Below are 72,089 nucleotides of genomic sequence, written 5' to 3'. Positions count from 1 at the left end.
CCTATATTTGTAGTGCACGCGAACCTTTTGCGAAAGTAGAGCAACCGGTTCTTTGAAAATGTGACAATACTTCAATGTAACACAATTTGAACTTAATTCAATTATTATTTTCATCGATAATCGAATATCGATAAACAAATATGTTACAGCAACACGTCACTACCGGCAACGTGTTCTTATAAGCTCTCGGACAAGATTATCGAGTAATCATTTCAGAATTAATTATCATACCGATATAATTTACAAATATTAAATTGTAATTATCGTTAATTGGACAAAGTTTAGAAGATGTTAATAAGCGAATATTATGTATTTTACAAACAGGTCCGGATGTAATTCTTATAAATGTTACAACAAATAATAAGACTATTACTAAAACTATAAAAGCTGTTGTAAATCCTTTATCATATGTTTTCGAGAAAATCAAACGAAATTAACTTTATATTAGAAGTAAAATAGATTTTATAGAGAGAAGACATCAATTAACCCATTAAATAATTGATAATAACATTTGTATCTGCAAGGCGACACGACTGGTGACAGGTCAAACACAATACAAACGAGTGCGTGTTTGACGAGGCACAGTAATGTAAATATTGTTCAATTGCGACTTAAGGCGGTCGGGCATATAGACCATCTGATTGTATGTGGTCACAACCGCCGCTTGGTGATCATTTTCTTCTTTTCATTTCATTCTTTATATCCAACATATTTACACCAACCTTGGGAACTAACTTATTATGTCTCTTTTCCCTGTAGTTACAATGATTCACTCACTCTTCAAACTGGAATACATTGTTGTACGAAGTATTAAGTGTATGGTATCTCTCCAGACGCTTGCACTAAGCCCCCATCTAATTTTGTATGTAAAAGGATTAGGAATACTAATAGAGGATTGATCGTTTTTGATATTAAGGCAACTTACGTATTCACAAACAAACTTAATAACTAGACTGCTCGGTTCAATATGCTTAAACTAAAAAGGTTTTTAATTTAAAAAAATCCAAAATAGGCTTATAATAAAAAATATAATGAATCGTAAAGCTGTGTTCATACAAAATGATGAGAATATACTTAAATCAATAATAGTACTGTATTCTATATTACGAATTCGTTAGACTCATAATGATTTCGGATCATAGTAAACAAAGAGTCTAAAAAGTCTTAAGTCTGGTACAAAAAGAGCCAACAATGTGACCAATCTTTAGAGTAACCGATTAAGAGTAAGAGTTTGGTGCGTTTTATGCAAGCCGATGTCCAAAAACATTGGTACTATGGCAAATATCAATCGCCAATGCACCAACCTTGGAATCTAAGATGTTATTTTCCTGGTGCCTGTAGTACTGGTTAACTGTTCAAACTGGTATATGACAAAACTAAATATTTGGTAGCAGAACATGTGATGAGGTACATATTCAGACGGGCTTAAGTACGGACGACGTACATAGTTTTGTAAACGTCATACTATATTTTAAAGATCTACAATGAAATCAATGGATCATTAAAGAGGAGAAAGCCGAAGAATTATAAAAACAAAAGATATTAACTCCTACCAACATTTGAGAGAGCCGTGAATGCTCGGTGGTTAGAACGCGTGCATCCTAACCGATGATTGCAGGTTGAACCTCGGCAAGCACCGCTGAATTTAAACGGTAAAGGAAAAATCAAAACCTCCCGTCCATCGTCAAATCAAAACCGTCTAATATCAATGAAATTCTGTCACACGTGTATCCACTCACCCACATTGGGGCATCGGAATTAGATCCAAACCTTCTCAAAAGGGGAGGATTCCTTAGCCAAGCAGTGGAATATTTAGAAGCTGTGACATTTTTCCAACAGTAATTACTGTATAATAGTTGGACCAAGACTTACAATTTATATTATAACTAACCGCCGTAACGTTTCATAACATGATATGCGATATTGACTAATATTATGATAACATTTAAAGGATAAACGTATCAAAATAGCGTATCAGTGACGGATTTTAATACTTCACGAGTGAATACGACGTGAGCTGTGAAAACCACTGCTGTATTTATACCTAATTATTTTTATCTTCATATTTACGTTATAAATACAAGTTTGATTTTATAAAAATATACACTTAATTACAAAGGAAATACATAAATCTGATTTTATATTGATGTATTTATTAGTTCATTGACTCGTCGCTTCTCAAACTAGATTTAACTCATTATATTATTGTTGTAAATATAAAAAATGTTCTACTTTAAATATTTGTAAAAAAAAAACATAAAATTGTCATAAAATCGACGATAAATTATTCAATGTTATGAGCTATAAACGATTGATGAATATTGTTATTTTCTATTGAACTGACAATATTAAGGCAACTTACGCACGCAATAATATACTTAATTACTAGGCTGCTCGGTTCAATAGGCTTAAATTAAAATATATACGTATGTCTTATTTAATCCTTACTAATATTATAAATGCGAAAGTAACTCTGTCTATTACCTCTTCACGCTTAAGCCATTAAACCGATTAAGATGAAATTTGTACGGAGATAGTTTGAGTTCCGGTAAAATACATAAGTTTATTATGAAAATCAAATTTTAAATACGTCAAAAGGTCGTCATTTAGCGGTGTGGTATGGGGATAACATTGTTTGTGTGTCTGCTATAAAGTTTTATAAATTTTACGCGTGTAATGCCACGGGTCTGGATAGTTAAAAATAAAACCACACCTGTCTAATACCTTCTCTACTATTAGGTATTATAGTTTTCTCCGTCGTTTGACCGTCACTTATCGTCCCCCATTGAATATTGGCTTTGTACCCAATATAAAAACTATTTCAAGAATATCCTAATACATTATTTTAGAAATAAATCTATCGTTTAAACATAAAAAAATAACAATAAGAAATTTAAAAAAAAATCTATTTTGTAATACATCGTGTTTTACTGATAACTAGCTAACCGTCCCGGCTTCGCACGGATAAAATAAAAAAACTTATACTGAAGGAATAACACACAATAAATAATTTCTTTTTGGGTCATTCAAAGTCACTTTCATTTATTAGTTAGGATGTAAAAAAAAATTATCGCCGGAACCACTGTTACACTGTATGCCATTTTTTGCTGTATTAATAATAACGATATTTCATGTACAACCAATATGCCGTTATCGGTTTTTATACTTATTTATATACCGTTAATTTTATTTCTGTGATCGTATTTTACCGAACTTTTTAAGTCTTTGCCTAACCATGTTAAGATTACTCATTACCATTTAAGTATTTTAGAAAGGCAACTCTATAAAACGCCATAACGTATTAATACATGTTCGTTATGACTGTTTTGCTGTCGTGACACACCGACAGATATATCAGAATACCGTTTTTTGGATTGTCCTATTGATTTAATGGAAAATCACGCTGTGAAATTTCTTTTTCAATCAAAACCATTCAATCCAAAATCCGCACACTACGAGAACCCATCCCGCCTGTTTAAAATTACCAAAATGTTACGTTGTACGAATATATTGTTCGTAACATTATTGTAACATAAAGTATTCATTTTATTGATTGTAATACGTTGGCAATCTTTTTAAGTAAATTAATTTTTCGTAATTATTAGATCTTAAATACTTCCGTGCGAAGCGAAAATGGATTGATAAAAAATACAATTTAAAAAACGGTTCGATGAACGGTTTATATTTCTAGCGTTCTAATTTAAACTCAACAAATTGCGTCTCATACACGACGTTTCGAATCATTTAGTAACAACTGACCCTGTCCATCAGTGGGATATTTACCAGATGTTTCTTGTGAGTATATGACTATACTAAGTAGAATACATCACCAAAAAAAGAAAATCATTTATATTTATAAGCAACTTATTATTTTTTTAAAAAGTTTATTGATAAACTAGACTGTAATACAAGCACGGGTTTGGATGGAATTAGCACAAAAGCGATTAAATGTCTTAAAGGTGTTCTTTTAAGACTTACAAATTGTATAAATGTACGTCTTGCACAAGGAATTTATCCCGATTCACTTAAGATCGCAAAGGTCAGTCCTATATTTAAATCTGGTAGCCGATCCAATACAAGTAATTATAGGCCAATATCTGTTCTGCCAATAATGTCGAAAATATTTGAGCGTATCTTATATAATCGTTTAAATGGGTATTTGACTAAAAAACAGTTCTTAAGTAAACGACAATATGGTTTCCGTCCAAAGTCGAGTACTCTCTCAGCTGTTGTAGACTTAATTACTAAAATTAAAACTAACATTGATAAAAAGAACATTGCATTAGGTATCTTTATTGACTTAAAAAAGGCCTTTGACACAATAAGTCATCAAAAACTTTTATCCAAATTATGTAACGTTGGCGTGACAGGAACTGCCTTAGCGATGTTTGAGTCATATTTAAAAAATAGACAACAAGTATTTAAAATTAATAACTTTTCTAGTGCTTCCCAAAATGTGACATACGGTATCCCTTAAGGATCTATTCTAGGACCCTTATTATTTTTAATTTACATAAACAACATAGAAAAGATAGGATTAACTGGCCACCTTATTTTCATAAATCTATTCATGAAATTATAATCAATGCAAAAAATGATCTAAATTTGATAAATGAGTGGTTCAAACACAATTTACTTACAATCAATACTGCTAAAACTCATTTATTATTTTCTCTGCTAAAAATAAAAAGATACCTGACTTAACTCCGCTGACGATAAATAACGATATATTACAGCGCTCTCATCATGAAAAATATTTTGGCTTATGGTTGGAAGACAAACTAAATTTCAAGATACATATTAACCATATTAGAACAAAGTTGCAATCAATATTAGGAGCAATCAATAGAATCTCCACTTATATACCAAAAAGAATCCGAAACATTTTATATAATTCTTTAGTAAAATCTCATTTAGAATATCTAATACAGGTTTAGGGATCCACTACTACTTCAAATTTAAATACATTACAAAGAATACAAAATAATATTAAAAAAACTCTATATAAATATCACTATTCTACTCCAACGACACAACTTTATAATGAAACACAGATATTGAATATATCACAACTATACACATACATACATATACATACATATACATATATATATATATATATTACATGCATTCTAATCAAACAAATTAAATCAGGTTCCATTCAATCAGAGATAAGGATTTGTTAGAGACGCATATTTAGAATTTAAGGAATAAATATAAACTTCATATCGATAATGTAAGAACTAATTATGGTAAAAAAAACAATTCTGTTTGAGGGAGTACAGCTGTTCAACAAACTACCAGAGGAAATTAAACTATGTGATAGTATAGGGATGTTTAAAGTCAAACTAAAAAATCATTTAATATCAACGCTATAGTAAATAAAGCCTTTTATATCCAACGGCCCAGATGTTTAAACTGTTTTCTTGCAAATGTATAGAAATATTCATTGTATCTCATTTTAAGTGAATGGTAAATTCTTATGAGAAATAAAGTTCTTTATACCTAAGTCGAAATTCGTCAATCCTTTTAAATGGCCGTGTGACGTTGTAAGATTTGTTATTCTTCTCAATGAATAAACAAGTTAAAACAATTTAATTCTTATTACATATTAATATTGTCATAACCAAGATGCCTTAGTAGCCAGAACAAGAGAATCATAGAAATTTGAGGCTGTACTCTCTCTGATCAAGCGCGGAGCAGGGCCCACGGGATTGCGGTAAATCTTTTAGAAATCTATGTCTGTTAAAAATTGTTTGTAAGAAGAAGGTAAATGTGTATGAAACAAGTAAATAAATAATAATTATTATAATTAAATTAAATATAACCTATATCTAGAATAATATATAACAAAAAGAATAGTCAGTCAATGATTTAAGAGAGACGACGTGTTCCAACCAAAGCGAAAATCTGCTGATGTTTAGTAAATAAGAAAAATTGTAAACCACCACACCTAACTAAAACTAAAAAGTGAAAAAAGGCTCGAGCCCGTAAATTGAGTTTAACTTAAAAAAAGAACAAGATACTCTTGAAGTGACGATTCCAGATTTAAAACTGAGCAGGCTTCACTGATTTTACATGTGTTTAATTTGTATTTACAGGTCATGTTATGTTACAGTTACAGGCTAATACTAAATTTTAAATGTCCTTAAAACAATTCTAAATTAGTTTGTTTTTGTCTGATTATAAGGCATTTAGATAACGGGATTGCTTCTCAGATATAAAAGGCAATACAACTTAACAAAGTCGCAAGTGATGTGATTCATTTATATGAATGGCCATGTTTTGATGACATTACTAAAATGCTATCGACGCTCTCATTTCTAAAGTATAGCTGTATACCTATATATAGTATAATTAACTATGAATATGAGCTACATATGTATATGTTATATTATGACTGCCTCGTTGGTCTAGTAGCCTGATATAAGGCCACAGCTCTAGAGGTTCTGAGCTCGAACCCCAGGTCGGAATGAAATTATTATTGGGTAAGTAAGTAATTGGGTAACTAAGTAATATTGGGTTTTTTAGACAAAAAAATTTCAGTAACAGCCCAAATAATAACATAGAACAAAACAAATTATTATTATTACTATTATATAGGTAATTATTAATTGGAAAAAGGAATATGATGGTGTTAGTATACGTTAATTATCTGCAATAAATGGCTTATTGCAGACCTTAAGACACGTAAATATATTTTAACAAGTCTAAGAATAATAACTGTAATGAATCATTACTTTACTGAATCCACGTGTATACAATATTATATAATCCGTCGCTATATATTATTATAATAATCAAATATATATATATTTATTACAATAAATTTTATGTTTCTATACGTTTTGTTTAATTATAAATAAATGATTTCAAACACTATCAATTTAAAGGTTACCTGTAGAATTCCTAAAATATAGAATGGCTACATTTTATATTTTAGGAAGGTGACGTGTAACATCCTCTCAGATACATAACATCTTAGTTCCCACGGTTGTGGCTCACTGACGATGAAACGGTTGAATTTTTATACGGCGCTAATATCTATAGGCGGCGACGACCAGGATCAAATGACCCATTAGTTAGTCCGCCCATTGAATAAAGACTTTTTTTTGTTTGAAATAAGTAACTTCTATACTATAATAAAATTGTTATGTGGTATTTTAGAAGCAAAAATATTATAATTATAACTATTTTAAATTAAAAACCAACCATTTATTGAAACCACTGACGAGTTATCGTAAAATTATTAAGACAAGAAATTTGTAACTAATTTATTTTTTGTCACACTTAAAGTTATAGCTTAAAATTACACTTAAAGTTATTTAAGGTTTGTCTTAAAATGTAAAAACTATTCACTAACATAAAACTATACTAAATATTATATTAAAACTGAGGATACCAGTAAATCGCACGTATTAAAATTATCAACGATCCTATACATAATATATCTCAAAACTTATAGATTATTATTATTTTAATCTCTCATCATAATGATATATTAAAATTTTAAGTTCACTTGCGAATCAAGTGTCATTCAAATTGTAAACCTTATTTGTAAGACATCGTATTTTCGATCTGATCGTTTTTTTTCGTCCTTCTCTTTCGAGGAAGACGTTTCGCACATCATCATGTCTTCATCTATTTGTGGATTTTTAATGTTTACGTTTTGTTTTATATTCACTGGTAATTTCTTCATGCTGTCAGTGGTTTGCATTCGCGCGTCATTCCTTTCAACTTTAATCTCTTGATTTATATTAAAAATATTTTGAGGTATCACTGTGTTATTTTCGTTTCGCCTCCTCTCAAGTCTGATGTCACTTTCCCTGTGCATAACAGATCCTCTGAAATTAACAATGACAGTCGGTTTTACCACAGTTTGAGACTCTCGATTACCTATTTGGCTTTGACCAGCCATTGTGTTCATAAACGGTTTATCCATCATCGCGTCAGGTTGTGTAATATCTTCTTCACTTTTATTTGTTAAAGTATTTTTGTTTTTGTTAACGGGTGGTCTTGGTCGTTTTTGTTTCTTTGGTTTCTGCGTGGTAGGATTTAATTCACTAAATTCGCCGGGCGTGTTCACGTAAACAACAATTTCTTCTTTAGGATTCTCGGCATTATCAAAACTATCGTTGCCCATAAGACTTTTTGGAAAACGATATTTAATTGGAGGCATTTCTATTCTATCGTTTCGTCGTGGCATGAAATCGAGATCATTAGGTAATTGTAGAGATTCATTTTCAATTCCATATTTGTCATAGCTTAGTCCTAAATTATTTTCGTCACTTAAATTGATATCTTCTGGTAGTTGAGCTCGCATTCGAAGTGATTGTATGACGTCATTGAATATAGACCGCTTTGCAACTGTTTTAGAAATTTCTCGAACCTTTGGTGGACGTGCGGTAACTATGATCATAAGATACGTCACACATATAAAACACTGCATCTGAAATTTGAGATAACATTACATGAAGACAAAATTTAATTAGGATTAAATTTAATAAAATAAATTGAATAGGGAGGCATAAGTGATAAAACTAACGCTATAGATAAGTCATCCAACTTTGTCCAATTAATTTATTTTGCTCGGATTAAAATCAAATAATATTCGGAAGAGATTTTTTTAATCAACCGTAAATTTAAAAAAAATATCATATGAATTACACAGTGATAGTGTTTTTATCTATATCCTATACATATGTTATTAAACTAAAAGCCAAAAGATACGCAACACTTATTTTTTTCATAAATTTATATTTATAGTAATCAAAAATTCTTATTCTTCTAGAAACTTATCTTGTTCTTCTAGAACACATTTTGTTATAAAGATAAAACTTACCTTGCGTTGTCCGTGCTGAGTTCGAGATCTGACTGCTGTCTTGTCTAGTATGGAGTTCTGTGGACGCAAAGGGTTGATTGAACCTAAGTGAACTAGCCAGGTGTGCGCAACCGTACTAATTTTAAAACCTTATAAATAATTTTAAAACCTTAATAAAATCTCTTCATTCGGTAATTGAAATAATAGTTTTAACAATTTAAGGGAAGAAGATTTTTACTTTTCTCATTCTTTCCGACTTTCTATGATGTTGTTTTCATTATTTTAAAATTTGTTTGTCGACATTTTATTTCCTCGAAACAATATATATAGAGGAACGAAATTTCTTTAAATCGATATTAGACTTTTCCTTTTTTCATAAGAATCTATGAATACAAATATTTATATTTAATACTTATAAGCTCTGCAAAAATAAGGACACCGCTCGCACTGGTCGTGCTAGTTGCATTATTGTATAGTATTTTTAGTTTTAATAAAATCATTCAATACTTCAAGAAAGATACTTAATATTTTAATCTTTTAACGAAATGCCATAAGTGTGTTAAATTTAATCATGGTGTTATTTTAAAACTACGTGGAGCTCAGATTGGAACGGCGATAAAACTTTCTCAAAATACTTGATCAAAAATCGCACAAAAATGTGATTTATGTAAGGTAAAAGAGTAAGCATATGAAATAACAGGGTTGCAGTACGCTAATTGTATCTTTAGAGGTATGGTATAAAGAGGTATGGTTTGTCGTTTTGTCATTTTACAGATTTAAAGAATTACTTCACGTAACTACAAAAAACTCTTCAACGTTTTTCTTTTTGATTTTACGTTTATGTAACGTACGTGTACGTGTGATGATTATTATTACTGGGTAGGCTAGTGGGCAATATTAAATTGATTTTATTTTATTTGTATACCTCGATATACATATATAAATAATTCATCTTGGTAACTACCGTGTAACAAAGTACTAGTTATCCCGCACAATCATGTTTTTAGATAAAACACCCATTTCAAGTTTAAAAAAAAAAGTGTTATTAAATGCCTGTATACGCTTTTCGGCTTAAGTCCGAACAAACAAAATTGACTTTTGATTAACAAGCCTCTTCCCAGCCGAAGTATTATTACCGCTCTTATACGAATGGGAAGTGATAAACATATATAATTTAGCTCTGTAAATTTAAAAAATAAAAACTATTTTATTAACTCCACTAAAAAAGTCACTAATTCAATTCAAAATATACTTTATTCAAGTAGGCTTTTACGAGCACTTTTGAATCGTCATTTAACAAACTATATTAAGTAAAGCTACCACCGGTTCCGAATGTAGATTCTACTGAGAAGAACCCGCAAGAAACTCAGTAGTTACTCTTTTTCAACATCTAAAAAACAGTCATACGCCAGTGTTGGCTTTCCTCGGCACGGACCAGAGAAGTTGGGATCGCTTCAATATTATGCCCACACTATTCTTTCCGTGCCTTGGTTAGTTCGTTGCTGAGCGGATCTCGCATTTACTCCTCTTTTTTATGCCAATCTTCTTAAGGCTCGTTTGACAACAAGGAAAAGTTAAACAATACCGTCTCAATCTAAAGTTGTCGTTACCTCACTTAATATTACTAAGGAACAATGAAATCCGAATTCTGTAAATCAAACATATGGATGGATTAGATAAAATCAGTCTAAAAATATTTCAAAATCAAACCAAAAGTAACTCTTGGTAAGTTGGCACCATTACCTAAATATTAACCATACCTTACAACACCAATGCGCCACTAACCTTGGGAACTAAGTTGTTATGTCCCTTGTACCTGTAGTAATACACATTTCTCCTTCAACTGGAATACGTAAAACGCTACTGAGTATTGTTGTTTAGTGGTAGAACCTACCATTATTGGGAGGTATATAGTAAACGGGCTTTTACGAAATCCTACCACCAAGTTAACTATACCATGTCAAGTGAAAGTTATTGAGTCAATCTTACATATTATTTACAAGTTCATTAATGTTTTGCTCCCCTGGTTTAATACCAACCTGTCTTGCTCAGTCGGGAACTAAACTAACCCGGAACATATTCCAGCAAAGTAATTTATTATTCAATCTGTGAATTGAATCTTAGTACCATGCAAAAAGGTTTTAATGGTTGCAAATTTTTTTGCAACTATATAATGAATGTTACGTGAGAATTATATAAATAAATAAATAATAAATAAAGGGTACAATATATACATATAATTTTCTGCTTAATTAAACCGTAACGACATACGACATTTATTATATAAATAGTTAATAGTAAATAATTATATATAATCACGTATATATATTAATTTTAAATTAAATATAGGTATTACACTCTCCCGTCTTAACGTAATAACGAAGTTCTTGTTACATTATGTAATATTATGTCTTTAATGTTCGATATTTTTCTAACGCCTTTTAATAATCCTTATTATTATTATTTCATAAAACTAAGAAATTATTACTATACTTCCTAGATATCCTCGTGGAAAAGTATTCAATTCTATATTAAAATCTTACAGATACTTTTAATGATACATATATTTTATGTCATATACTTAATAATTTTTCTATATTGGGTAAATAAATTGAAATTAAATTTATAATGTTTGTGAAAATAGATTCAATCAAAAGCCAATCGTTGTCCACTGCTGAACATAGGCCTCTCCCAAGGTGCGCCAAAGCTCCCGGTCCTCCGCCTTCCGCATCCAGTCGGTCCCCGCCACCTTCATGAGGTCATCGGTCCACCTGGCTGGAGGGCGCCCTACGCTGCGTTTGCCGATTCGCGGTCTCCACTCTAGGACTCGTCTGCTCCAACGGCCATCGGTCCTACGACATACGTGACCAGCCCACTGCCACTTCAGCCTGCTAATTTTGCAAGCTATGTCGGTGACTCCGGTTCTTTTCCGGATAATCTCATTTCTGATCTTATCCTTCAAAGATACTCCGAGCATAGCTCGCTCCATAGCCCGCTGAGCGACTTTGAATTTGTGGACTAGTCCCGCAGTCAGTGTCCACGTTTCGGCACCGTATGTCATGGCAGGTAAGACGCATTGGTTGAAGACTTTCGTCTTCAAACATTGCGGTATAGACGACGTGAGGACTTGACGAAGGTTGCCAAATGCTGCCCATCCCAAGCGAATTCTTCGATCGGCTTCCTTCTCGAAGTTGTTCCTACCGACTTGAATGACCTGTCCTAGGTAGGTATATTCACTGACAACTTCGAGAGGTTTCCCTTCGACGTATATCGGCCCCGGCACGACATGCCTATTGAACATGACCTTGGTCTTGTCCAAGTTCATACCGAGACCGACACGCCGGGAAGAATCGCTTAGGCTACGCAGCATTTCGGTTAGCTGTTCCAGCGACTCTGCTATGATGACGATATCGTCGGCAAATCGAAGGTGTGAGATGCACTCGCCGTTTACATTGACTCCATATCCAGTCCAATCCAGCGTCTTGAAGACGTCTTCCAACGCGTTGGTGAACAGTTTCGGGGATATTACATCCCCCTGTCTCACCCCTCTGCGCAGTTGGATCGCCTTCGTCTTACAGTCCTGGATGTGGACAGTCATTGTAGCGGCGTTGTACAGACACCTCAATACCTCGATATATCTCCAATCGATATGACATCTCTGCAATGAGTCGAGCACTGCCCAGGTTTCGATGGAATCAAAGGCTTTCTCGTAATCCACAAAAGCCATACACAGCGGCTGATTGTACTCTTCGGTCTTCTGCACAATCTGCCGAACAGTATGGATGTGGTCTACGGTGCTGTAGCCTGATCGAAAGCCGGCTTGCTCTGGGGGCTGGAACTCGTCAAGTCGTCTGGCGAGACGGTTCGTGACGACTCTTGAGAACAGCTTATACACGTGACTCAGGAGGGAGATTGGTCTGTAGTTTTTCAAGAGGGTTTTATCACCTTTTTTGAAGAACAGTACCACCTCACTCCCGCTCCACGTTTCCGGGGTCTTGCCATGTTGGATGACGGAATTAAAGAGGCTTGCTAGCTCTTTCAGGACCGGAGTCCCGCCTGCCTTAAGCAACTCTGTTGTGATTCCGTCATCTCCCGGAGCTTTGTTGTTTTTAAGCTGTTCTAGAGCCGCCCTAATCTCGCCTTGGTCAACGACCGGGAGCTCCTCGGAATAATGGCGCGTAAGAGGGGCGCGCTGGTCATCAATACTGATTCCCACAGGTTTATCCGATCTTGAAGAGAACAACTGCCCATAAAACCTCTCTACTTCTCCGACGATCTCAGGCCTTGAGGTAACGACCTTACCATTTTCAGTTTTAAGTTTCGTCAGACGCGGCCTCCCAAACTTGCGAGCGAACACTTTCGATCCCCGATTTTGCTCAATCGCAGCCTTGATGGCGCGGGTATTGGAGCATCTGAGATCGCGCCGCGTCAGCGTTTTTATTGTTCGGTTTAAGGCCTTATCTGACAAAAACGATGGTAGTTCTCGTCGTTTCCTCATGAGCTCGAGTGTCTCAGCAGAGAGTTTTGGTGCGCTGTCTCTTTTCTGTGGCGGAAAACACTTGCGGGATGTGTTTTGCAGTATTTTGACCAGCGTGTCGGTTTTCTTATCAATACTGCTTACGGTTTCCAACGCGGTGAATTGATTTTGAAGCTCCATTTGGAACTTTTCGGAGCCTTGAGCAGCCTGGAGCATGGTAGGTCGGAGAGTAGACCTCATCATTCGCGATCTTTCGGCTTTGAAGTCGATATCTAGAGTGCCTCTGAAAATAGATTACATGTGTTAAAATAAAAAAAAATATTAAAGTATAGGCGGTATTATTGGATGATTGTGATGTTACACATTTTTTTTAACCATAAACCTATGTATTTCAATTAATAAAAAAAAGTAACTATCAAATATCTAACGGGTTTGATAACCTAACCATTTTATTTGATTTACGAACGAATAAATTCATGATGAACGAGATTATAGCAAATTTGTCAAAATAGTCATTGCTTATTTTTATTGTAAGGCGTTATTTAAACAGAAAATATTATGTATAGCAAATTAGAAATATCTTGATTGGATTTATTTCTTGTGCTCGACATTACATATTAATTAGTTACACAAATTATTAATCTTTATATCACACTTAACTATACATAAATAAATATTACTATAATAACCTGAGTTTTAGGAAAATATGAATAAGCTTAAACCCTGTAAATATCCTTCTGCTGGGCCAAATTTTGATTGAAGAGAAGGTTAAGGTAAGAGCCACCTAGTTACTAAAATGCGGATTAATGGGTACACATGCTACAGAAGCACATTCGCATGCTCGAACATTAAATGGGTATTATTTTTAACCAAATTAAATTAGTTTCAATTTGCTTCTCTGGACTCTCCCCTAGTCTCATCTGTAAATCAGAGAAACGGCGTGTACGACTTGGAAACTGTTGTCAGTTCCAGATATACAAACAGATGGTCCCAACTGTCCTGTTCTAAATCTCAGGAAGATGATGTAGGCTGAGAATTTAATAACAAAACATATGGGTCTAATTAAAACACAAAAAGTTAGAATAAAATAAGAAGCTGAAGTCATTAATGTCTCGTACATTCTACATTTTTTCGTAAATATTAATGATGTTGGAGTAATTGGGTACTAGTTTGCAGAGCAAATTGCAATTCGATGGGATGATAACCTACTCGTAACAATATGTAACTCGAAAAAATACGTACAGTAATGTAAATGGGTGCGAAGCTTAAGAAAGGTCCTTGGAGCTCTTCTTTTGTTATGACTGAATAAGTTTTAAGAATTGCGAAAGAACAAAACAAAAGAATACTTTACCACTACTTTTTAAACCACAGCCCCCAACGAACGATACGACTCTGACTCAATTCTGTCAATGTCCTCAGTGGAACGTCACTGACAATAAAAAAATATTTACAAAGACCTTGAAATCCCCTTGTTCCGTATTTGTTAGCTTAAAAAAGGCAATTTTATAAATATGCACAACTTCAGTTCGTATTGGAGATAGCGAGGTCGGAAGCTTATATATTATCCAATATCTGAGTGACAAATCCGCATTTGAACCGAGTCCGTTGTTATTAAATAATGTTCGTGCAATATTTAATTGTGATTTTCATCCTGTTGTTGATAGTTGATCGATGGAAGCCAAAGAAAATGTTGATATTACATCAGCAACTTGGAAATGATTGGGCGTATTATCCTATTATCGGAAATGCATTTTCTTTTATAGGAAATAATGAAGGTAAAGTTGAACTTTTACGCAAGTTTTTATTTTATGTATAAGTATAATCTGATATCTGGATATTCGGATTGGGCGTGTTACAATAAATTCCAATTGTTACATTAAAAAATATTTTTACCCTTTTTTAAGTTTCAATAAATTTTTAAATGACATTAAACGTGTCAATTCGCTAGAATCTGTTACGTCAAAGTGCTTCCAATTTTTTATTTGGATTTTATTATAATTTAAATGTTAAAATCAATAAAATGTATTGCAAGATTGATTGACAATCAAAATCAAAATATACTTTACTCGAGTAAGCTTTTATAAGCATTATTGAAAAGTCATTTCACAGAACTATATTCATAGTAAAGCTACCACCGGTTCGGAATATAATTTCTAACCGAGAAGTACCTACAAGAAACTAAGTATTCTAATATTCGAGTGTGATGCTTATATTTTAATATTTAATAGTCAATATTGTGTTTTCATGTATCGTAATTTCATATAAATTTGTTACTGATCATCTTCTATAAAGATTAGTATTAGTGAGATTGGCTGTGTGTGTGTGTTATTTATTATAACGGATTCCTTTTGACTTATAAATTAAATATTCTATGTAAACTCTTTTTTCAATTTTGTTATGGATACAACTCTAATTTAATGTAGCGTATTTTTGTGTTGATGGCCACACTCAATGCTGGCCTTTTAAGGTTACAAAACCTTTTGTACTCGTTCTTTATGCACTTTTCTACATTTGGTTTAGCACTGAATTTTAATTTCATATCCGGTATATTGAATATACATACAAAATAATAATGCGGTATTATATATACATTTGCAAAAACTTTAGAAACCTTTGACCCAATGGAATGATTTTTCGGAATGGAAATCGTCAGTTATTCTAAGCATGTCTTTAAAACTCCAGAGGGGTTTTTACCACTATATGGACTAGAAGTTGAACGTGAAAATAGTACGCGTGGACGCTGTTTCTTGGCTGCGTATATCCAGAATTTTAGCTCGTGCTCCAAGGATATCGATATCCTTGCTTACGGGAGCTACGGGAACAAGCTTGAGCTTGTTCCCATTAGCTTTAGACATATCCACTTATCGCTGAGTTATAACGTGCCGTAGTTTTCACTGGCATGGCGTACGATGTTTTCAATTATTAATTATAAAATCATAATTTCGCCAGTGGCACCTAAATATTTTTCAATAATACAATTATTCAATTATTCATCACGCTGAGTCTATCTGGTCTAATTATTAATAAATGATATAGTCAATCTTTTATGAATAATCTAAACTACATTTAATCTATTATATAACACAATATATTTAAAATAATATTCAACAAGAACAATAAAAAACATAGTGGAAACGTCTAGATTCTTAGTCACGCTGAGTCTATCTGGCCTAATTATTAATAAATGATATAGTCAATCTTTTATGAATAATCTAAACTACATTTAATCTATTATATAACACAATATATTTAAAATAATATTCAACAAGAACAATAAAAAACATAGTGGAAACGTCTAGATTCTTAGTCTTAATACAATAAATATTTAATAGACACACAGCTAAATTCCAAGTCAAGAAACGATTCAAGAGGTAGATACTATATGCTTCATTATATATAGACGACCTTCGTGGTCGAGTAGGGTGTACATCGGTTTTCATGGGTGCGCCACTCCGAGGTCCCGGGTTCGATTCCCAGCCGAGTGGATGTAGAAAAAGTTCATTAGTTTTCTATGTTGTGTTGGGTTATGGTTTGTGGTACCGTCGTTACTTCTAATTTTCCATAACACAAGTGCTTTAGCTTCTTACATTGGGATCAGAGTAATGTATGTGATGATATCCAATATATATTTATAATTTTAAAATTATTATAATTATAATATCTCCCTAAAAATATATTACTCTTACATATATTATAAAATTCACTTAACATATCAAAATATTATATATATAAATAGCTCAACGATTTTATCTTAAGCTGTATGTCTGTGTAAAACCTAAAAATCAAGTAAAACATTAGTTAGATTTAATAAAATAACTCTATTAATAATAATAAATTGGTCAAAATAATATAATGATGTCAAGAAAATCGCACTATCTGTAGCAAGCGAACAAACGAACAAACTGAACACGCGTTTGTCTTATACTGTTTAAAAATATAACGGTCTTAATAACTAATTATAAGTTATTAAAAGTAGGTCAGTCAGTACTTAACTTGGCATTCCTTAAAGATATTAAGTTATTAAAATTATTAAAAGAGACAGACAGCAATTTGTTTGTTTATCGACCTTGTAACGAAACAACTATTTTAAAAAAGTTCCTATTATTAAATTAAAAATAATCGATTAAAATGCATGCAAGGTAAATAAGAAATTGATAGGATATTTTATTGAAAAGTTTTGATATTGTTTTTTTACGCAAAAGTTTCCAAACCTTCAGAGAGGTTAAACGAGAACGCCCTCGCAGTCCTCGCTCTTGATTATGGTAGCGCGAGGCCATCCCGGTCGCCGTCTTCCTCAGGGCCGCTTGAAATGCAAACCCAGGCTACCACCTTATGCGTCCGCGGCCCCAGTGTCCATCCAAACTTTTAAGCCGCGGGCGTTGGGGCTGTGGGAGAGCCTTCGTCGTCTCCATCGAGCGGGACCAGCCCGTCTCATCCAATCTCACGAACCTGGATCTACCTCTTCGAGATCTATGCGGGGCCCGCTTCTAGTATGCCCCGCGTATGGTGGGGGATATCTCAGTGCGCGCCACAGTGATGACACACTGTGTTCGCTTCGCCTTCGATCTTACACAAAGATCGAACACAGAATCGTGACCGGCGTAAGTCGGAAGGTGATGCGTTGCTTTCAGCTCATCCAGGTAAAAAAGCCGGCCCGATGGCTCCGACAACTCGTTTGCGCGCGTACCTTTAACGCCTCGAGCACACTCGGATGGGTCGCGTTTCGGCATCTTGCCGGAGGACGCAAGTCTACTGATAGACGCGACTCTTTCATCGTCAAACGGACCCAATTTCATGAAAATTACTATGTAGTGTGCTTGAACTCCAAGGAAGGACCAACCACTAAAACACGAGCGTCGCGTTATAAGATTATATATTATAATGTGTTTAACTCGTTAATAACGCAGCTGTATGACAAACATGCACCTATAAAACCAATTAAAAGAAAACATCTTCCAGCACCTTGGTTGACGGACCAAATAAAATACCTTATAAAACAAAAGAATAAGGCCAAGTACAAATTTAAATTAAATAACTCCGACTCTAACAGGGAGAAGTATAACAAAGCGCGAAATCGTTGCAATACATCTTGTAGAGATGCACAACGACGCCATATTTATCAATCTGTCGAAAACGGCGACACAGCGAAAACATGGAAATTTCTCGAATCACTCGGAGTTGGTAAATCTTCTCATAATACTCCTGTTAATTTAGATATTGAACTTTTGAGCCAACACTTCTCATCTTCAAACTCACTCAATAGTGGCGATAAAATAAACACATTAAATATTATTTCTACTTACCCAACTCCTACCTTTCCTCCGTTTAGCTTCACGTCTTTTACCGAATGTGATGTTAAAAAGAACATTATGTCTATATCCTCGAATGCTGTTGGCACAGATAGTATCAGCCGTAATATGATCATTCCCATCCTCGACATTGTGATTCCCATTTTGACCCATATCCTAAATTTTTCCCTTACCTGCAGTAAGTTTCCTGATACATGGAAGGATGCGCAAATTATCCCCATCCCTAAAAAAGGTAATCCCTTAACAGCTTCTGATTTCCGTCCCATTTCAATTCTTCCTTTCCTATCCAAGGTCCTTGAAAAGCTCGTCTCACACCAACTAAATAGTTTCCTTAATGAGCATTCCCTTCTCAACCCTCTCCAATCAGGTTTCCGTGCAGGTCATAGTACGGCTACAGCTTTAGTTAAAGTCACAGACGATATTCGATTGGCCATGGATTCCAAACAACTCACAATCTTAGTGCTTCTTGATTTTAGTAACGCATTTAACTGCGTTGACCATGACATCTTGTTGAGTATGTTATGTTCTTTTAACATATCTCCATCCGTAAAAGACTGGCTTCAAAGTTACCTCAGTGGCCGAAGACAGCGAGTTCGTGTGGACGAAACATACTCGTCATGGCGCGAAGTCCGCGCTGGGGTACCTCAAGGTGGCGTGTTGTCTCCATTACTTTTCTCAATCTTCATTAATTCAATTACTCATGTCATCTCTTCTCTCTACCATATGTATGCAGACGATATCCAAATTTACCGACACTCAACCCTTGATAGATTATCTGATGCTGTCGCCGCCATCAACAATGATTTGTTGGCTATTCATAAATGGAGTCAACGGTATGGGCTTAACATCAATCCCGCAAAGTCACAGGTCATTGTTGTTGGCAGTTCAGCCATGGTGGCAAGGGTTGATTGGGCGGAGATACCACGGGTTGTGTACAATGGTACTAACTTGTCCTACTGCTCCACTGTTAGAGACCTTGGCATACAGCTTGATAGTACTCTCTCCTGGTCGGAGCATTTGAAGCAAATTGGAAAAAAAACATACGCCTCCTTAAGTTCTTTGCGACGACTTCAAAATGTACTGCCCATTCCTACCAAAACTATGCTTGCAAACTCTCTCCTTCTTTCAATACTCGATTACGTGGACGCAAGCTATCTAACCGAGGACCAACTTAATTATCTTGAGCGATTACAAAATCTAGCTATTCGGTTTATTTTCGGTCTCCGAAAGTATGACCACGTTTCAGAGTTTCGTTCAAAGCTCAAGTGGCTCCCTATACGCCGTCGCCGGAACCTGCATACTCTTTCTCTTCTGTACTGTGTGTTATTTAATCCAAATGCTCCTCATTATCTGAAGGAGAAATTTGAATTTTTAGGAGACCAGTCTAGAATTCGACCAACACGTAGTCTCGTACTGAAAATGCCTGCTCATAACACCAAATTTTACAGCCAGTCGTTCACTGTTCAGGCTATAACTCTTTGGAACGACTTGCCATTGAGCATTCGACTGTCAAAATCCTTACATGCATTTAAAAACTCTGTTAAGAACTTATATCTCTCATCACAGTAATGATGACGACATGATTATGACAAATATGTAATAACGTCATATAAGTATGTATTATGTATATATATATGTATGTATGTATGTATGTATGTATGTATGTATGTATGTATTTATTTATATGTATTTGTTTTGTATGAATGTAAGTATGTATGTATGTATGTATTTATTGATATATGTACGTATGCATATTATTGAATATTTATTACTGTTATTTATTTTTGTATGTGTTTAGGTTGTATTTATTTTAAGAGTATTTTAAATTGCACCACCCTATACTGTCTTCCAAACACAATCCTCTAACCCAAGGTAGTCTGGAAGAAATGGCTAATAAGCCATAAGGCCGCCTTTTGTTTCACCATTAGTTTATTAGTTTGTATATTTTGTAATCGTTTGTAATTGTGCTTGTGGTGTACAAAAAAGTGTTAAATAAATAAATATAATCATTTGAAAATAGTTAAAAAAAACCAATACATTTATTTTTATTATAATTCTCTTCATACCTACATTATGAAACTGAATGACATCATTTAAAAAATATATATTCCAGATTTGATGACTGCGTTGATTAAAACATCGATCCAGGGCTTAAAAAGAAAGTATAATGCGATAAGTTTTTGGTTGGGTCACATTTTTTTTGTTGGTAAGTTAAGATATTTATATCGGCGCTTACAATGCATTATAATCATACATATTATTAAGATTTCTTTTGATCTTGTCCAAAGTGTACCAATTGTTGTGTTTTTTTTTCAGGGATATCAGATCCAGATCTAGCAATTTTAGTATTAAAGTCAACATTGGATAAAAACTTTGTCCACAAATTCACAAAGCATCTTACCGGCAACGGATTAGTATTCGCGCCTGGTACATATTATCATTTATTACCAAGTAACAGCATATTTTTTGACATTTTAAGGTCAATAGTCTTTAAGGTCAATGATTAATACGATGAAATAAAAACAATAATATCGATTTAAAAATTCATTTCTGTAACTTGAAAAAAAAAAAACATCACGTTGTCGATATAATGAGTTCGTTATGAAGGTGCATTTTTCTGAAGATCTTTCAACAGACGAAATTAAATCCTGTATTTTTGTTTGCCTTAAAAGTATCAAGCCCATATATAATACTAATTGATTCGTCTACTATTGGTAGATAATAGCTTATCATATCATTGCAGTTGATATTTGGCACCGAAGACGCAAAATTCTAGCGCCAACGTTCGCTTCGAGGTATGTCAGCAAATTTGTGACAGTTTTTGAGACACATGCTAAGATTATAGCTGAAGCATTCGAGTCTCATGTCGGAAAAGGAAATGTTTCATGTTTGGATTATGTTAACCGATATGCATTGGATTCTATTTGTGGTATGGAATTTTTATGATACAATCAATTGTCCTTGAAAGTATAAATTCCAATATTTTCGGCCGATACGTTTAAGTTATATCTTTTCAATTTTTGAAAAAACATGATGTTAAAAAGGTGCTTCGTTAAAATTACCTACTTCATAATATATTAAAGATATGTATTTCATTAGAGACCGAGTTTGGCATGAACATGGATATGCAGCGGCAACCAGATCATCCATTCTTCAATGCTTTTGTAGAAAATCTAAAAAATCTCGCTGCTCGCTTATGCCTCCCTTGGTTACAAATCGATGTTATTTACAAATTATTGCCCGTGTATTCCAGACAAGAGGCTACGAAGAAAATAATTTATGAGTTCATCGATAATGTAAGTTTTTTGTTACATTTTTCGTACAAATGGCTGGTCATTCGAAAAACATTGATTTTCGAAATTAATGCCACAACACTTAGCGACTGACTTTATTTATCAACATTGCAAATACCAACTTTCAATTGTACCAACTGTCAAAATACTGACAGTTAAGTCAAACGGTTACCTCATTAACGGTGGCATAAGGTAACATTAAAAAAGTAAAAATGATTGTTAACTCTTCTTAAATTTTCAAATGTGACTAAGAAAATTAGGGATTCGTTTATATACATGTATATATCATATATATGTATATATTTATTGATTATATTCTTATTATATATTCTATGTTTTGAGACTGAATAAGACCTCCGATGATAGTTTAGATTATTGTAACCAAAATAAGCTACATGTAAACAAAATAAGAAAATATTCTCCATTTTGAATTATTTTTTATGCTTACATGGAGTTGATGTGTTTTAGCGAACACGACACATGTGGCTTGAAATAAACTATGGGCTTCATTAAAAACAATAGTTTTATAATGTCAAACAGATGAAATACCTTTGAGATTTGAGATTATTCGTCTTTTTTATTCTAAGAATCCATTTTATATAAAATAATTGTATATTTTTTGTAGATGTAACTATAATTTAAGTAAATTTATACTTATTTGTGACATTATTTACTTAGAATCAGGCAGGGTGAGGTATTGAACTTAATTTATTATTTATATTTGCATTTTCAATGGCTTATTTAAATACAAACATACTTGAAAAATCGGTCTCATCATCATCATCAAAAAAAAAAAGAATTTATATTTAAATTAACATATATATACATTTTTTCATTATTTGTGTGTCCACAGACATGTTGCTTTTGGTGTATCTTTAATTTTGTTTTTGTGTACGTATATTTAAAAAATCCAAATTTGCAGGGTTGTTGTTTGTCTTCTTGCAATTATGGATTCCTTTGCCGGATAAATATCGATATAATTGTTGGTGTAGATAAGAATGCACAGAGAAGTAAACTTTGGAAGTTGTTTAATACGTACATTAAATATATAATCATATTAATCAAAAACTATTTGTAGTGAATAAAATACAGTAAGAGATATGTTAAAATATAAAACTAAATATTTTTTTCAGCTTATTTACAAAAAGAAAGAACTGATTACAGAAAGAGATGGGATTGAAGCCGAAGCTGATAACCGTACGACCATTCAGAAAACGCTTATTTATTTATTTAATTTAAATTTTAAACACTTATAATTATAAATATTTTGTTTCAGTTGTTGGTGAAACCAACCTTAATATTAAGTCATTCCTGGAGCTAATGATAGAAAATTCTAAGAATACCGATAAGGCGTATTCTCACGAAGAACTACGGGAAGAGACTCTTATACTTGCGTTAGCGGGTGCTGATACATCAGCAATTGCGATTTGCTTTACAATTTTATTACTGTCCCAACATTCAGATATACAAGAAAGAGTTTACAATGAGTACGTATAATTATACTACTGAAGATACCTTGATAATTGTTTATGACACTGATTTGGACTTCAAAATTGAAAACTACTAATCTATCTCAAATATATCTATTTCGTAATTAATTTCTTAGTATAACAATTTTTTATAGTTCTAATTTCGACGCAACAAGTAACTTTTTAGTTAGTATTTGCCTCAATAATAACACAAGACAATGAATTTTAGAATTCAAGAAATTTTAAGCAATTCAGATAAACCTCTTCAGATGGAAGATCTCCTCAAATTAAAATATACAAAAGCAGTTATAAACGAAACACTAAGACTTTATCCACCAGTACCCTTTATTACAAGGTGTTGTAAGGAAGATTTAATACTACGTAAGTATATTTGGTTCAATATATGTAAAGTCATTATTACACGGCACAATAAATACTCACACATACACATATTATACTCACACAAACGATGTGCTACCTGTGTATAATTGTATACAATCGTATATATTTGTTTACTAATACTTATGACGGTTAAATTAATAATAATTAATGAAACCTCTATATTATAATGTACTATAAATTAATAATAATTAATGAAACCTCTATATTATAATGTACTGTAGTGGGATCTACAACGCCAAGTCTATAAAAGTCGTCTCTATTATTAATATAATATTTATCTTACATTTTATATTGATGTATAAGATTACATACCAATAATCATTGTTCGAAGCTTACTTTTTCCATTATATTATGGCATATAAAAGGCATTGAGAGAATTAAATAGTTTTTGGTACTGGCGCCTGACAAATTTTAATAGCATCGTGATTGCTTATGTGACTTGATTTTTTTGCTCATTTTTATCGACAAGGCATTTAAATTTATTTATCTAAAACAATATTTGCTTCAATATAACATGTATATATTTAAAATTTTAGCATATATGTCATAGCTTGAGGCTTTTATATAATATAGTAGATTTCGTCTTTTAATTTGAAAATAATAAACACTGTTTGTTCCTCCAGCTAATGGTATCGTTGTACCCAAAGATAGCAATGTAGTTGTAAGTATCTGGGGCTTACACCGCAATCCTAACCACTGGGGTGATGATGTGGATGATTTCAATCCTGATCGTTTTATGTCTGGACAAATACCAAACGCTTTTATGCCATTTAGCCATGGTCCACGGAACTGTGTTGGTAAGAAAATTTCAGAAATAATTTTATTATAAGGTATTCGTTTATGGGCACGCAATTCCACTGCACTTAAAAGTATGAAAAGTAGACCGATGTGCAATTAAATAGTGTACATCTTCACAGGTATTAAGTTTTATTTACATTACATTTTAATTTTATGGTTAACTAAGAGCACGAATATTAAAATGAAAAATATAGATATCATTGAGGTTTGCATTGGATGTAGAAAGTGTTCGGGCACCGACTGTTTTCAAATTTAAAAAGCTCTTAAATGTTCAATTTGTACGAATAGCCGAGTACGCGAAACTTTTATTATTATATTGTAATCGTGATGTGAACCCAGGTGATCTCTCTACACCGGAGATACACAACCAATGGCTAAATTTATTATTCGGGGCACAAGGGTTAAAGCCATGTCAACTTTAACCACAGCTAACTTCAACTCCTAGCTTAGCTGCAACCAATGATATAAAAACAAGCTGATTCAATTTAATTGGTGCGTTTTGAGATTTTAACTATTATGCTTTCAAATCGATATGTATGTAACGATATGTATCAACCGCCATACTTTGTTAACATAGTTAAAACATCTTCATGTATTTTTGTTTTAATACCTTCAATAAATTCACAATAACTCGACCCATTCGAGAGGACACGAAAATGAAATGAAGGCTATCAAAATGATTTAAATTAAACAATTGAATTAATAAAATCGTATAGGCATAGTAGCAAATTTTCTAGGTCTTATCCGTCAAGGCCTACCCAGATGGGTAGGCCTTGACGGATAAGACTTTACCCTAGGTATATTGTATAATTTTATAGTGTATTTCAGGATATAAATATGCGATGCTGTCGTTAACGACAACATTGGTGACACTTTTACGAAAATACCGCTTCACTCCAGCCACAAATTTCAAGTACGACAAAAACAATCCACTTCGACTTTCCTTTGCCATTATGATGAAACATGTCGATGGTTTTACCGTTCAAATGGAATATCGTGAATAAAGAAATATAGAACTATCAAAGTTTTACTTGTAAAAATATTCAAGATGACATCAAAAAATCTCGTGTTTTTCAAACGATGTTCGCCGATTTTACTTTGTTTGCCTAAAAAATTATTATCTCTTGATTGGGGGAGAAGGAAAACATTATAAGGAAGACATTTTGTATAGTTATCACTATTCAAAGACAATGAAAACTGAGATCAAAACCCGCTATGTATCAGTGTAGTGGCATAAGCTACAAATCTTTTCATTAACAGGAGATACCTTAAATCTAATACCTTTAAAATTTGAAGATGAAAGCTGACACCCACACCTGACACTTTGTTACACCATCAACATGTGACCCTGCCTTCTAATTAATAAACGTATAAATGTTAACTTCAGTCAAGTTCACGAGTTACATTCGTAATTCATGGAATCGTTTCATACAGTCCAGTAAACGTTTTTTGTGTAAAGTCCTCTCACTCTCATATATAGACAAAATACTTCTTCTTACATTTCCACGCCATAATCGCATTTTGTGTTACATTATACGTTATTATATAACTATTTAGTTTAAAATTAAAATCAATAATTAGTTACGGAGAGATAAATTGATTTTTGTTATTTATTTTTTATTGAACAAAATTTGCCATGAGTATGGTTCCATTGAAATTTAAAAATCACTGATTAAGTCATCTTCAAATGACATTTGTTTGAGCGGCAAGCTTAGAAAGTCCCTCCTATATTTGTATACAAGCTATGATTCTTATTTACTACTAAACATTAAAAATATGACTGCACCTTTAATATTTTTAATGAAATCGAAGAATATTTTATAAGAGCATAATTTAAATTTTATTAAACTATTGTAATTTTAGCATGTAGTTAAATATAATGTATATGTAGTGACATAATAAAATCACGTTTTATAATAATGCTCCAATCTCTATATATTTTTTACAATCCACCGCAATCATCCAATTGTTTTTTTCTAGTGACAGCTCAATTTTTTTTTAAATAAGAAATTGTGGTATATGCCAGTATTAAATGTTATGCCATATAAAATAATATTAATTAAAGTTTTACAAATTATTGATCAATTAGTTACAATAATAATTATATATATAATAAAGTAAATTTAATAGTTTCTGTTAAATTCATAATATGTAATAATAATGTGATATAATTGACGATATAGAATAAAATGACATAGCACCGTATTGGAGGCTCGGGTTACTCTCTAATACTATTGTTATTTCCTTTTTGTATCATATAATGTCTAGCTTTTTTATATAATATTAAGAAATAATAAAGTTAACGCTAAATAAAGTATAAGGCGATTGATTTGTAAGCAATTAATATTTGTTGCCAAAATTATTTTACGGATAAAACTGGATGTTTGTTGCATAAGACGATTCTTCAATATTGCATTATTTAATTTTGTATTCCCTTTATATGTGACGCTGTCGCCAACAGCGCCATCGGTTACTTACTGCTTCACTTTTCAATTAAATCAAAAAAAAAAAAAACCACTTCCAGTTTCCTTACGATGAAAAATGTCGATGCTTTATAGTTAAACTATAAGATGAAACGTAAACTTAAGATATATGACTTATATGTAATAAAAACATAATGTCTTTAAAAAGAAATGTAATTAGAAGCATACCTATATATTTTTTAAATCATATGATAATATATAAATTAATGCTAAAATATGTAATGTGGTATATAGATACAATAATAATCTGTATTACTGAGAGAGATTTTATTTTTTATTTATGTAGAGTGCGTTTGAGATAAGTGTGCGTGAGGAATTTGACAATATAAGTACAACAATGTACGGGGCATATTTTTGACAAACAACTATGACTTAAAAATACTTATGGTTTCCTTTTCCAAAATTAATCCGGTTTGCGGAGAAAAAAGACAATGTTTTATAAGAATTTTAAGGCTAGAAAGAGGTAGGTTATAAATAGTTTTCTTCGTTTATCATTAGTATTATAATTATTTTGTTTGCACGTGACCTACCTTAGATTACATTTTTATATTATAGATTGATGGACGTGTACTTGGGCCACCTGATGGTAAGTGGTCAAATAAACTCTACATCGCCAACGCACCACCATTCCTATGTGCGAAGATGTTTCGTCCCCTATATCTGTGGTAATACAGGCTTACTCATCTTTCAAACTGGAGTACAAATATTAAGGTTTGCTATTTGGTGGCAGGATATCTGATGAGTGGGTGGTACCTACCCAGACCTAGAGAGGACAGGTATTCGTTTGATTAACAGCAGTATGAATGTTTAGGTGGAAAAACAGTAGTTCGTAATTCGTATTCTTTATTAAGACACTATGTCTAAGTAACATTTCATTTTGTTTACCTTAATTTAATAATAATAAGATTGTATGGTTGACCTTACCAAGGATTTATTCGCGAATCAGAAAAAAAATGACTTCGAAAAAGCTTATATAATATACGTTTAAAATAAGATATTTATTTTAATTGTGTAGTCTAATATATTCATTCATTAATTTAATTGAATCCAACTGTTCACAACTCATATTTACCGATGTAAGCGCATTTTTTTGAAAAACTTATCCAAAATACCCACTGATATTTAGTATAATGTTTGAATTGAAAAACTTTTATCTTCTTGAAATTGTTTCTGAATAATTCTATACCTTGGACTGTAAAACCCAAAAATGAATTATAAATTCTAGTTAGAATTGAAATTGTGTCTGAATAATTCTATACCTTGGACTGTAAAACCAAAAATGAATTTTAAATTAAAAAAAAAAAAAAAAACTAATCAATTATGTGTAAAAAGTAGCTTAAAATGAAATCGTTAAAGTCATTTCTATTGGAATATTATATTGAAAGAAGATACTATAAGCATGCACAGTCTATGATATTCGAATAAATAAAACCATTCTCCTTATTATATCAGTATTCATACAAGGACGTTTTGTTAATCATTATTTATTTTCTAATCATTATTTTTTTTTTCATTACATTAATATTGTTTTGTTTTACAATAGTTGTGCGATTTGCATTATAATAAATATTTAAAAATTCAATAACTATTTAATAATGAAACTAATTTTGTAAAGCGTATCCTCTCACTGATATTTAGAAACTTATAAACTATTTCTTCTTTTTTTTTTTAAATCTATGTACGATATGCTGTAATTCATAAGAATAAGCAAATTTTAATGGACAAAAATTGTATATTTTCTAATCATATCTGCTTCGATGTATTCAAAATAATATCCTTAGTTTACATTCGTTGATATATATATATTTATATAAATAATTGTAAATTTTTATTTCACGTTACAAAACTTTACAAAGAACATTGTAATAATAAAAGTAATTATTATTTAATTGTAATTTATGTATGTAACAGAACGTGTTTTTTTTTTTTTTTAATTAAATATTTATTTACATATCATTCATAATATTAACCTTCGTTATTATTATCTGTCGTTACTTTCCTTCATTAACAGTTTATATTCTTAAATTTTAATATAATCATAATAATATACTTCATACATTCGAGTTTTTATTTAATATTTGTACCAGATTTAATACTACGCGACTATGACATCATAATATTCTCATTTAAATATTACCCTGCGTCTGCAAAATGGCGAAAGGAATCAAGCTTAATTTTAATTATAAGTACATATTAAAAGGCACTGGTGATCTCTGATAGGTTTCTGTCACACCGTCGCTTAACAATAGTAGCAATATTGAACCTAAATGTGATACTATTACGTTTTTAAATGAACAAGCAATCAGATACAGATGCATAGAAACGACGACATTACAAATCAAATAGCGATAAGTATAAAAACAGATGTAAAAAGCATTGAAGTGAAATGAGATGAAATTATTAAACAATTTAAAACAAAAGACGAAACGTTTGCGACACTAACTAGACATATTTATACAAATCACCACGCAATTCTCTTTTACAATTTTCAAATAATGCAAACTTTTTTACTAGAATAAGATGAATCCCGACATGTCGAGAATGAAGTAAATGCTTACGCTATTATATTATATGTTCAAATATTGCATAACCTTGTTTGTTTGTGTGATAAAATCCTACGTCCAATGCTTTCAAAAACCACCAAAGCGATTAAGATTAAGATTTAAAGTAGCTCTAGTCTAAACCCCATACAACTAATCCGTATTAACTTCTAATTTAGGCTATAATAGAATATCCATCTTCAGCATCACAACATCAGTCTCAAATGAACAATCTAAATCAATGATCAAATCTGGAAAATCATTTTTTTATTATGCTGTCGAAATCGTACTCCGGTCCGTATGTTGCTTTAGCGGTACGCCTCGTAAGGAACACTTTGCCATCTTTTATATAGTCGCCGCAAGCTTTATTGACTTCGAATGGTATCTCTTCAATACTCGGATTATCATTATTTTCCTCTCGACAGACCCCATTTTCTTTCGTTTCACACTTTTCTGTCACACCATTTTGCTTATTAAAACCGTTTGAAGTATTTGTATTTTCTTTCTTAGATTCTTTCTTAATCTTATAGCTCTTAGAATAAAAGTTTAGGAACAGTAAAAGGAAAATAGTAACGTTAGCGGATATGAAATACGTGAATCCAGTAGCGTATTGACATCTAGGCGAGTTGTATGTCCAAGCGCAGTAGGAGAGCATCAATATGAACTGAATCTGAAATTTAAAGCTATTTATTAGTAATCCGCATAAGTCTCTTGAAGATGTGTTAATAGATTTAAGTACATAAAGGTAAAGTGTAATTTATGCATATAAGAATTTCGCAGAATTTTTGCTTATTCAAATTTTATTTAAATTCATCTGTTATATTTGGGTCAAATCATCAACTTAATTTTAGTTGAAATATTGTACCTAGTTTTTGTGTCCATTCTTTTTATGGGCTATAATAATATAAAACTTTTGAATCATTATTTGAATAGATTTTTTCTTTATAACGACTTAGTTATTTTTATAAATAACTAACAAAGACACATGAAAACTTTCGAAATAGCTTCTTGATATTAAGCATATTTTTGATTAACGTACGTACAAACATAATTTATAAGTGGATTAGCTGTGTAGAGCATTATGTACGTTATTTTTATTAGATTTACTGTATCAGTTAGACATTTATTGTGTCGTTGCTTAAAAGTACCATAGAGTATTATAAAGATAAAAGTTTTATAGATTTTGGCGTTCAGATTTACAGTATATAATTAATAAATAAAAACTTACCAGTTGCATCTTAGTAACGTACTTCTTCCACCATAAGTACTTTTGAAACCTTGGTCCCAAGCCTGACAGTAAATAATAAGTGTACATAACCACATGGACGATTGAGTTCAAGAGTGCAAGAATAGCTCCCTCCCCACCAGCTGCAAACTTAAGGTAGCTCCACGAGTACAGAGCCATGATCACGTGGTGATAAACGTGGAGGAAAGTCAGCTGGAAGATTAATACTTAAGATTAATGCTAGCAACGTTGAGTTCGGTTTGAAGGATGACTAGAGTTCTAAATTATGTTAGAAATAGATCAACAAATAATTTAATGCAGAGCAAATAAAGCAAGTAGTATTATGATCACATAGAGTTTAATGCAGTTTTAAGTACTTAAAAACCAATAAATGATCAAAATTCTGATAAAATGATACCGTAAAATGCATTTCAAAGCTAGACAGGTTAAGATGAAAAGAAAACGCTGTATGGTATTGTTGTTCTCAGGGCAATAACAATATTGATAGTTCGATTTTTGTGTTGTTTTTGAAGAAAACCAAGTGCTAAAAATGTTTTGTTCAAACAATTTATGTTTCGCATACACTTTAAAGTTACCAATTGTAATTTGCCACTACTAGGCCTTCTTGGGGAGATAGTTTGAAGATAATCAACAGGTAGCTTTAATGAGGATTGGTAGAAACAGATGTATCGTAATTTTATTCAACACATGCAAATTTTCTCAAGATGTTTTCGTTCACTGACGAGACCGAGATGAATTATTAACACAAATTAGGCACATGAACTTAGTAGTTAAGATTCACGTCTGACAACTATGCCATATCGGCTTCACATTTTTTACTAAGTGCATGTTAACATTAAATATCTTATATAACAAATTATATTACCTGCTTATCTTTCTTTCTTAACACGAAGAATACTGTATCTAGAAGTTCGGTGAATTTTGCAAAAAAATACCACCAGCCTAAATCTAGTAGCTGAAACAGTAAGAAAATAACTGTTAAATTTTTGGCATCGTTGTTAAAGTTGAGCTGGGAATAGTCCCATGATGATAGCATCGTGCCAGGATGTTTTTCAAATCTAATTTTAATATAAAACCACAAACAAATAAGAGACTTTTTAAATAAAATATCTCAACAAAGTTGTTGTGATAATATGAGAATATATGTACATACAAATCTATTAAATTAGACTTACCATTGGATTTTGCGAGTTGGACGGATATCTACACCCTGCATACAATATACCATCTCTAAAGAGATTTAACTTAAACACCTGAAAATAATGATAAAAATTGATTGAGTTATATAAGAAAAGTACGATTCAATAAATAATCATATATATAATCATATATCAATCATAGTATTAATTTTTTTTTATCAGAGGTATGAGGTATGTTCATATATAACGCACTTTTAGTTTGCTTCAATTGTTGGTTTAATTTACGGTTCACTTCTTTACCGTCCTCGTGATGATGCAATTATTTTAAAATAACGTTAAATTTATTAAAATTATTGTTTTATTAACGAAGATGGATATAATTTACTTGATTTTCTCATGGCAGCTCCTTACATAACACCAACAATTAATTCTAATGCATTAGTAACAGAAATCCGCAACTCTATGAAGACGAAGCAAATTTTATTAGAATAAAAATACGATGTTATTTCATAACTTCTTCAAAGGCTCAAAGCAGAGCGACTACTTAAATTAAGTCACGAGAAGTGGTTGTATGCAAAATATCCCAACAATATAACCAAGTGGGACCTGGTAAATTTTGAACAATTTCTAAAATGTAATTCTTATGTTATACTAAACCGGTAAGATGTACGTTATTCTTCTATCAGTAACTATCGATTCACCTTCATACAAATCATGGTAGCAAGCACGACTTGCGAAGCGTTGTAATAGCTAATGAGTTTATTCATCCGCAGCGGAGATCGGTTCTTCATCACCCTCGGTCCGATCCTTATGAATAGTAGGTACAGCACCACAACAGACAATATCGGCATTGGGCTCGACATCATGAACCACGAATCTACCATTGCACCTTAAAAAAAATTTATCCTTTAAAAATATCTTCATATAAAATTATATTATAAAATGAATTTAAACATATTTTGATACATGTTACATTGATCTTCAATTCGGTTTTATATCTTCAACAGTACAATGAAAATGTATATAAAAATGTCTTACTCTTGCCGACTTTCAAGGAATCCAAGTAGCGATCCATTTTTTCCAAATAACTCATGTTTTGACCGCAATCTGTAAAACGAAATTGTTTGTCATATAAGAGACGTGCTTGTCAAAATACGTCATTTATATAGTATCCTTCTTTGTAAGATTGTTATCTGTAATATTTTATGTTTGATTTAGTTTTATTATTTACTCACATAGGTGTTAAGATTACCCTTACTTATTAAAGATGTATGAATACGAGGATGCGATAATTAAAAAAAATATTCAAGAAGTCTTGAACAAAATCACAATATAATATCCTGACTGAAAGTCAACACGTATTAGTTTGACGCATTTTCATTTCAATATAAATTATAATACTAATAGTATTTTTTTTTTATTTGGAAGAAACAAAGAAACATAGTGACCTCTTAACGTATTAGTAAATACTTGATTAATTATACAAAACTTCATATGCTTAATTAAAATATCGACTCAATTGTTTTTATAACATATGCATTATATTGAGAGTGTAAATAATGATTAATTAATCTCATTCATTTATTTACTAAGAAACAATTTACAAAACCAAACAGTCAGTGAAACCGGTTCGAGCTTTGTTAGCTTGCTGTAGCTTGAGATTGATATTTATCTGAAGGTAAAACATAGGGGGTTTTATGGAAAACTAGTCTAATGTGACAGCCAAGAAACTAGTATTACGAGTACATCAGTGAATTCCTCAAGATAATGAGATCAATGTGATACATATTATACGAATGTATGTCATTAAATGTTTGAAATGTTTGTAAAGTACACGTGTAACAACAATCATGGTCAACAAAATCTTTGTAAGATTTCACAAGAATGCGCTCTATTAATTGATTTGGTTTTGTTTGACAACCATATGGTAAAATTCTGACATATTTCTTCCATAATATCACAATGCGTAATGGCCGCCATTTGAGATTAAGATCTTTATTAACAAGAATTTTACAATTTTACTTAAATTGATTTTTCTTGTATTTATTGTTAGAAAATTGTAAGGGTTTCCCTTTTATTTATGCAATAAGGCTAGGTCTTTTTGTTGATATGATACTATAAATAAAACGAGCAAAGTAAACGAGGCAGGTATCCTCTGCATACAATCTCAAAACTCCTGGTAGATTTAAATTGACGATGTTATTTATATAAATTTTGTCGTCGATTACTATCAGTTAATAGGTTAATCCGACAACTTTAATTGGTAAAACCGTTGGTATATTATGTTTAAACGTGTTTTACTCTCTTACACCCTGAGGAAAGTTCACCGAGCCGCGAACAGAGCACGACAAGGGCATTCATATGTTTAAGCGATAACGCGGCCTTTCCGATATGTTTTGAAGATCAGGGGTAAAAGCAGAAGTTTAGTTAAGTTGATACAAATCCTACAAACCCATACTATATTTAGAAGATTTTCATAGCTCAAAAAAATGTTAAAATGAGCTTGACAAGCATTCAAAATTCTCCCAAACATTAAAATTTGTGGATTATTTGACAAACGCGTCAAACATAATGTCATATTAGAAATAATTCGGTAACACGTTTTTAATCTTTCAGAAATAATTAATTTCTAACAATTCACTTTATATTAAACAAAGGAGATGATGTTGCTTCTTCATAATGAATATTAGAGATATTTGTTATTAGGTATTTGTATACGAATACCCCAATCAGTACTTCAAACATCTCTCAGTTACAATTCAAGTCTACTTTAAAATATATACCAAAGAATTGCGGTGAGATTGCAAATAAAACCATTTAAAATATTAATTTTTCAACCAAGCTTACACTTTGCAAAGGTCAAATGTTACTTGACTGCTAGAGGTTGCGACCTTAATTAAGCACTTAAGCCTCTTGTTAAATTTCCAGTCATTGCTTTCATTAGCCGAGGTTTAAATAATATAGGGCATACATATTTAGTCTAGGTTGTAATTAAGATATAAATATAGTAAAACAAATACGCGCGATGCATATAGGCCGGGCAGTACTTTATCTTAAGTGTGTGAATATGGCTATAATATAATATAATATAATATAATATGTGTGGCTAAGGTCTTCTCGCGATTTGAAGAGAAAATTACGTGGTCTATGCGTAAATACTCGATTACCGTTATTTTTATACTTTTACACGTGAGATTTATTCAGAGAACCTAACTTTAGGCCAGTCCACTTAGATTGCGTCTATTGCAGAATTAGTCTCGATAACAAGTTACATCGTAAGCAATGAGATCTGTTCATCCTAATGATGTTACATTTGACGCTCTTCGAAACAGTATTCTTTCACATTGTCTCCCGTACCTATTGATATTGTGGAAAATTAATTCAGTTATTACATACAATGACAGGGTTATTAAAATAATGTTGGGTTGCTGATTAAATCATTTTAGACGTGATGAAAGAAACGGGACCATACATAAACAAATACGTATTCTGTATAAGTAAGTTCATGGAAATTTGTCAATATTAATCAGTTTCAAATAAGCAGTCTGCCCGTGACTTTGTCCACTGTTCCACTTCGTTTCAACTCATATTATTTATATTTATTATAAACGTTACGTTTGTAGACGAACTAATGTATTAGTTACTTTATTTTTATTCACAATGCGACCTGATTTTCAAATCGCAGAATAGTATCGACGAATGTTTTATGGCTTCAGGCTTGACGAGGGAACACCGTTTAAAGTAGCAGTAGGTATATTATCAGGCTAAATTAAATGTGTTTTACGAATCAACTAACTTTATCCATCCCTGTATCTACGTAACTGTCAGTAAAACATCTTTTTATTTTTGGTAGAAGTCAATTCATAAAAAGAGGAGGATGACCGAATAAGTGGTCGTATTTCATGTTTATTCGCTTGTTTTATTAAATTTGGCTTATATCCAAGTGACCCGAGAGGGCCATGTGGCCTAAGCACTGGCAGCCCTAAACGAAGAATGTGGGCTCAAACCAAGGAAAAGTGTTCTAGATTTTTCATGCGTGTACGAGTATATAAGAGCTCAGCGGTTAAATATATCATCGTGAGGTAACCTGCAGGTGTTATATGAAATTATTCGACATGGGTATCCAATTTAAAACAGCGAGGTGGATTAAACTAAAAGGAGGCTTTTTCTTAGCAATAAATATTGACAGACTGTTAATTGTTTTAAATGTGACGTATATTTTTTTATACGTCGACACGTGACTGTAAGTTGTGATAATCTTGTCATGTTTTACAATAGTCAAGTTGTGATACAAATTTCTGGCACTGTATCTGCAATTACATTTGTAATACGTATTTGTGTATCAGGTGCTCCCTGTGATGTGTTATCTTTTGGATCTACGTGGTTTATAATCATGTATTTGTTTATGATCACATCTGCAAAATGTTTCGCATTGCAAGCAACCGTTACTGGAATTGCTCGTTACTACAATATATAGCCGTAAGCCGTAATAACCGTATATAGCATCCTCATGAAATAATATATTATTTTTAATTCGAAAACGATGTACAGATTTGATAATGTAGCTTAATTATAGATCGCTTATTGAAAATAAGATAAAATTAAGAGCTATGAGAATATACATAATATTCAATCCGAGCAAGTATCACTGACTTCAAATTAAATGTAATTTATTAAAGTAATCTCTATTGTAGAGCATTTTTAAATCTTCAATATTTCAACTCTACAACCATTTCGGAAAATGTATATTATTTTCTCTTATAAAAAAATAATATTTACATTAAGGTTAGTATACTATATGAATATGTGTTTGTAATTCGACTCTTGCTCGTGAATAAAAATATTTTAAGGAAAATTTCTAAGTGTCGGATGAGATGTGTATTGTGTATATTCATAAATCGATAATTTAGTTGAGTGGTAAACATTTCTAACCTTATATTGCTCTCAATAGGACAGAAGACTCTTTCTCATCAGGAAGAAGATTACAGACAGTAATTTCTTTACTACTTTAAGAAAATTAAATCAACAGCAACATTGATTTGAAAACTTTAAAAATGGTAATGCGAAGAGATGTGCTAATTGTTATCTCTATCGATAAATCGTGTCCAAAAAAGATGATAAATTTGAAAGTCAACGTCAGAAAGAGGTCTTGGTATGACGGACCGTCATACCAAGATTGCAAGTTGTGTCAATAGACATTTCGCATCAAAGATTAGAAGCTAGGTTTCTTTTTATGGTTGACTAGCTGTTCCCGTGGCTTTGTACGCGTTTGAATTTTAAAAAAGTTATTGTTGTAGCTTAAGTTACTTCTTATTACATCAGCTTTCTGCCAGTGAAAGTCCCGTCAGAATCGGTCCAGTTGTTCCCGAGATTAGCCGGAACAAACAGACAGACCAAAATTGTAAAAAAATATATTTTGGTATATGTACCGTGTATACATATGCATTTAGTAAAACGCGGTTATTTTAATATTACAAACGGACACTCCAATTGTATTATATGTATAGATAAGTACTATGAAGTGTTATAATATTATAAGTAAACTCATAAAACTAGTCATTGACCCAACTACCTTTATAATTTCATAATTGTATATTAATAATAAACCAGATTCATTGTATTCATATGAATACGAACTTAAATACCTCATATTAATATTGGATTTTTGAAATATATTAGAAATTGTAAATACAGTTAACAATAGTGTGAACTGTAACCATATTACAAAACATTTATTTACAAGCTTAAATACCTATATAAAGGTGTGTTGCATCACTATAAACTGTTTTCTAGAATAATAATAAATATAACACATAAGCAGTATGTAATTTTCCCACTGCTGGACTAAGGCATCCTCTCCTCTCCCTTTGAGGAGAACGTTTGGAACATATTCCACCACGCTGCTCCAATGCGGGTTGCTGGAATACACATGTGGCAGAATTCCGTCGAAATTAGACACATGCAGGTTTCCTCACGATGTTTTCTTTCACCGCCGAGCACGAGATAAATTATAAACACAAATTAAGCACATGAAAATTCAGTGGTGCCTCCGCCTGGGATTGAGCCCGAAATCATCGGTTAAGATGCACGCGTTCTAACCACTGGGCTCTCGGCATTTAATCTAACACAATATAACACAATGTTATTAAAAATGGTACTAAGCTCTATACATTTAATTTCTTGTATAATATGTTAAATACCATATTATAATATATTTTTTATTTTATATTATCTTTATTGCTTTGAAATGAAATGTAGATCATTTACAAAGCGAAAGTTGGTATTAGATGAAATCGTTCAGAATGACAATCATTACTTGCCTCTTAGTATTATTAGAAGTAGTTACATTGTAGAGATTTAGTTATAAATGTAGAGAAGTGACTCTAGGAAAACTAAAAAAATATAAATATATTTTTAACTCAATACCGATCTAAAATTACGCATTTTTAATATTATATGCAAAAAAAGCGCTTTACTAATTGTTATACAGTTTTTGTTAACAGTTATTTCATCGGTCAAAGGCAGCACAACTCGAGGTTCACTGTATTCAAAAGTATTTACCACTTATAGTATTTTGGCAATCAAAAAGTTTTCAGTCGTTACTTGACTATGTCAATAGAGTATTAGTATATGCCAGTGGAGCTATTCTATATAAAGAAACTCACCGCAGGACACGAGCGTGACATTGACTATAGTAATTCTAATTTTTATAAAACGTAACACCGTAAATCGAATGTCAAGATTTCACGAGCGAGACACGAATTTAATTCTTATAAAATCGCCTTGCAGTTGTCCATGAGTTCGTGCTCTAATCCTTATTATGTAGAAAGATAAATGACGCTATGCCAAATTTGTAGTGTGTATCGATAAACTGGTTCTAAATCTTTTCAAATACGTTCAGCTATTGAATGCTATTGTATTGCTTTGAAAGATTATTTTGGAACGTGTCTCCAATGTTTATTGTGAACGCATTTTTAACAAGTCTATTATTAACACTCAAAAGTTTTGGCTAAAATAAAACTAAGCTGTACATGGAATAATTTATCTTATTTGGTGCGCCGTTATCAACTCAAAAACGAAAATTTTAACATACGACATTCTTTATAAAGTAGGAGCATTTCCTTAATATCATCAATCATGGATAAATAATTTTAAAATTAATAAAGTTAACGTTACATTTGTTTAATGAACATCATATTTATTATCTGTAGACGTTATTTTTTAATAATATTTAAGATGGTTGCTCTATCTGTGTTGTAGTCTGTCGACTGCATCACACACAGAGTGCATGTTTTATGAGTTATATCTCATAAGACTCCTGGACTCAAATTTGGGGTAACTTAGGCCTAAGCCATTTATCCTACTCTTGATTACTCTCTAGTCGTGTTGAATTTCCGTCCCATCGAAATATCTATTATACTTAAGTGATAAGTGTAGTGTACGAAAGTCTTCGTCACTTATTTATAAAATAAAACATTTATTTTAGACTAGCGATAATTAACTCCCTCCATAAAGTTGAAATTTCCAAAAAAAAATCCAAGCTGATTCTTACGCTATAAAATAAAAGTACGTACCAAATTTCACTTTCTTGATTCAGTTATTTGGGTGCGAGTTGATAGTCAATTAGGTCAAACGATTTTATTTATTTTAGAAATTGATTGTATACTGGATCAATCGTATAATTTGCTGTATTCCATTTTTATGACACTAACTACGTACAACACATAATTTGAATTACTAAAATCATCATACCTTAGCTAGATACAAAAATAATTACTCCATAAATCCATGCTTAGCCTGAAGAAAATGACTAATCAATAATGCAAGAGACACATCATTTGCTCGCAAATATCGTAACTGATTTATCTCGAAACTGCATTACGATCTGCAGGTCAGTTATACCCGTTAAACTACCATTACAAACTACACGCCAATTCATTGCCAATGTCATTTATTATGATTTATAGTACACCTCAAAGTGATTGAGAGGTCATTTTCAAAGCATAACGAACGCATAAAATTGCAACACCTCGATCTAATATATAACTTAAGATCCTATTGTTGACGTTATAAAGTTCACATTCGTCTGGCAGATCGAATAATGAAGTTGTCATTGAATGGTAGTATGTCGAGTGAGTCGTTTCAGGTCATTTGCCTGGCTCCAGTGAGGTTTCCCGGTCACTCGTACCTTTATTGTATTCATAGTGATTACGAAAATCTTTGTATACAAATCTACTAACACGATTATCTTTGAAAGTTTAAACTAATTATTTATAGCAATTTATTCCAGTTTACCGGGTCATTCGTTCTTTGATCTATTATAACGTATTTAAAGGCGTAGTCGCAGCCTAAAGAAACGTGACAAATCATATTATTTATTAAATCTATTAAAGCAATATATTATCACGTCATGCAACTGGTTCAAGTTTATTCCGTATCGTGTAAACATTGAAACCTGATGAAAATGTGAAAATCATGCTAAAGTTTCGAGATTAAGCACTTCGATAACATACAAGAAAGTCCGCTTCACTATTTTGTTTGTTAATTATATCAAAAATAAAGGGCAATAGAAGGAAAAATTGAGTTGCTTCAGAAGATTTTTGTGGATTCTTTTTTCTCTTAGATCTTACAGCTCTTTCCAAACAGCCGACTTCCAATATTATGCCGATCTATAATGTAAAAATAATAAAAAAACGCTCCATCCATTTGCTTTAGTTTGATTGATCATTTGCAAGGGTGCTTCTGTGGTATAGTAAACAAATATTTAAATAAAATAATAGAATTTACGAAAAAAATATATATTTAAAAGTTAGAAATCAATACTCAAAATCAAGGAGATTTCAAGTAAAAATTCAATCTTTGGTGCTATATCACTTTAAATCTTTACAAGTAATTTAGGAAAACTTTTTTTTAAATTATTGTGACGAGATTCACTCACTCCAAAATTCTAGCTTAGAATTATTTAGGACAACTTTAATAGAGGATTATTTATGTATAAGTATGTGTAATATGTCAAAATGTCAACATTTAAGATATCCTCCTTATCGGATTCAGTAACGAGACGGCCAACAGTGCAGAACATATTATTGTGCACAAGAGTTTGCGATTTCTACTCCATTGATCTTATAACTCGATGACACAGCAATCTGACTCGAAAGAAAAAATATCAGGAACGAGACTGAAAGCATTGCTAACTTCCAGATTTCTAACTGTGACTGGATATTCGACATATTTGCAGAAGTTTAAAATAAACCCAATTGGCCAAACTTTAATTGCCAAGGCCCGGGTTTTAAGTATCTTAGGTTGTAATCTCAACGAGATATTTGGGATCCCTTTTTAAGCTAACTATTTTTCTATCACGCTGTGGAAAAATTTAGAATGGGACTTAGCCCCTGCATGGGGAATCCCGTTATGTGGGATTCTTGCCCAATAAAACTACTGTAATGGCCATCTTCGACACGGACCGGGATCGTGACACATCCGCCGTTTTAAGCTAGCTAGAACTAAAACTACTAGACGAAATTATACTATCGCAGTATTAAACAGTTCTCAGTTATATTCAAGGAACACTACTTCCTTAATGCTCTTGTTTGTTTCATAAGCATTTTCCATAAACTCTTTAAGACTACAGTAAGCAATAACGTCGCCTTTGAAAGCAACCCAACTCAAGCTATATGTACCATGTGCAAAAAATGAATAAATAAATAACAGTACCTAAGTAAAAATCCGTGCTAATAAAAGTCGCGTAGCTCGCGTGTTTATAAAATTTAGTTAAGCCTACGTTGAATAAAGGTAATGTTTAAACTCCATACGTGCCTACGTAACACAATTTAAAATAACATTTTATTTTTGCCCGATCCAAAAAAATCCACTGCATCATTCAAAGCCAAAGCAGGTGGTTACTATGAACTATTTGATAACACGATTATCTGTTCAATTATGAAAGCTTAAAAGATTGCCGCATTGCGGTAAAATTTCTCAGTATTCAATTCAATTTAGTGGCCTCGACCTTCCACAAACTTCGGTACGTAAAATCGGTTTTGGCTTCCTTGCAAAGTGCTGATATCTGACGTATTATAAACAAAATCTACGGAACATACGTAGAATTACTATATTTATATCGAATAGTCGTAACAATAAAAGCGACTTACGATTGTTTAGACTTAAAACGCCAGATATAATTCCAGATAAAAACTCCAGAGGTTATTCTTGAAGTTGATTACAATTATTTTATTCATACATACAGAAGTTTTGAATGATATCATCATTTGATCAAGGTAAAACATTACTATGGGGATTTAATTAATAAAGTGTAACGCCTATAAATATGCGAGCCACGTACTATTTTTTAAAATATATTATGTTTAGTTGATGTATTCGTATAAACCTTAGCTAAAATAATAATAACGATTATAAATTTCACTTAAAAATACGCGGTTAAATGTATCATGATATATAAAGATATATTGCCTTGCAAATTTTTGTTTTATATACTCAAATTTAAATTATAAAGGAATCAATGTAAACAATATAACAAAACAATAGACTAAATAAACTATGATTGTGGAGATACTATCCGATTTATATGAAATTAAAACTTCACCCCAATAACGACAAACAGTTGTTATGTGCCTATATTTACACTGGCTCATTCACCCTTAAAACCGGAACACAACGATACTAATTTTACTGCTTGGTGGTAGAATATAATATACAACAAAGTAAATACGTATATTTTTATAATATGAATATCGTGTAGTTTTTCATTAAGTAGAAAAAAAATGAAATATGTATTTGGATTGGTTGATATTGATACTTTATTATAATTAAGTTTTACCGTTAATTAGACTAAATAGACTTAATCTGTGGTTGGTTTAAATTTAAAAATAGAATACATTTGCAAATATTATCATCCTGCAATCATCACAATCAACTAAATAACTCACTATTTTGTTTTAATATTTGTATCAATATCGTTTCAAATTCAGATTGTTTGTAAAGTTCCGTTGAGTTTATTCACGTAATATTATGTATTGTTCCGCTGATAGAACTTTATATTCCGATGGTTTATTTGTTGGTTTGCCTAATTAAATAAATAAATAAAATCAGGCACAGCTTTCTGTATGTGTTTTGTGTGTGAATATATTGTGTTGAGTATAGAATACAGAACGCGTGCATCTTAACCGATGATTTCGGGTTCAAACCCAGGCAGGCACTACTGAATTTTCATGTGCTTAATTTGTGTTTATAATTCATCTCGTGCTCGGCGGTGAAGGAAAACATCGTGAGGAAACCTGCACCAGCGACGTAGAATATGCTCCAAACCTTCTCCTCAAAGGGAGAGGAGGCCTTTAGCTCAGCAGTGGGATAATTTACAGGCTGCTTATGCTAAATAGAATACATTCGAGACGGTCCCATGCCAATTTAATTGTATTTGGTTTTTTAAAGACTTATTTTTTTTTTAATTTTTATTTATTTAAAACTTAGCAACCCATTGTTAAATATAAATAGAATTTTAATTGTGTTTATTTTTATGGGTTGGTTTAATTGCCTGAAATAAAAGCTATTGTTTTAATAACAGTTATCGTTGTATATATATCAAGAACGTTTAATTTTATATTATTATAAATAATTTAATAATCGTTAAATAATAATAATAATTATTATTATAAAGAGCTTAAAGTAACAGAATCTTCTTTTAAAATATCTGCCTTATATAATACGTGCAGACTAAACCGTTGGATTTATAATGATGGAATTTTGCACAGGAATTCGTTGTGGAATGTTCGTTACAAATAAGATATTATTTTTTCAAAATTCACTTCCTGAAGGGGTTTGAATGGGATTGAAAGCTTGTATATTTGTTTTCGTTTCTGATGTTAGAAATATGGAAATCAGTATTAAGGCTTCTGTTAATGATTTAAAGACAGTTGTTAAAAGTTTTTTGAACATTCATAACTTATGAGAGGGAAACTTAAGTTGAAAATTTGTATGGAATTTCTTAGTGTTTTTTAAGGTAGACACATGAAAATGTTCTGCGTATAAGAAAAAGACTAACGTTAGTGTTTTCGGATGGGATAGTTCATCGCATTTACGACTTACTTACTATGTAATTATTATTCGTGTTATTTAAATAAGTAATAGTTTCTACATTATAACCTAACTAATTAACGATTTAAAAAAAGTCTCACCGTATTTTTATACATCTTTGTTTATCAGTTTTTTAATGCATCATGTCTATTGCCGATTTCGTATTTCATTAATACTTTGAAATAAATAAATAATATCTCTCGTTTTCAAAATAACGAATACATAAATTTAAAATTTGCTAGCAGGATAAAATATTGTTATAATATTATCGTTGTATTATTTGATTAAATATTGTATAAATATATTATTATTGTTGATATAAAGACGAAAACAAACATTTTGTCAAGGTTTATATTTCTGCTTAAAACATTTACTAAGAAAAACTTAACTAGCTTTAAAAGTCATATTATATATGTTTATATTTTACAAATAAATTAATTATATTTAATTATTATTAATATAATTTATATAGGAGGATACACATGCTGGATAAAGTTCTAACAAATGTGTACAAGCTCCAAGAAAATCAAAAATATAGGAAAGTTCTCAACATAAGTAGAGGAGTCCTTTGTCCTGTGCGACGTTGACAAACTGTTAAATCATATTATTTTTTATTTTTTTTAAATAAATAATAATTCAATTAACGTAATTAATTGAATTATTATTTATTTCAATGTATACTTGTGTTTTAAAGTAATTTGTTTAAACAATGAACTACCAGACTAATTGGGAACAATTTTATAGGCTTTATATCTTCATGCTACGATCGGCGGTAGCGATAAAGGTCAATCATAATGGCAAATGTATGAAACGAAAACATTATCCTAATTAAATATTAGTAAACCCGGTATCAAAAAACTTCAAATTATTTACTTGGCGGTAAACCCTTCTTTGATACCACCAACACATCACATATTCAACTTAACAGAAATACTTAGTATTGTTGCATCCCCTATTGACGATTTAATTGGTGGTAGGGCTTTGTGCAAGCCCGTCTGGGTATGTACCACCCACCCATCTACCGCCAAACAGCAGTATTCAGTATTGTTGTGTTCCGGTTTGAAGGGTGAGTGAGCTAGTAACTACAGGCACAAGGGACGTAATATCTTTGTTCTCAAGTTTGGTGGCGCATTTGTGATGTAAGGAATGGTTAATATTTCTTACAACGCCATTGTCTATGGGCGGTGACCACTTACAATCATGTAGCCCATTTGCTCGTCCGCCTACCGATATCATAAAAAAAAACCATAATATTTCCTGCAGTGTCTGTTTGGATGAGCCTCTTATCATCAGGGGGTTATTTGTCAGTCTGCCTAACTATTATAAGTAAGAAAAAACTTCTGATAATGATATTGGCTTTCTATAAGTGTTCGCTGAACGGTCAATTAATCACGCTCGATATTCAAAAAGTTTATTTGTTTAGATAAAATAAACTTTTTTTGTAAATGTAAACAGACGTCAGCTGATCTAATTTAAACTAATGTTTTATAGTCTGTTCAAAGAGTAATACGAACAACACCTATTCTAACATGTATGGCTTCAACAGCGTGTAACAGTTTCACAATAAAAAATATATTTAATAAAAACCGTATTGCGTTTGCGATGAACTGTCATTAAAATAATATTATAAATACGTTTAAGAAAAATATAAATTATACAATTTGAAAAATTTGTATTATTCAAAATTCTTATTTTTCAAGGAAATATTTATTACTCGCTCTGCTGTACGAAATACGCGTATTAGTTTAAGTTCCACTGTAGGTGGATAGAATATTCTTATGTCACACTGTTTTGCGTACATGCAGGTTTCATCGAGATATTCATTCATCACAAAATTTCTTAAGTTCTATAGCGAGCTAAATGTCAACTATCGTTATTATGAAGTTTTTTTTTTATTATGAAAAATGAAAAACTTACGTAATCAAATTATTTATATTCATTTTCGAAGTCAAGAAATAAGATTTTAAAGTAGTTAAGTCAAATACTTTTTAAAATCAGTAGATATTACTACAGACCTTTTATGTATGTTCACAAAAAAAATAAAATTAACTGGTATTCAGTTATACCTAACGTAAAAGCATTATGCAAATTTTATAAATTTATGACTCACAGTTCTAAGTTTTGTCGCAGAATAGGCTAGGTCTGTAAAAGCAATTTGCTAAGTAAAAAAAATCTCGCACATAAATACACTTCATAAGTAGAAATTATCTTTAAATTATTTTTCGGAATAAATTTTTCAACAGTTATTTTTAGTTTAAAAAGATAAGCTAAACATTTAGTTACTGTATAAATTTTTTAATCGAATACAACACAACCTTTGGTTACGTAATAAATAAAGTCACAAAACACCGAAAAAAGATAATGATAATTCTTGTCACTAAAAAGAAGTTTCAATAAATCAATTGAAAATGCAAAGAAAAATCTTGAAAAGAAAAATACAGCGTAAACGTTATATAATGTTTACGTTCACAACGATCACAATACGTTTAAGTATAAATAAAAATGATATTATCAGTCATTTGTTTAAAATAATAATAACAAAAGAATATAGAAGTTCACTTTTTAATAAATCAGAAAGGAGTTGTGTTTATAAATTAACTTTGAAAATTCACAATAAATTTTTTTAGTGTAGAAATCAACGGATTACACTCTCGCTTTAAATTATAATAGAATCGAAATTCCTTTTTGACATAACAACGATTTCATTTTATAATCACGTAACATCGGGTAAAATATCGACTAAATTGTACTCACCTGTGGGTTTACACTCCGTTCACTATGAAGGTTTGACTGGGACTGCGGATTATCGACCGGGAGAAATACACGCAACGAAACTCAGACACTTGTCCCAGTTGTAAACCTAATACAATTTATTATAGAGATGTTTTTAGTCCTTAAAACAACATTTCAAAATAGTTGAAACATTATTAACAATGACTCGATCTTGTACTATTTATAGGATATTAATGTATTTTATTCTGATTGATTATACATGTTAAATAAGATTGTTTTAGTATTTTGACGAGATGGTATTTAATTCAATGATTTTAGAGTTATTTTTGGTTTTAAATAACATTTCAAAAACGTTGATTATTGTTTTAACACGGATTTAACAATGGTTCGGATTGTAACTGCTTTTATTGATATTAACTTATTATTTATATGTTACCAAATCGTTACTATATGTTACCAAGTTTTGTGATTTGTTACGTATACATTTATTTGTACATTGCATTTAATGTAATGGAATTTGTTTTTAATTGTGATTGATTTAAGTAACTTGATACGTTATTTTATAGGGATTTTTTATTCATATAAAAAAATGGTAGTATAAAGGTTGGTGAGTATGGATTTATAGAAATTGTATTGATATTACAGAAATAGTTTGTAGTGGTAGAATAATTTTCTGCGATGGCTTTAACTGACGAAATAAATAACAAATATTATTATGATAGTTTTTTTTTTTTTTTTTTATGTCATTGGTTGGCGGACGAGCATATGGGCCACCAGATGGTAAGTGGTCACCACCGCCCATGGACAAAGGCGCTGTAAGAAATATTAACCATTCTTTACATCACCTATGCACCACCAACCTCGGGAACTAAGATGTTATATCCCTTGTGCCTGTGATTACACTGGCTCACTCGTAGTGAATACAACTAACTGTTAATTTAACAACTAATTAAATATAAGTATGAGGATATACACTAAATATGAGCACATAGCTAACTTACAATATTATATGATGTGGGTAAATGTAATTATTTACTTAATTCATTTGTAAATATTCATTTTATTATTTTACAGAATTACTCAATGTTTAGGAAGGTCTTTGCATTTATGATACGAGCGTTATTAGTTATTCGATCAGGCTTAGAAATATTACTGATACCATGAACTACTCTAGTAGATGGTTTGAAGCTTATTCTACAACACAGCTCTAATGCTGGTTTATAATACACGTGGCAGATTTTCATCCGCAACATGCAGGGTTACTCACGATATTATTCCTCACCGCCGAGTACGAGATGAATTATAAGCACACATTAAGCACATTACGATTCAGTGGTTCTTACTCAAGTTGAAACTCTGAATCATCGGTTAGGATTCCCATCGTCTAACCACTGGGTCAACATGGGTGGCCTTCTTCTCAAGCCTTAGACTTGAAGTGTTGTATATTTATACAAATAAAGATTTCTTTCATTTGTATTTGATTTTTCCTAATATGGTAAGATTGTCTGTACTCTTTTTCTATTGCTATGTGGATATATTTTTCAAAAATATATTGGAATATATTTATTACTATACCGAGAATGAAAAAATATTAATAAGTTCATACCCATACACTCAGTGTGAGGGCTTTGTGCAGGCTCGTCTGGATGATTACCACACATCAATTATCGTCGAAAATCATAGGTCATCAAAAGATATAATATATATTTTAAGTTGTATTGATAGCAGCGTATTGTCAGTGTAAGAAATAGTTCGTTCTTCCCACTTGGCAAAATTGACTATATAGGCTTCAGATTGTACAAGGCAGATGGAGCCGACGAAACATTATAGTGCAGCAAAAAAGCGAATACAAATCAAAAGCGAATGAAAATTGTTAGTGTGTGTTGTAATTAACAATTTGTTAATTGGATAATAATTTTCAATTAAAGTGAACTTTTGGAGTATTAAGAAAATGACGCGTCGTTTCTCTTCCGTGCGCTCTGTCTGCCTTTAGTTTTATATTCTGGGATATAATAGGTTTACAGTTTTCTTTAACTTTTTTAAAAATCAACAAACATGTTGTGATCAGCTCGAGCCGAGATGGCCTATTGGTTAGAACGCGTGCATCTTAACCGATGATTGCGGGTTCAAATCCAGGCAAGAACCACTGAATTTTCATGTGCTTAATTTGTGTTTATAATTCATCTCGTGCTCGGCTGTGAAGGAAAACATCGTGAGAAAACCTACATGTGTCTAGTATCAACGAAATTCTGCAACATGTATATCCACCAACCAGCATTAGAGCAGCGTGGTGAAATATCCTCCAAACCTTCTCCTCAAAAGGAGAGGGGCCTTAGCCCAGCAGTGGGAAATTTACAGGCTGTTAATTGTATATATAAAATGTTTATCAGCTTTAGGCAACTTCATACACTAAGTTAATTAGGTTTAAAAAAATGTGAAAAATGCAATATCCTGGGTTCTTCAAAGGTATGAACTAGTTTATTTTTCGACAGCCTGGTTTTCATCAATACTACTATTAAGACGAAATTACTTCAGCGTACAATACAGAAAATGTTGGTTGATTTCGGTAGGAGAGAAAAGTGAGACCTAGCCAACAATTTATTAACTTGTTCATTTTTGGTAGACTTAATGACACCAAACACTCATCAGATAGTCAACTGACAAACAGAAATACTTATTGTTGTTATATTCCGACTAAAAGGATCACTGGGCCAGTGTGACTGCACAAAGGACGTAACATCTTAGTTCCCAAGGTCGTTGACGCATTTTTGATATGATGAATGATTGATATTTCTTAAAGGAATACTAGAAAGGAAATAATATTATTTTAATGTCAATAATAAACTCTTAAATAATACATTTAATTATAAGACTTATTATCTAATATACTTTTCTTCAAATCAACTTCGATTCTATTTTCTCCGATTTGATAATACGCTGAACACTTCCGTGGTTTTCTTTTCCTTTTAAATTATTACAACCTACATCACTTTCACGTGATTCTTCTTCTAATTTCGTAACAGGAATGGTCGTTTTGGGTTTTTTGATATATGTCTTAATATAGAAGTCCATAAAAAGTATAAGAATGAATAAATTCTGTGGAAGGAAGACTGCGGCAGTCCATCTGGGATACTCGCAGTTAGGCATAAACGCTATACTGCCCATGTGCACCACACACAGGAAAAACTGTAACTGTAAATATTAAGGATTATAAAACTAATCACTTACATATATAATATAATATGTACATGCTTGAATTGGACAGAATATTATGTTTCCTTCATTTATTTATTATACATTCAAATATTACTTTTGTCAAAAGTTAATTTGCGTTGGTTTCTAAAGATACACCAGTGACATGCATGAAGTTCTTGGCAGGGGAAAACAACATAAAATATTAATTTCCTATAAATAATAGTTCATTTGATTACCTGTTGATAAGTGACGCAGTTGTCACTACTATCATCATCTCGTATATATGATATGTTGATAACTATGTGTTGTATTGTACAGTCGGAGTAAGAAAACCTTCGTCAGTTTTCAAATTCATTCATGTATCAAGTCGTAAGCTCTTAGTACATTTTGAAACTAAGGTATTAAACAGAAAAATGCACATAAAATTAATCTAACATAGTATGATAACTAGGTTCAAAATAGTGTACATTGCGACGCAATATGTCATACTCGGTAAAGCAGAGTATCGCGCATACTGAGCACACGAAAATAGACCTTAAGGTGACGAACCTTTTCTTACCCCGACTGTACGTGTTTCCTATTCATGACACAAGAGTCCTAGTACGAGGCACTTACTAGATGGGCTGATTGTGAAATATGAAGTTTTATTTCTAATTTATGACAAAGATTAACTTACTATTTGAATTTGTGTCACATGCTTCTTAATCCACAACAATTCCTTTGTCTTTGGCATAGCAACACTTATTAAATAGTACGAATACATCACAGTGTGTACGAATGAATTTATTACTCCAACCAATGTGCCATGGCCTCCTAGAAAAAACGTAACGTTTAGTAATAAAAACATGATTGATATATTTTTATAAAACAATATAATATCATCAAAATATAATATCATGAAAATAGATTCTTCAAGCGGATAATACTTATAAAACGCGTTCGCACAAAAGTATGATTTTAATAATTCAAAAACCGTTTGGTAAAATATTTTTACAATGAATTCAAAAGCGTTTTTTTTTTAATTACATGCAAAGTACCAATAATTCGTCGTAGGAATTGATACTTATTGTTTATTTTCGGGGGGCGTAAATTAGATCACGATATACCTAAATTACAGTTTCAATACAATCTTCAAATAATAAATTCTATTATTATTTAATCGTATATCCGACCGATGGGCGTTATGTATCATATCAATTTGAGCGACAAAACGTTTAAGCGTACTTTTAACCTTAAAGGGACTATATACAAAATATTTACCAGGCACGTATGTAACAGCACCCCAAATGAGGATCACCATTCCAGCGTGATGGTAAATATGTAGGAACGATATTTGATTATACTTCTTCCTGAGAACGAAGAATACCTGAAAAAATTTGAAAAACTAAGATCTCAATGTCAGTTTATTATATTAATACTATGTTAATAAATTTGTTGTTTTTGTTAGGTTTATCATTTCGAGTAGTTTTACATGTTTTTTTATTAATCATAGGTTAATTATCGGGGTTTTTATCGAAAAAAGAAAAACAGAAGTGATATGATGATGATGGTGATGATGTGATGATGTAACAGAACAACATTGTCCGTCGCACCGTCAAGACCACTTTCTTAAGAACGCGTGGAGTTATCTACTAATGCAACAAATGCAATCCCTTGGTGTAAAAAATCGAACTTTTAAGTCAACGTAATTATATGATTTGGCCATTTATCTGTATCTGCCAAATATTTTGACACTCAAGGCAATCGAAATCTATAGGGTACTTTCCGATGACATTATTAAGAAGAAGACATTATACAGAAGTTTACTAAGAAGATAATATGTAGTATAAGTAAAAGGAGAATTCCGATTACCCTCAACTTGTGATCGACGAATTAATTAAACAATTATACGGAACCCTAGCCGTTAGTCAGTTTTTTTTATGCTAAGCGCACACATTTGTAAATACAACTTAATAATGCTTCAAATGCGTATTAATTCATAACATGGCCGAGCAAAACTGACTCTAAAAATAACTACTGAAATGATTGTCCATTCTATAGGTCAAGTGGAGATTATTTTTTCTTTTTTTTATGATAGCCGTAGGCGGACGAGCAAATGACCCTGATGGTAAGTGGTCATCGCCTCTTATAGAAAATGGTGCTGTAAGAAATATTAATCAATACTTACATCACCAATGCGCTACCAACCTTAAGAACTAAGATGATATGTCCCTTGTGTAGTTACACTGGCTCACTCACCCTTCAAACCGGAACGTTTCGTTTTATTTTATTTAAGTACTAATATAAATTTATTGGATAATTAATTTTTCTACTCAATAAATAATTTAAAAAAACTATATTTGTTTCTGTTTGTACATTTGTTTAGTCCTTAAAACCTATCGCGCTTTTTTCCCACCTCTAGAAATTGTCTAAAAAGTCTTGGTAATAAACACGATTACGTACACCTTCCTTGAATCTATTCTTTGTATAAGTTTCATTTATATACGATAAAGAGTATTTGTATTTCATTGTTACCTTTTGAAGTGTTAACTATTATTATGATATTATTAAATGTATGGAGCCGAGATGGCCCAGTGGTTAGAACGCGTGCATCTTAACCGATGATTTCGGGTTCACACCCAGACAAGCCACAAAAGACCACTGAATTTGCATGTGCTTAATTTGTGTTTATAATTCATCTCGTACTCGGCGAGGAAAGAAAACATCGTGAGAAAACCTGCATGTGTCTAATTTCAACGAGATTCTGCCACATGTGAATTCCGCCAACCCGCATGGGAGCAGTGTGGTGAAATATGCTCCAAACCTTCTCCTCAAAGGGAGAGGAGGTCTTTAGCCCAGCAGTAGGAAAATTTACAGGCTGGTAATGCAAATTAAATGTACGAGTTAATTACATGATACAAATGAACGAAATATTTGTATAGCCTATTCTAACCACAAGAGGAGTAAATAAATATAAACAACTTTGACATAAACAATTTTCGCGATATCATTGGTCGAGATCTTGAATAATCTATGATATTTATAACGGATCAGCGAAGAAACTGCAATTTTAATGTCGGCAAAGTTTTATTGGGACTTTAGGAGTAAATTTATAGTGAATAAAAGTAGTGAAAAGGAATAGTTTGTACTATAACAAAATACATTTTAATGAAGATTTGTTTGTCATGAACAGCAGAACTATTTACAAATCGAATGTTTAGTTTATCATTACTCCTTCAAATTCAATAGATTTTATAATCAAAATATACTTTATTCAAGTAGGCTTTTACAAGCACTTTTGAATTGTCATTTAACAAACTATATTAAGTAAAGCTACCACCGGTTCGTAATGTAGATTATACCGAGAAGAACCGACAAGAAAATCAGTTGTTACTCTTTTTCAACAATCTAAATATACAGTCATGTTAGTTAAATATAAATATATGTATGTTCGTCAATCTTGAGTAATTAAGTAAAATAAATAATTCTCTTGAAGGTCCGTTAAGATTAATTCAGGTGTAATTAATAAAAAGTCAATCACCAAGTGTGTTTAATGATAATACCAAAAGTCGAGATGCAAGACCGACGAAAAGCTTTACTTTCTTTTCGAGGAATGGACCTGTAAAGACTTCATCATCCAGATTACTGGTTGCTAATGAGTGAGTTTACATAATTCTAATTAACCAGAAATAAAATTATCTGATTGGCCCTACTGGTCGTCGACCTAGGTGAGTGTTTAAGTTTCCACTAACGCGTAATAAAATTTCCATTATTCATTTAATTTTAGGAACGAAAAATATATCAACTATGATCCAGAATAAAGAGAAGTACGAATCTAATATATTCAGTAAATTAAATGCTAACATAATATTTAAATAACTGTTGACATTCTTGGGTGAAATAATTACATATATTTGATTGTTAATTAATTTTACAACAATGAAATAAAGTACTTTAAACTTTTCTAAAAGCATAATATAAACAAGGGTAATTTTTAAATGTGATAAGGTCAGGATACCTATAGCAACAAAATTGATATTATCAATGTATTAAAACATTTTTCTAACAAACAAAAGTGTGGGCAAAATTTTCAAAAATATATTAACAACTATTTATTAATAAATTTTAGTTGCAAATTTCGATCCACACATTGAAATTTATCTGAAAAATTGCTTTATAATTCACTTGTTGATAGGGTATGAAAATCCGTCTGGTTGGGTTACCCCCTCACAACTTATTCTCTGTAAACATTACTTAGTATTGTCAAGTTTTGGTTTGAAAGTAGCAGCTTACTTGGTGATGAGGCAGTGTGCAAGCCAGTTTGGATAAGTACCACCCACTCATCAATACCACCGCCAAATAGCAATACTTTTTTATGTTGTGTTCTGGTTTGATAGGTGAGTAAGCCAAGTTACAGGCAAAAGGGACATAACATATTATTTCCCAAAGTTGGTGAAACACAACACCACTTACCATCAGATGGCCATAATGCCGTCGGTCTATTTATTAATAAAAGGACGAGCTAACCGATTGTAAATACAGGCACAACGTGTGCAACTTCTTATTCTCTTTCACCTAACGTTATTTACTCATTACACAGAGACGATGTGTGTGGGCGGTGGTCACCACTTACTAGCAGTCGGCTCATTAACCATCTCGCCTACTTATGACAATAGAAATATAATAAAGTAATAAACATACCGTATCCATTAAATCCAAAATTTTCAGTAAAAAATAGTAGTACGTAATTGATGCTACTTCTAAAGCTGATTTAGAATTCGAATAGTCGACAGGCTCGCAAAACAATTTGTACTTCCAACCCCATGCTTCTATTATTCCCTAGAATGAATAAAAAAAATCACAATCAATGGTAATTCTATAAAACTGTACGTTGGAGGAGTATGATAAATATAGCTATAGTAAATTCCACAAGTCGAACTCCCAAGGAACAATATACTCGCACCTCATTGGTCGATGCGCGCGGGTAGAAATAAGCGAGACGAATCCGGCATGTAAGACAATCCTAAGAAATTATTTGTCCTATAAAAGTCATTAACGCGCTTTTGCTAATGATTGAAACAAGGGTTATTTCTTATGAGAGTTCGTTTCGTGGAATGGAGTATACATATTTATAATCTTACAAAAATTAGTCACGAACATAATTCAAAGCTGCTAACCAGACATTCTATTTTTTTTTTAATTATTTTCCTTTAAGATTAATTCAATTAACTAAATATTTTTGATCTTACACAGGCCACAATGATTTCATCAGTTTTTTTGTTTAAGTTTTAGAGTTAAATACAAAATGGTTAACAAACATTTCTAACTAAGCTTAGATTATAATTTCCATAAGGAGCTACAATTATTAAAATATAATAAACAAATTCTAAATTCGGACAAGATGTTTGAGAATATTAATCTTTTAAAATTATCATTATAATACTTACCGCAATAAATATATAGGCACAGCAAATCACTTGTATTGCGTTATATATAATCATTATTGTATCTATATTGTAAGATGGACGATTCTTCATGAACCTAGGCCCCCATTTTAATACAAACATTAAATAAACCGCTAAGATAAAAATGCATTGAAACGGCTTGCCTATTAAAAACCAATTTTTCGTCCTCGGATCTATAAAAACAAGAAAATTTGAATAAAAAATGTTAATGTCACACACTATTCAATAATTAGCATACGACATTAACTTAAATAATGTGCTTTGTATCATTTATATACTTATTATATGTAAATTGTGAGTCGTGTTTAGATTTTGTGTTTTTTATTTTTTTATATAGATAGGAAGACTGGCTAATTCGTCACCAGCCTTGGAACGAAGATGTTATGTCACTTGTGCCCGTAGTTGCCCTGGCTCAGTCATACTCCAAACCGAAGCACAACAATACGAAATATTGCTGCTTGCTGACACAATGAATGGTAAGCGTTTGAAACCTCATCAGCGGCTTTCCAGAAAGCCTAAAAACTTAAATGAGATCATCCTATATTACTGTATTATAAAAATATCATCAGATACGTACAAAATTATAATCAAATAGGCTTTTGATATGAGAGTTTATAGCCTCGGGGTAGAGTTTAGCTATATAATATTACTATATTTATTATATCAACTTAGTAGCAGATAAAGTTTGGTTCGATAGTGACTATATAAGCAAAAATTTCTTACCGACTATTTCGTCAAACAGAATGTCATATACCACTAACAGTTTATTTATAATTGTCGTCATTGTGAATTAAATAGACTCATAAATTAAAGTTCACGCAACCTTGTTACTAAATATATACTAGAAGTTAATTTAATAATTAAACACTATTACAGTAATAATTAGAATTGTGTAGCCACCACCATTTCGTGTAGTCCCTATTAATCGACTAAGCATTTTTCAAATCACAATATTTTTATATGGCATGCATTAGCATTTAAATTAATGTAATTCAATTGTTTTTTTGTAACATACGTGTTTAAAATTTTTATAATAGTCATCTATTGTACAATACAAAGTTAATGTCAAATATTAGATATACAAGAAAGCAGCCCCATCTTCACGCGCGGACTACAACGATCACAATGCAGGATTATTATATTAAATACAATTATAATTATACATATATATATATATATACGTATAAAAAAGTGTGCGTTTAAAACATTTTTTTTGTCTCTTTGTTGTTACGCATTTTTGTTTCATCGAGTTTAAAACTAAAAGCTAAACAGCTAAACTTATCTAGTGTGTTGTATCATGTAATTTATTTGATGTTTCGTTTATAAGTTTCTAGGAATGATTATTTTAATTTATTACAATTTGAAATACGATTATATGAAGACAGTAAATCTCCTTGATATGTAGAAAAATAAATTTTATGAAAACAAAATTTAATATTTTTTAAGATGTCATTCAGAAATATTGAATTGAGCCTTACTGCCATTTATAAAAACTGCTTCACATCGACTGCTGTCATATCGCTGCGTTTTTATTTGACAGTGGCTTAACATTTGTTAAAAAAAGGGAACCTATAATTTCTTAAGTGTTCTGACTTATGTAATTGCTTAATGTTTCTGCTGTCTGTCTGCTGACGTCCAATCGATTAAAGACAATAGGATAGATTACAGTCCGTTCACAATTATTTTACCTCTGACATCTATTAAAGTGACTGCGCGCAAGGTTGGCATTACTGACTGTCTAATTGTTCAAGGCTCCTCGAGTTATATGATAAATTCAGTGATTAATTATATTTAATCATGCCAAAAAGAATTCAGAGTAGAGGAAGAAAGATCGTGCTAGCTGTGCGTAAATTTTGTGAAAAGGAAAAAACTAATAAAGGTCCTGTAATTCCGTTTGAAGCGGATAGCTGCCATGACAGGTATGTAAAATAATGTTACCTACTATTAAACAATTCCCGTATGTTGAAAAATAATTCTCTACTTTAGTGAAATGTTATAATTTAAGATTAATGATTATTACATAAAATGTCAATTTTTACAAATGAATAAATTTGTAACAATATGGGTCATGGGTCATTATTCACGTTCCATCCACGGCACACACTATATCTAGTAAAAGTATTTTCTAAGTGCGTACAAGTGAAATCGTTAATTTAACGGTGAACGGTACCATTATGTGTGAGTGTAAATTAAACGTTGTGAGTTTATTAATTAAGGCTTTTTTAAATTTCAGGTTTGTCTGAAAAAACCATCAGCACCATTACTTAAGAAGGTGAAATAGCTGCTTCCTTGTCTCGAAAAATCTCTACACCGAAAAGAAAACACATTTAATAAAAAGTAATACATATAGACGACTTTGATCTTGGTGGAGTTAGAAATAAAATACACGAAACGCAGTATGCAGTCAGGAAGCAGGTTCCAACTTTAACGAAACTTTTAGCAGAGTTAAAGATCGATATTGTGTATCGATACTGTGAACGGAATATAGTAAAAATAGATCTGACATTTTGCCTTTGAGTTTTCGTTTTGAATAAGTGATTAATAATCTTATAGATACGAGAAATATTAGTGATGGAGACATCTAGGCCTCTAATATTCTGAATCGAGAAGTTTATTTAAAAATAACCAAGCATCAAGATCTTTTGTGTCAATGTAGTAAGTACAGTCAATGAAAATGTACACCCTTAAATTCAGAAGAGTTATGTTAATCAAAAGAGATCTCACAGGGATCAATTCTGGAACTATTTTTCTTTTATGTCACCCCTAAAATAGCAAACGCGAGACATCTATTTTTTATATTAAGGTACAAGAGAATATAAAATAGGACTCGTAAACTTAACTTAATTTGCATTAAAAAACCTTAAAAGTGAAATTAATTTAAATGAACCAAAATGAGACAAAATGATTTTATCGTAATATGCATAGAAACACAATTACAATATTTAATAAAAAATTGTTTCGATGTTCTCATATTTGTAAGAAATAATAACATTAATAATTAATTCCTATCGAATGAATGAGATTGCCTTTTGATTATGCTTTTTCTTAAAAATCTCTCCTCTCCAATCCTGTGTCATAGAAAATTATATGATAAATATATTTTTTTTAAATGAACTGCTTTTAGAAGACACCTTAACATCTATATATTTTTTTCATAAATATGAGTAATATGATTAGTATATTAATATTGCCAATTAAAAAAAGACTTACTTGTGGGTTAGCATAAGTAAATTTTTAGAACGAAAGCCAAATGACCTTAAAATTATTAACTAAAACCGAGCATTTTTTAAATGCTATATTTTAAAATTACATGACTTCATTTTTTAAATATTTTTGTCAGATAGATATTTATCAACGCAGATTAAGATTATTGTTGAATTTTGATAAACCCTGTACGGTAATGTGGGTAATGTGTGTTGATATTAGGTACGCATGAAATGAGAACCATGAGGTTAAAAATAACGTTATAAATACGTCATATGTTTTTATAAGACGTAATTTTCAAGTGCCCGTTGACAGGTTAAGGTCACTGACATTACTATTCTTATTTGGATCGCATAATACATTAACTTTGGAACATCTATACATATAATAAAATCGTAACTGATCGAATTCTTTACATAAAAGATATTTAAGAAAAAATTATACAGGGGGTATTTATTAACACTATAGATCACAAAAATGTGATTTCTAGAATTTTTGTCTGTTCGTTTGTTACCGCTCATCTCGGAAACGGCTATAACGATTTGGACGCGGCTTTCACTGATATACTGTAGTTAACTCGGAGTAACATATACGCTTTATAGGCATATTATTCAAATCGGTTTACAAATAAAAAACGATATATCAATTTTAAAAAATACATCTATATATTTATTGCAAAAATACCGTCAAGTTGATTCGGTTGAAACTTTGGACCATATCATAACCATTGTGTGTAAAACGGTTATCATTGACAGTTACTGTGAACGCAAAGTTAAAAACACTGATAATTTATGAGGCCAATGTAAGTTGTTCTTTCAGCAATGTAGTCGGTCATATGAAATAGGGTTCAATTTATACTGGACAATTTCGGTCGGTCACGGCCTAGCCCGCGCCGCTGCCCCAGCCGGTGACGCTGTAGAGGCCATTAGGGCCAACAGTATACTTAGTTCGAATATCTATCTATCTATATCTCGTTTTCTTCTGCCGTTTGCGTAGTCGGGACTAAGGGGGTTCTCTATATTGGAGTGATGGCGACCCCCGAAAAGATGAAGATTTCGCCGCTATTTCGGTACAGTTGGTGAAGGTGAGTTCCACAAATACTTCATAAGGGAGAAACGCGTAAATGATAAGTGCAATCAACATAATTTTAAATAAGAAAAAATATCTCAAAAAATCGAAAAACTACCCACTGATTAATCACGAAATCTCAGAAACTATAACACCTACAAACTTGAAATTTGACAGTTAGGTTCCAAATATGATGTAGACATTTCTATGAAGGTCCCGTTTTTGAATATAATGTCTGTGGATTTATATTCAAATACATTTTAGTGTATAGGTGTACTAATAACGTGTCAGAAGTCAATAACATTGTGGGTAATATGTATATAAATAATGTAATATCTGTTAAACTTAAGAAAGTTCAAATTCCATTTCAGTATAGGTCTAAAAGCAATAACTCTGATACATTTCAAATTGACAATGCTATTTATTTTGATAAGGATTAACAGCATTTGGCAAATTAATAATTTCTTTATCTCTCGATTTTTTAAAACAATTATCTCGGTATGAGCCGGTAACTTATCTATAAAATATATGTAAAACGGAGATACTCAATTGAGGGACTTCGTTATCGTAATGAGATGAATGAGCCATCATAGCAAAACTCAAAAAAAATTTTATACTTTTTAAAATCGTTTATTGAGAAAAAAAATTACAATGTTTTAATATTTATTTTACATAAAAAAAAGATAAATGACACGACAAGTTTTTAAGGGACGCTTAAGATGATGTAACAAATGGATGAGTTTAATTTTATTCTTGGTTGTAAGTCTTTATGTAAACCTGCCTGGGAAGATACCATCCCCTTGTCATATATTCTACTGCCAATCAGGAATACTTAGTAATGTGGTCGATTCGAAGGATGAGTGGGCCAGTGTAACTTCAAGCACGAGGAATATCACAACTTAGGTCCCGTAGGTAGGTTGGTGGTGCATATACGGTGTTAGGAATGGTTAATAATACTCATAATATCCCCATTGCCCACATTGTCATAGGATGTCATAATTAATTATATCACATTATTATATAATAATGATTATAATCAAAGCTATTTGTTTACATTATTATGTAATTATAAAATTATTGTTATAATTAGTTGTTTAATAATTTGTTAAACTTTAATTAATACTATTTTATTTGGCACACTATTTAAGACTGGCACATATACATATACATAAGTCTTTTTTTTTTAAAATGATCTGTCACAAGAAATAATGAGTTTGAGATGTTTTTTATTTTTCTTTTGATTTTTTTTATTTATGTTAGTGTCCAAAATATAAAAATACGATTCATTCATACATTAACAAAATTTACGAGTGAATTTATTATTTAGCACGTGATTACGTACAATAACAAAAGATTTTTATAAAGCTTCAAGTTGTTAACATTTTGATATAACTGTACTTAAGGAACTTTGCTTAACGATTATATTTTAAGTTTTATTTCAGAGTTATTTGATGATAGATATTTGGTATATAGAAGTGCCTCAAGCAGACAAAAAAAAGAAGGAGGTGGTGTACCAATAGCTATTAAATCAAAGCGACAAAAACATTTTGCAAGTGATAAAAAAGATATACCTACCTCCTCCTTTTGTTAAAAAAAAACTAGAGTCTTGTATAGATACATATAATATTGGCATAGTCGGCGATTTCAATATGTGCTTTCTGAATTTGGATCCTCATTGCACATTTTTGAATATTTTTACTGAATAATTTAATGCTGTTGATTGGGCAGAAATTTTTATTTATTGCGGTGTTGAAAATGAAATAGGAAATGAATTTAATGCTATCCTTGAAAATGCTTTACAGAAATTGTTCTCCCAATTTAAATAAAAAAATAAACTTTTTCCTTTTTGGTACAGCAGAAGTCTCAATAAAATGCTTAAGGAAAAAAATAAGATAAAAATTAATTTTGACAAAAACTTGCTAAATTCTACATCTGTAACATAGAAGATCACATTACTAAGATCTCATTACTTTTCATCCCTTTTTTAGTACATAAAACGAAAAAAAAGTATTTTAGTTCATATATTGCTACAATGCCCAACGGGAATACTATAACATCAGACGGAGTGGAAATACGTAACATGTTTCATCTTATTTCACATCTGTGTAAAAATACGATGTTAAGTGTGATCCCTCAGTCTTATGTGCAAGAAGTAATGACCATTTTAAATCAATTAAAAATAATCACGACTCTTTCTCTATCATAAGCATAACGGAAAAATATGTCCTTAAGAAACTCAAAATATTAGAATCTAATGTGCATGAAATTTGACAAAGCATCTTATAATGTTTTATAATAAATTATTAGCTTCTGGTGTATTCCCATCTTCTTGGAAAACTGTAAAAGAGGTTCCAATATTTAAAAAAAGATAACAATACCCTAGTATTCAATTACGGGCCTATGTTACTGCTTCCTACCTTCGCAAAATTTTTTGAAGCATTCTCTTGAGACTTATCTTTGCAGCTATAAAAGTCAAAATTTTACGTAGTTATAATCAAAGACTTAACTTTTTTAACACGGAATCCTTAGAAAATCGTAGAAAAAAATTAGCAATGATATTTATTTTATTTCGAATTTTCAATAACAAAATTGGTTGTTTCTTTCTTGCTTTAGATTAAGGATTCCGGCAAAATATTCAAGAAAGCCCATCAAATAGCTATTGTATTGCCAAGGCGGTCAATAGTTATGGGTGCTAACACGCAAATCCCAAGAGTAGGTAAACTTTTTAATAAGCTCTATGTATCTGATTTGAAAAGAAACTCTTGCTGAATGCCAAAAATTAATCCTTGTAGTTTTAAGTAGAGTTTAGAGATAAGAGTAAAAGTATATATATATATACATGGTTTCTTTTTTTTTTCATTTAAATACATTTAATTTATTTATTTTTTGTACTTTTCTTATAATGAAGTTTAGCGTTGGTATACTTTTTATTGTTACTGATTTTCTACCATTCATAATATCGAATTTAATTGTTAATCTTTATTTAAATTATTATTGCATGCGGTGTTTACCTATAATCAACTTATAACTTTTTTCAGGACTTACAAGCTTCAATATTATTATTATTATTATTTATAGATATGTACAAATGTTATAAGTTGTTGGTGAACCGAATAAAGAAAAAAGAATACTAATTTGTAGGCATATTATCATTAATGTAAATATATTAATTTAAGTAGCACAAACACATTAAAAATGATATTAAACGCTGTGTATATAAGTTAGTTAGTTTGTGTAGGTATGATATTGAAGCGTGGGGTTGCATCTTCATTCCATTATTTCACTTTCTTGATATAATTATCATAGTAAAACGAACCAAAGCTTTTTATAAAGAATGTTGTATAAAATATTGTTAATAACTTGTAAATTAGTTTATATTGACATTCGTAGAACAAACTATTTATACTATGTAATCCCAGAAAAATGAATTGTGCCTGAAAAAGAAAAAAAAATGTGTTAATAATTATTTCGATGAATAGATGATATTATATTAAGTAGTATAGACAAAAGTCGTAAGTGCAATACAATATAATAATTCTGTGTTACGCAGTTGAATTAAATTCAAAATATCTCGATTGGACGAATTTTCCGTATTTATATTGATGACGAAAATATAATTATTTTATAACGATCTATAACTGTGTATTGGTTTCGATTGGGTCTATCGTAGAACTGCACGAAATTATTAATCTCGAAGAAGATATTCCGTAGCCCATTGCACTTTATTTTTGTTCGTGGGGATCAAATTGTCTACGCGACCGATGTAGAATGAGAACAAAAGTTTCTAAATAATTGGTGAGTACTTGAATAATTCCGATGGGATATTGCATTGGCTATTAAATATATTTTTGCAGTGTTATTATTAAAGTACGAATAAAAAAATACAATGGGTGCTCTACGACCATCTTTGGTTTCCACTGACCACACATTTCTTTGTCACAGGTGTGATCAATTCGATGTAGATAATATTTATATTTTATTCTTGGATATATGCATTATTTTGATATTTGTAATATTATTGTTGGCTATCAGATAGCACTAATGAAAAATTTTAATCAATTAGTTCGAGATAGATTAAAAAAGAAAAAACAATATAAAATTAAGCACAATGTTTTTTATCTATCCTTAAAAAATCTAACTTACCAATTGCAGCTCCGTCACATGTTTCTTCCACCACAGATACTTTTTGTACTTGTCACCACATCCAGCAATGAAATAGTACGTGTACATGATCATATGTACAAAAGCGTTAACATAGCCTATCAAAATTCCTTGACCACCTGAAATACGATTCAATAACATTATTGTTGTTGGTTTCAGAGTTTATCAATGATAAACAAAAAGTTATATCGTTTTTCTTGCTTCATAAGTCGAAATTGACACAATAATCTTTTAATAAATGAATAATATATACCTGGAGTATATGTACTTCCGAACCACGCTGTCAATGTCATCAGCATGTGATGGTGTAAATGGAGAGGCGTTATCTGTCTGTTCGATTTTCTTAAGACAAATAGTACAGTATCCAATAATTCTGATACTTTTATCATATAGTAAGTCCATACCTCACGAGCCATCTGAAACACAAAGAATACTATTTAAGCCCCGATACAAAAATGTCATAAATATGAAGCGATTGTCTGCCGGATTTACTGAAAATATTTTTATTCCATTTTTATTTGGTTCGTCGTCTTTTACATGAGTCTCAGTAAAGTTTCAATACAGTAAAGTGAAAGTGTTTCAAGGAGAAGGTTAGGTGGATCTTACTCTACTTCGTTGCTCCAATGCGGGTTGGTGGATTATACATGTGGCAAACACACACAAAACAATACGTAAGATCCCTCACAAAATTTTCCTTTACTGTCAAGAACGAAATTTATTGTAAGCACAAATCATATGAAAATTAATTAGTACTTACGGGGTACTTAAGTTTTATTTGTCCTAACTTCTTCGTCATTTGGCTCTTAATAAATGTCCTATTTTTTGGTCCCTTATTTTAATGTTAAAAATAAGTTACCTTTAATATTATACCTAGTTATTTATATAGTTATTTATATAATCGAATAATATCTAGACACGCGGTAGCGTGTCAAGCCAAGTTCAAGTAAAAGAACTGGCGAGCAGCGCCTTGTGTAATATTACACGAATCATTTGGAGCCACTTTAGACCCCCTCATAATTCAAAAACTTTTTCACATAAACGTGTCAAATTTGTCTCATATATTGAGACTCGCGAGATACATATGTGCTTCAAATTTTATTAACACATCTCAAATGGTTATTTAGATATTAACGTCCAAAAATCGTCATCTTTTTCACTGACTGATCTATAAATCAAAACTCTAACCCAGTTCCAAGTGACCTAGCAAGTTTAAATTTGGCATGCAGATAGGTAAGGTGAATACAAAGGAAAAAATGAACTGGTAATTTTTTATCATTTTCTTATAATTTTTCACTTATTTGATTCTATTAGGAATACTTATATACTTAGTTTCTGTGATAACTGTATAAAAAAAAATGTAAGAATAGGCAATGAAAACTTATGACAGCCAGTCTTTATGTGGATTTTAAGGTCTTTACGTAAATATATAACGGGTTGAATAGCACCTTTAATTTTTTTAATCCAAATATTTTCTATTACTATTTATTTAAGTAGTACTAATAATTAAGAGTATAGTCGACTTTTATATTTATTACGTTATTAATTGGCATTTAGTATTAATTATTGCTTCAATATTTAGCGCACATCATTAGAGTAAGATCATTATTATCATAAATAATTAAATACTAGGTATTTCGGTACACGGCGCGCAATGCGACACCGGAGCAGCAGGGCGGGGCGAAATGTTGAATCGTTTAAGAATGGGTATAATATCAAGTCAAGACAGCTGTACTTTATGTAATTGATTCCTCAAATTAACCGCTAAAAATAGAAAGGATCGACTTAAAGAAATCATACATATATATGATACACATATAGCGAAAAATAATGCGTTAAATTGCAATCATATTTCATGGTTCACAATATTTCGACAGTTTACAATCTGACGAGATAGATTGTAATCTAACGATGTTTGTAATCTTATGGTAACATATAAACGGTTTATATAACTTCCTACAAAAGAGTGCTTCCTGTCTTTGCTTGATATTTAGAGACCTGTGTGATGTTATAATAACCCTTTCGCCTGTTATTATGCCGACTCATGAACTTACAGCAAATGGTAAAACTATGATGGGTTTTTTTGTTTGAATGAATTCGCAGCTAGAAAGACTTATTAACGTCTTCGACATCTAAATATCAAATTGAGAATCGGGCTTTAGAACTAAACATTGTAATTCCTAGAATAATTAAAACTTTCTCACCCATCGTGCTATATCTTCATCAGTGTCTAATCCTTGGCAATTCATATTGAAATTATAAAACAGAAAATATGTTGTACCCTAAAATAATAAAAGAAAAGTTACAATATAATAAAAATAAAAATGTTTAAAAATATTGTTAAAAGTTATGTTATTCAATAATACTATCAATAATCTATTATTTTTATATTCTATCGTGTTGATATAACGCAACTGCGTCGCCTCCTGTGCTGTACTTCTCTTGCTGCTTGGTTGGGTCAGGGGCGATATGCTCAGGGGTAATATCTTCCAGGGAAATATTACCCTCTGCACTCCTCGCTCGCTCTAGCTTTTGGTTGCCATCTTCTTTAGAGCTGTCTGAAACAGGACATGAGAGGGCCCCCACCTCACGCGTCACACGGCCGTGGGTCACGCCTATGGAGGCTTTAGCATAAACGCCGATTCCTTGAGAAGATTCTCTGACACGATTTTCCTGCAGGGAGAGGTCTTGCTCAACCTCACGAACCAGCATTTCTCTCTACGCTTTCCATGCGGGGCACGCTTCTAGCATATGATCTTTGGTAACCTAATCCGCACCCCAGAGGCGATACGTCGATCTTCGTTCATTTGACTCCGATCTTACTTAGTTATTCTCCAAAACATCTTTGATCGATCATTACCTGCGTAAGTTACTCGCCGCTTTTGTCTTATCTAGGCTTCAAAAACCCGATAGTAAGAGCTCTACGGATGCCATTGGCGAGGGTGCTTTTCCTCAGGGAGATGGCCACGCTACGTTGCTTAGTGAACCGATTCTGATCTAAGCAAACTATACGCTTTGCAATGCCATTTTATTGCACCCTAATATTGCATATTAGATATACTTGATCCAAATATTTGACTTTAAATAAATAATAGCCTATTATTTTATAATATTACAATTACATAAATTCATGAATGAGGAAATAAAAACCTCATTGATTCGATTGACACATCACTCGAAAAGTTTAGACTCGAAATTGTCACTTAAAATATCAAACAAACACATATATAAACTAACAATAATTTTAAAAACATCTTACCTCGCATATTATATATATACTTAAGAGTATTTGAGCTATATTATAAAGTTTCATAAAAATGGACACATCGTAGGGATTCCTATGTTTCATAAAACGAGGACCGAGGCGCGTGCAGAAGTAAAAGTAGAAGCACAAAAGACTTATTACTTGATAAGGTTTTCCAACTAGAAACCAATCTCGCGTTATTGGACCTGAAAATAAAGAATTATAATCATAAATCACTAAGTAGTGTTCTGAATCAATCATATTCTTTAAAACATAGAATACTCTTCAACTTTGAATCTGAGCAATGTGCCAATTGATTTATTAAGTTTTAACTGAATCGAGGGTCAACTCTATAGCAATTAAGCACGTGGATGATAAATTGATTTTGAAGATCCCTAAGGAGGCTGGGAATGGTGAGCAGGTGAAAGTTAAAAGGAGTTAATAGGTTTTTCGTTGAAATGACCCCTTTTCATGAATGACGGAGGATATGTAATTATAGTATTTTATATATCTGTCTAATTGAGTTATATGAAATTGGAGCTTACTTTTAATTTAAAATATTTCTTCACAACATTAGATTAACGTTTTTGTTAAATCCTTTTCTGTATTATATCAGACAGAATATAATCAGAAGATAAGGTAGCAAAAATACCCATTATTTTCTTATAAAGTCAATTATTACAATTGAGCAAAGCTAGTAAAAATAACTATTTTTATAGATTACCAATATTTGTGATCCAATACGATCACATTACTTGGTGGTAAGGCTTTGTGCAACCCGTCTAGGTAAGTACCACCCATTCATTAGATATTCTACCGTCAAACAGCAGTACTCATATTGTTGAGTTCTGGTTTGAAGGGCGAATGAGCCAGTGTCACTACAGGCACAAGGGACATAACATTCTAGTTCCCAAGGTTGGTGGCGCATTGACGATGTAAGGGTATGGTTAATATTTCTTACAGCGCTATTGTCTATAATGATATAAAATTGTGCTAATTATATGATATCTAGACACGCGGTAGCGTGTCAGCCAATTTCAAGTAACATAACTGGCGAGCAGCACCGTGTGTAATATTACACGAACCATTTGGAGCCACTTTTGACCTCCTCATAACTCAAAAACTATTTGACATAAACGTGTCAAATTTGGCTCATATATTGAGACTCGTAAGATACATATGTGTTCCAAATTTCATAAACGCATCTTAAATGGTTTTTTAGATATTAACGTCTAAAAATCGTCATTTTTATCATGACTGACCTATAGATCAAAACTATAACCTACTTCCAGGTGACCTAGAAACTATGGCATGCAGGTAGATAATTAGGCCAATACAAAGTAAAAATCTGAAACTGGTAAATTTTTATCATTTTATTATAATTTTTCATTTTATTGGATCTATTAGGAACACTTCTAGACTTAGTTCCTGTAATAACTGAAAAAATAATTATGTAAGAACCAGCAATCAAAACTTATAACAGCCGGTCTTAATGTGGATTTTGAGGTCTTCACGTGAATATATAACGAGTTGAATACCACCCTTAATTTTTTTAAATCCAAATATTTCCGTTTTAGTACTTATGAGTATAGTCGACTTTCGTATTTATTACGTTATTATCTGGCATTTAGCGCACATCAATGGTGCAAAATCATTAGGTATACTTAAAAGAAATATAAAAAATAATAGGAATTTCGGTACACGGAGCAGAGGGCTAGGAGCGTTGCGATAAAACATTGACGCGGACGTGTCCGAACGAGTAGCAACCGCGCTCATAAGTATTATTCCAATGCCTTCCGATGGAAGCTACCTAGTCTATTCGATTGCATATTCTTTGTTTGAGTATACTAGTATACAACAAAAAATAGGTTTCGTGAGACTGTAGTAGAGTATGTATATCGTAACTGGTATGGTTTATCTATGTACTCTAGCGCTACAAACGGGGATCCTTATTGCTTGGAAGAATAGTATCGAGCAAGCATGCTGATGTCAGCAAAGGACTGGTGAATGGGTCCACTGGAAAAATAGAGAAGGTACATTGCGACGTCGACAACAGCAATAGCGCGTGTAAAATAACAATTAAATTTAAACATAATTTAATTTGCGAACTAGAAGTCAAAACCAAGTTTCAGATATGTATTAAGTTATGTATATGTTCAAAGGAAACAATTCTCTATTTGCTTAGCATATTTTACTACTAACCACAAATCACAATGCCTTGACAGAACTCTACTCGACATAGGCTCCTCTATATTTAGTAAATAGCAGGCTTACGTTGGCCTCTCCAGAGTTAAAACCTTAGATGGAATACATCTTATCAATTTAGGTCCAAGTCAAATCAAGGCACAAGAGAGCTCTATTGTAGAGTACAACCGTCTGCGCACGTTATACTGCCCCGACTTGGCCAAATTAAGTCTAAACAGAAAACGCGTAAAAATAATCCGGACACTGAATGGGCAATTCACTCAAACATTTCAGAGGTACAAGAAAATATAGAACGTATCACAAAAACGACAAGTATACCCCGTAAACGTAGGAAAATAGAATAGTTTAACAAAAACCATTTGGTATTAATTTTGTTATTAATAAGTACCTACTAATAATTTATATACAAAAAATAGTGATATCCCATCAAAAACATAAATGTAAAATTGAGAGCCAAGTCCAATATTATGAAATATACCTTGGTTGTTGACTTCAACGACAAAAGAATTGAGATCTAAATGGGTGCCAAGTTCCTGGTCCTTCCTGAAATTTCTTTATAACTACATAAAATATCATTTCTTCTTATAACTTAGGATAATATATTGTAACCTAAGGTCTGACTTGGCTAGTTCTCATATACGAATTATATTATAGCCTTCGCAAGTTCTAAACCTGTTACAAATGATTTATAAACACAAATTAAGCACGCAAAAATTCAATGGCGCTTGTTTGGATATGAACTCGCAATATCTGGTTAAGATTCATGTTTTATAGTGACTGGACCATTGCAGCTCTTAATGTACGTTAATACTAACTAAGCAATAATGAGCTATCCTCCATTCTTCTTAGATGTTCTGAGTTATAATTTGTTATTATAAACACAAACTAGCCAAGACAGACCTTAGGCTACAATATATTATCCTAAGTTATAAGAAGAAATGATATTTTATGTAGTTATAAAGAAATTTCAGGAAGGACCAGGAACTTGGCACCCATTTAGATCTCAATTCTTTTGCCGTTGAAGTCAACAACCAAGGTATATTTCATAATATTGGACTTGGCTCTCATTTTTACATTTATGTTTTTTATGGGATAAAATTCACTTATTATATTATAACAAATCATTAATTTTATTATTACAAATCCATTACACAATATAGGTCATTATAAAATAAGATATTGTAACTCACTAGTTTGCTCATCGAAGTAAAAGTTGTAATACTTCACAATATTTTGTATGGCAGATTCCATTATTAAAGTTACACGACTGAGCTGGTAGATTACTGTTGCTTCATTAAGCAAAAATATATAGACTTACTTCGCACTATTTTATAAACAGGGGATATGTATATACAATTTAGACCAAAGTTCAAGATTTAAACTTATTCAGAATAAATAATTGCTTACCGTGTAATTCTTGCGTCGTGTTTATTAAGAGATGAAGAACTCATAATTAATGTTTACCATCTAAATAAATATTGACAAAGATTAAGACGATTAGAAAGCAGAAATGACTTGTAGTTACTTATAGTATTAGAAAACTAGAGTAATTCATAATATCAGCATAATTTTAAATATTTGTTATATATATACATATTATACGTATTCTAATTTTGTCTTATTAAGTGCATTATGATGACGACGAGGTGTTTATGTCCGCATGCAGTAGCTGCTCTTTCAGAGAAGATGAGGACTCTTTTGATGTCCCTGAAACCCTTCAATTGTTCTCAGACTTTTAATATTTGTCATTTAAATACTCAAAGTTTACCTTCCCATTATTCTGATGTCTTAGACACCTTTTCAAATGCCCCTGTAGATGCCATTTTGGTATCTGAAAGTTGGCTTAAACCTTCACTTAGTTCAAACGTTTATAGCCTACCTGGTTTTGTCCTGATACGGAACGACCAAACAGGTAAAGGTGGTGGAGGCGTTGCTATCTATCTCCGTAGCGAAATACCTTATACAATATTAAGTACCTCTCCTTCTGCTTTCTCTTTCACTGCTGAATTCATTTTTCTTGAAGTCTAACTAAAGGGCATTAAAGCTGTTCTTGGAGTTATTTATTGCCCTCCGACCTGTGATTATTTTTATTCGTTAGAACTCGTCCTTGAATCGCTGTCTTCGGATTATTCACATATTATTGTCATCGGAGATTTGAACACTGACCTTTTAAAATCTACTACTCGCTCTCTTCGTCTCTCTAACTTTTTAAAATCAATCGCTCTTTACATTCTTCCTTTTGGTCCCACTCATCATAATTTGGATGCTCCTGATACTTGATTAGATGTAACTTTGATTTCCTCTATCTATGATGTCTTTAAGCATGGACAATTATTGGCTCCCGGATTTTCTCAACACGATTTCTTATATTTGGCTTATAAGCTAAGACCCCCCCCCTAAAATTAAAACCTCCAACTGTGTGGATACGCAATTTTTCGAAAATGGATCATGAGGCTTTAATGAGGGACGCGAACTTACTTGACCTATCACTGGTATACAGTTCTTCGTCACTTGACGATAGTCTCCCATTTTAACTCGTACATTTTATCGCTCTTCGATAAACATGCTCCACTAAGACCGATTAAGATAAGACGGCCACCAGTACCGTGGATAACGCAAGAAGTGCGTATGGCAATGACACGACGTGATCGCGCCTTCAGGAGATACAAAAATAAAAGAAGTGCTGACATCGGTACATATATAAAGTTGCTCGTAACAGATGTAATATGATGGTGAGGAAACAGAAAAGCAAACAGAAAAGCGCCACTACT

General features: G+C 31.7%; 5 protein-coding genes across 5 annotated transcripts; 1 reads left to right on the top strand and 4 right to left on the bottom strand.

The window, feature by feature from the left end:
* Positions 1-7,398: 7,398 nt before the first annotated feature.
* Positions 7,399-8,904, bottom strand: LOC125064282. The gene is made up of 2 exons (XM_047671243.1): positions 8,843-8,904; positions 7,399-8,449 (listed from the first exon to the last, which is right to left on the bottom strand). Exon 2 carries the CDS (start codon positions 8,447-8,449, stop codon positions 7,538-7,540), a length of 912 nt encoding a protein of 303 aa, XP_047527199.1. The 5' UTR covers positions 8,843-8,904; the 3' UTR covers positions 7,399-7,537.
* An 11,821-nt stretch (positions 8,905-20,725) lies between these two features.
* Positions 20,726-26,358, top strand: LOC125064309 (cytochrome P450 4C1-like). Its single transcript, XM_047671274.1, has 9 exons — positions 20,726-20,813; positions 20,924-21,034; positions 21,351-21,536; positions 21,707-21,903; positions 23,034-23,097; positions 23,177-23,387; positions 23,599-23,750; positions 24,395-24,568; positions 25,398-26,358. Exons 1-9 carry the CDS (start codon positions 20,726-20,728, stop codon positions 25,571-25,573), a joined length of 1,359 nt encoding a protein of 452 aa, XP_047527230.1. The 3' UTR covers positions 25,574-26,358.
* A 2,452-nt stretch (positions 26,359-28,810) lies between these two features.
* LOC125064389 (elongation of very long chain fatty acids protein 7-like) lies at positions 28,811-46,868 on the bottom strand. The gene is made up of 7 exons (XM_047671381.1): positions 46,822-46,868; positions 33,016-33,084; positions 32,679-32,866; positions 32,014-32,091; positions 31,704-31,793; positions 30,821-31,030; positions 28,811-30,262 (listed from the first exon to the last, which is right to left on the bottom strand). The coding sequence occupies exons 2-7, from the start codon at positions 33,068-33,070 to the stop codon at positions 29,852-29,854; spliced, it is 1,032 nt and encodes a 343-aa protein (XP_047527337.1). The 5' UTR covers positions 33,071-33,084; positions 46,822-46,868; the 3' UTR covers positions 28,811-29,851.
* Positions 46,869-49,613: 2,745 nt separating this feature from the next.
* Positions 49,614-56,352, bottom strand: LOC125064390 (elongation of very long chain fatty acids protein 1-like). The gene is made up of 6 exons (XM_047671382.1): positions 56,163-56,352; positions 55,422-55,612; positions 54,676-54,813; positions 51,256-51,361; positions 50,672-50,808; positions 49,614-49,992 (listed from the first exon to the last, which is right to left on the bottom strand). The coding sequence occupies exons 1-6, from the start codon at positions 56,221-56,223 to the stop codon at positions 49,696-49,698; spliced, it is 930 nt and encodes a 309-aa protein (XP_047527338.1). The 5' UTR covers positions 56,224-56,352; the 3' UTR covers positions 49,614-49,695.
* Positions 56,353-62,708: 6,356 nt separating this feature from the next.
* On the bottom strand, positions 62,709-70,598 carry LOC125064393 (elongation of very long chain fatty acids protein AAEL008004-like). Its single transcript, XM_047671385.1, has 6 exons — positions 70,509-70,598; positions 67,129-67,319; positions 66,074-66,151; positions 64,126-64,288; positions 63,855-63,991; positions 62,709-63,145 (listed from the first exon to the last, which is right to left on the bottom strand). The coding sequence occupies exons 1-6, from the start codon at positions 70,567-70,569 to the stop codon at positions 62,987-62,989; spliced, it is 789 nt and encodes a 262-aa protein (XP_047527341.1). The 5' UTR covers positions 70,570-70,598; the 3' UTR covers positions 62,709-62,986.
* Positions 70,599-72,089: the final 1,491 nt, after the last annotated feature.

The sequence above is a fragment of the Vanessa atalanta genome, chromosome 5, assembly GCF_905147765.1.
Source record: "Vanessa atalanta chromosome 5, ilVanAtal1.2, whole genome shotgun sequence".
In the NCBI taxonomy this organism is placed as follows: domain Eukaryota; kingdom Metazoa; phylum Arthropoda; class Insecta; order Lepidoptera; family Nymphalidae; genus Vanessa; species Vanessa atalanta.
The sequence above is the reverse complement of the archived record's forward strand: the minus strand, read 5'-3'. Positions and strand labels throughout refer to the sequence as shown.

Excerpts from the sequence above, each read along its gene's own strand:
- LOC125064309 (XM_047671274.1), top strand. The coding sequence starts at position 20,726 with ATGACTGCGTTGATTAAAACATCGATCCAGGGCTTAAAAAGAAAGTAT. Across the intron at positions 20,814-20,923 it reads GGGTCACATTTTTTTTGTTG|GGATATCAGATCCAGATCTA; the intron begins GTAAGTTAAGAT and ends TTTTTTTTTCAG. Across the intron at positions 23,098-23,176 it reads TGAAGCCGAAGCTGATAACC|TTGTTGGTGAAACCAACCTT; the intron begins GTACGACCATTC and ends ATTTTGTTTCAG.
- LOC125064393 (XM_047671385.1), bottom strand. The coding sequence starts at position 70,569 with ATGGAATCTGCCATACAAAATATTGTGAAGTATTACAACTTTTACTTC. Across the intron at positions 63,992-64,125 it reads CGGAAGTACATATACTCCAG|GTGGTCAAGGAATTTTGATA; the intron begins GTATATATTATT and ends ATCGTATTTCAG. Across the intron at positions 63,146-63,854 it reads ATGTGACGGAGCTGCAATTG|GCACAATTCATTTTTCTGGG; the intron begins GTAAGTTAGATT and ends TTTCTTTTTCAG.
- LOC125064282 (XM_047671243.1), bottom strand. The coding sequence starts at position 8,449 with ATGCAGTGTTTTATATGTGTGACGTATCTTATGATCATAGTTACCGCA.
- LOC125064389 (XM_047671381.1), bottom strand. The coding sequence starts at position 33,070 with ATGAGTTATTTGGAAAAAATGGATCGCTACTTGGATTCCTTGAAAGTC. Across the intron at positions 32,092-32,678 it reads CTACCATGATTTGTATGAAG|GTGTTTAAGTTAAATCTCTT; the intron begins GTGAATCGATAG and ends CATTATTTTCAG. Across the intron at positions 30,263-30,820 it reads ACGTTACTAAGATGCAACTG|ATTCAGTTCATATTGATGCT; the intron begins GTAAGTTTTTAT and ends TTTAAATTTCAG.
- LOC125064390 (XM_047671382.1), bottom strand. The coding sequence starts at position 56,223 with ATGACGACAATTATAAATAAACTGTTAGTGGTATATGACATTCTGTTT. Across the intron at positions 55,613-56,162 it reads TCTGTTTGACGAAATAGTCG|ATCCGAGGACGAAAAATTGG; the intron begins GTAAGAAATTTT and ends TTGTTTTTATAG. Across the intron at positions 54,814-55,421 it reads GTGCCTATATATTTATTGCG|GGAATAATAGAAGCATGGGG; the intron begins GTAAGTATTATA and ends TATTCATTCTAG.